General features: G+C 66.0%; 1 long non-coding RNA gene across 1 annotated transcript; it reads right to left on the minus strand.

Annotated features, from left to right (window-relative positions):
• Positions 1–28,193: 28,193 nt before the first annotated feature.
• LOC129640893 (uncharacterized) lies at positions 28,194–30,399 on the minus strand. The gene is made up of 2 exons (XR_008709024.1): positions 30,219–30,399; positions 28,194–28,450 (listed from the first exon to the last, which is right to left on the minus strand). It is a non-coding gene; the product is annotated as an uncharacterized LOC129640893 (long non-coding RNA).
• Positions 30,400–67,199: the final 36,800 nt, after the last annotated feature.

Below are 67,199 nucleotides of genomic sequence, written 5' to 3' on the forward strand. Positions count from 1 at the left end.
TGGGACAGGAGTGTCAGGCCTCGTCTTGTCTGAGGAAGGGAACCCCGCTGGCCTCTCGAGTTGCTCAGGGGGTCTCAGGCCCCTCGTCGAGCTGTGTGTGGAACCCGCGGGTCTTTGCGGACGATGCACGGGGGTGGCAGTGCCCCTTCGTGTTGTGCCTTCCCCCACAGGGTTGCCTTCGAAGAGGGGTCCGGGCCTCGGGTCCTTCTCAAGGGCGGACCGGGGAATCGGGGGCGTTCGGCATGTGGCCCCACCCACGTGGCTCGTCTCGAATTTCCTCGTGAGACCGGCCTCATCCTGAGGTGCGCCGGGAAGGCCGGGAACCCCTTCCAGACTACGCAGGGGAATCGCCTCTCCTGTCGCGATCAGGAGGGGAGAAGGGGCTCAGAGGAAGCGGTGCCAGGACCCTCGGTGTTCCCCTCGAGGGAACCCGGCGTGTCGGGGGACTTTTGGGGGTCGCAGGAAGGCTGTCAGGGACCGTTTCGCCCTTCAGGGCGGAACAGGGGACTTCCCTTGAGACGCCGTGGCGGGCAAGGGCCTCATCTTGCCAAGAGGTGGGAACAACGTGGTTTTTCTCGAGTTGCGGCGGGATTCTCGAGTTACGACGGGGATCTCAGCCTTCCCCTTGGGTTGGCCCTGGGAAGCCCAATCTTCCCCTCGGGTTGCGAGGGAAAGATGGGGGTTGTGCTCGAGTCACCGCAGGGCCGAAGAGACCTCACCTAGGCGTGTGTCCGGGACCTAATATTCCTCTCCAGGGAAGGCAGGGATCTCGGGGTTGCATTCCAGGCTCCACCGGGGAGTCAGGCCTCGCCTCGAGCTGAAGCCAAGGACTCCGCTCTCCTCTCGAGTCGCGACGCGGGTCTCTTGGAGCCCCCTGTGCGGCCTCAAGGGAGTCCAGCCTCCTCTTCCGTTTGGAGAGAGGACGCGGGATTGCTCTCCAGGCCATGCAGGAAAAGAAGGCCCTCAGCTCGCGAGGACGGGGGCGTCTCAGGGGTTTCCTCGAGCTGCGGCGCCCGTGGGGGTTTTCTCCCGAGGCACGACGAGGATCTCAGGGAGCCTCTCGTGCGGCGCCAGGGAAGTCAGGTTTCCATGCGTGTGGCGAGGGGGAGCGCGTCCTGGCTCTCGAGTCACGGGAGGGGACTAGGGCCTCGAGACGCGTTGAAGAAGGACTCTCGAGGTCTTTCTCGGGGGGCGGCGGGAAACCCTCGTGTCCCTCGCCTTCTGCCGGGGACCTTAGGGAACTTCCCAGGGTGCCTCTGAGAGGCGAGGGATCCTGTGGAGGTGGCGGGGCCCCTCGGGACTCTGCTGGGTCTGGCGCAACGGAAGAGGGCCTCACCTCGAGGGGAGGCAGGAACCTCAGGCTTCCTCTCCGTTTCGGACTCCGACCGCAGGGTCCCTGCAGAGTTGGGACAGGAGAGTCAGGCCTCGTCTTGTCTGAGGAAGGGAACCCCGCTGGCCTCTCGAGTTGCTCAGGGGGTCTCAGGCCCCTCGTCGAGCTGTGTGTGGAACCCGCGGGTCTTTGCGGACGATGCACGGGGGTGGCAGTGCCCCTTCGTGTTGTGCCTTCCCCCACAGGGTTGCCTTCGAAGAGGGGTCCGGGCCTCGGGTCCTTCTCAAGGGCGGACCGGGGAATCGGGGGCGTTCGGCATGTGGCCCCACCCACGTGGCTCGTCTCGAATTTCCTCGTGAGACCGGCCTCATCCTGAGGTGCGCCGGGAAGGCCGGGAACCCCTTCCAGACCACGCAGGGGAATCGCCTCTCCTGTCGCGATCAGGAGGGGAGAAGGGGCTCAGAGGAAGCGGTGCCTGGACCCTCGGTGTTCCCCTCGAGGGAACCCGGCGTGTCGGGGGACTTTTGGGGGTCGCAGGAAGGCTGTCAGGGACCGTTTCGCCCTTCAGGGCGGAACAGGGGACTTCCCTTGAGACGCCGTGGCGGGCAAGGGCCTCCTCTTGCCAAGAGGTGGGAACCACGTGGTTTTTCTCGAGTTGCGGCGGGATTCTCGAGTTACGACGGGGATCTCAGCCTTCCCCTTGGGTTGGCCCTGGGAAGCCCAATCTTCCCCTCGGGTTGCGAGGGAAAGCTGGGGGTTGCGCTAGAGTCACCGCAGGGCCGAAGAGACCTCACCTAGGCGTGTGTCCGGGACCTAATATTCCTCTCCAGGGAAGGCAGGGATCTCGGGGTTGCATTCCAGGCTCCCCCGGGGAGTCAGGCCTCGTCTCGAGGGGAAGCTAAGGACTCCGCTCTCCTCTCGAGTCGCGACGCGGGTCTCTTGGAGCCCCCTGAGCGGCCTCAAGGGAGTCCAGCCTCCTCTTCCGTTTGGAGAGAGGACCCGGGATTGCTCTCCAGGCCATGCAGGAAAAGAAGGCCCTCAGCTCGCGAGGACGGGGGCGTCTCAGGGGTTTCCTCGAGCTGCGGCGCCCGTGGGGGTTTTCTCCCGAGGCACGACGAGGATCTCAGGGAGCCTCTCGTGCGGCGCCAGGGAAGTCAGGTCTCCATGCGCGTGGCGAGGGGGAGCGCGTCCTGGCTCTCGAGTCACGGGAGGGGACTAGGGCCTCGAGACGCGTTGAAGAAGGACTCTCGAGGTCTTTCTCGGGGGGCGGCGGGAAACCCTCGTGTCCCTCGCCTTCTGCCGGGGACCTTAGGGAACTTGCCAGGGTGCCTCTGAGAGGCGAGGGATCCTGTGGAGGTGGCGGGGCCCCTCGGGACTCCGCTGGGTCTGGCGCAACGGAAGAGGGCCTCACCTCGAGGGGAGGCAGGAACCTCAGGCTTCCTCTCCGTTTCGGACTCTGACCGCAGGGTCCCTGCAGAGTTGGGACAGGAGAGTCAGGCCTCGTCTTGTCTGAGGAAGGGAACCCCGCTGGCCTCTCGAGTTGCTCAGGGGGTCTCAGGCCCCTCGTCGAGCTGTGTGTGGAACCCGCGGGTCTTTGCGGACGATGCACGGCGGTGGCAGCGCCCCTTCGTGTTGTGCCTTCCCCCACAGGGTTGCCTTCGAAGAGGGGTCCGGGCCTCGGGTCCTTCTCACGGGGCGACCGGGAAATCGGGGGCGTTCGGCATGTGGCCCCACCCACGTGGCTCGTCTCGAATTTCCTCGTGAGACCGGCCTCATCCTGAGGTGCGCCGGGAAGGCCGGGAACCCCTTCCAGACCACGCAGGGGAATCGCCTCTCCTGTCGCGATCAGGAGGGGAGAAGGGGCTCAGAGGAAGCGGTGCCTGGACCCTCGGTGTTCCCCTCGAGGGAACCCGGCGTGTCGGGGGACTTTTGGGGGTCGCAGGAAGGCTGTCAGGGACCGTTTCGCCCTTCAGGGCGGAACAGGGGACTTCCCTTGAGACGCCGTGGCGGGCAAGGGCCTCCTCTTGCCAAGAGGTGGGAACCACGTGGTTTTTCTCGAGTTGCGGCGGGATTCTCGAGTTACGACGGGGATCTCAGCCTTCCCCTTGGGTTGGCCCTGGGAAGCCCAATCTTCCCCTCGGGTTGCGAGGGAAAGCTGGGGGTTGCGCTAGAGTCACCGCAGGGCCGAAGAGACCTCACCTAGGCGTGTGTCCGGGACCTAATATTCCTCTCCAGGGAAGGCAGGGATCTCGGGGTTGCATTCCAGGCTCCCCCGGGGAGTCAGGCCTCGTCTCGAGGGGAAGCTAAGGACTCCGCTCTCCTCTCGAGTCGCGACGCGGGTCTCTTGGAGCCCCCTGAGCGGCCTCAAGGGAGTCCAGCCTCCTCTTCCGTTTGGAGAGAGGACCCGGGATTGCTCTCCAGGCCATGCAGGAAAAGAAGGCCCTCAGCTCGCGAGGACGGGGGCGTCTCAGGGGTTTCCTCGAGCTGCGGCGCCCGTGGGGGTTTTCTCCCGAGGCACGACGAGGATCTCAGGGAGCCTCTCGTGCGGCGCCAGGGAAGTCAGGTCTCCATGCGCGTGGCGAGGGGGAGCGCGTCCTGGCTCTCGAGTCACGGGAGGGGACTAGGGCCTCGAGACGCGTTGAAGAAGGACTCTCGAGGTCTTTCTCGGGGGGCGGCGGGAAACCCTCGTGTCCCTCGCCTTCTGCCGGGGACCTTAGGGAACTTGCCAGGGTGCCTCTGAGAGGCGAGGGATCCTGTGGAGGTGGCGGGGCCCCTCGGGACTCCGCTGGGTCTGGCGCAACGGAAGAGGGCCTCACCTCGAGGGGAGGCAGGAACCTCAGGCTTCCTCTCCGTTTCGGACTCTGACCGCAGGGTCCCTGCAGAGTTGGGACAGGAGAGTCAGGCCTCGTCTTGTCTGAGGAAGGGAACCCCGCTGGCCTCTCGAGTTGCTCAGGGGGTCTCAGGCCCCTCGTCGAGCTGTGTGTGGAACCCGCGGGTCTTTGCGGACGATGCACGGCGGTGGCAGCGCCCCTTCGTGTTGTGCCTTCCCCCACAGGGTTGCCTTCGAAGAGGGGTCCGGGCCTCGGGTCCTTCTCACGGGGCGACCGGGAAATCGGGGGCGTTCGGCATGTGGCCCCACCCACGTGGCTCGTCTCGAATTTCCTCGTGAGACCGGCCTCATCCTGAGGTGCGCCGGGAAGGCCGGGGACCCCTTCCAGACCACGCAGGGGAATCGCCTCTCCTGTCGCGATCAGGAGGGGAGAAGGGGCTCAGAGGAAGCGGTGCCGGGACCCTCGGTGTTCCCCTCGAGGGAACCGGGCGTGTCGGGGGACTTTTGGGGGTCGCAGGAAGGCTGTCAGGGACCGTTTCGCCCTTCAGGGCGGAACAGGGGACTTCCCTTGAGACGCCGTGGCGGGCAAGGGCCTCATCTTGCCAAGAGGTGGGAACCACGTGGTTTTTCTCGAGTTGCGGCGGGATTCTCGAGTTACGACGGGGATCTCAGCCTTCCCCTTGGGTTGGCCCTGGGAAGCCCAATCTTCCCCTCGGGTTGCGAGGGAAAGCTGGGGGTTGCGCTCGAGTCACTGCAGGGCCGAAGAGACCTCACCTAGGCGTGTGTCCGGGACCTAATATTCCTCTCCAGGGAAGGCAGGGATCTCGGGGTTGCATTCCAGGCTCCACCGGGGAGTCAGGCCTCGCCTCGAGCTGAAGCCAAGGACTCCGCTCTCCTCTCGAGTCACGACGCGGGTCTCTTGGAGCCCCCTGAGCGGCCTCAAGGGAGTCCAGCCTCCTCTTCCGTTTGGAGAGAGGACGCGGGATTGCTCTCCAGGCCATGCAGGAAAAGAAGGCCCTCAGCTCGCGAGGACGGGGGCGTCTCAGGGGTTTCCTCGAGCTGCGGCGCCCGTGGGGGTTTTCTCCCGAGGCACGACGAGGATCTCAGGGAGCCTCTCGTGCGGCGCCAGGGAAGTCAGGTTTCCATGCGTGTGGCGAGGGGGAGCGCGTCCTGGCTCTCGAGTCACGGGAGGGGACTAGGGCCTCGAGACGCGTTGAAGAAGGACTCTCGAGGTCTTTCTCGGGGGGCGGCGGGAAACCCTCGTGTCCCTCGCCTTCTGCCAGGGACCTTAGGGAACTTCCCAGGGTGCCTCTGAGAGGCGAGGGATCCTGTGGAGGTGGCGGGGCCCCTCGGGACTCTGCTGGGTCTGGCGCAACGGAAGAGGGCCTCACCTCGAGGGGAGGCAGGAACCTCAGGCTTCCTCTCCGTTTCGGACTCCGACCGCAGGGTCCCTGCAGAGTTGGGACAGGAGAGTCAGGCCTCGTCTTGTCTGAGGAAGGGAACCCCGCTGGCCTCTCGAGTTGCTCAGGGGGTCTCAGGCCCCTCGTCGAGCTGTGTGTGGAACCCGCGGGTCTTTGCGGACGATGCACGGGGGTGGCAGTGCCCCTTCGTGTTGTGCCTTCCCCCACAGGGTTGCCTTCGAAGAGGGGTCCGGGCCTCGGGTCCTTCTCAAGGGCGGACCGGGGAATCGGGGGCGTTCGGCATGTGGCCCCACCCACGTGGCTCGTCTCGAATTTCCTCGTGAGACCGGCCTCATCCTGAGGTGCGCCGGGAAGGCCGGGAACCCCTTCCAGACCACGCAGGGGAATCGCCTCTCCTGTCGCGATCAGGAGGGGAGAAGGGGCTCAGAGGAAGCGGTGCCTGGACCCTCGGTGTTCCCCTCGAGGGAACCCGGCGTGTCGGGGGACTTTTGGGGGTCGCAGGAAGGCTGTCAGGGACCGTTTCGCCCTTCAGGGCGGAACAGGGGACTTCCCTTGAGACGCCGTGGCGGGCAAGGGCCTCCTCTTGCCAAGAGGTGGGAACCACGTGGTTTTTCTCGAGTTGCGGCGGGATTCTCGAGTTACGACGGGGATCTCAGCCTTCCCCTTGGGTTGGCCCTGGGAAGCCCAATCTTCCCCTCGGGTTGCGAGGGAAAGCTGGGGGTTGCGCTAGAGTCACCGCAGGGCCGAAGAGACCTCACCTAGGCGTGTGTCCGGGACCTAATATTCCTCTCCAGGGAAGGCAGGGATCTCGGGGTTGCATTCCAGGCTCCCCCGGGGAGTCAGGCCTCGTCTCGAGGGGAAGCTAAGGACTCCGCTCTCCTCTCGAGTCGCGACGCGGGTCTCTTGGAGCCCCCTGAGCGGCCTCAAGGGAGTCCAGCCTCCTCTTCCGTTTGGAGAGAGGACCCGGGATTGCTCTCCAGGCCATGCAGGAAAAGAAGGCCCTCAGCTCGCGAGGACGGGGGCGTCTCAGGGGTTTCCTCGAGCTGCGGCGCCCGTGGGGGTTTTCTCCCGAGGCACGACGAGGATCTCAGGGAGCCTCTCGTGCGGCGCCAGGGAAGTCAGGTCTCCATGCGCGTGGCGAGGGGGAGCGCGTCCTGGCTCTCGAGTCACGGGAGGGGACTAGGGCCTCGAGACGTGTTGAAGAAGGACTCTCGAGGTCTTTGTCGGGGGTCGGCGGGAAACCCTCGTGTCCCTCGCCTTCTGCCGGGGACCTTAGGGAACTTCCCAGGGTGCCTCTGAGAGGCGAGGGATCCTGTGGAGGTGGCGGGGCCCCTCGGGACTCCGCTGGGTCTGGCGCAACGGAAGAGGGCCTCACCTCGAGGGGAGGCAGGAACCTCAGGCTTCCTCTCCGTTTCGGACTCCGACCGCAGGGTCCCTGCAGAGTTGGGACAGGAGAGTCAGGCCTCGTCTTGTCTGAGGAAGGGAACCCCGCTGGCCTCTCGAGTTGCTCAGGGGGTCTCAGGCCCCTCGTCGAGCTGTGTGTGGAACCCGCGGGTCTTTGCGGACGATGCACGGGGGTGGCAGTGCCCCTTCGTGTTGGGCCTTCCCCCACAGGGTTGCCTTCGAAGAGGGGTCCGGGCCTCGGGTCCTTCTCAAGGGCGGACCGGGGAATCGGGGGCGTTCGGCATGTGGCCCCACGCACGTGGCTCGTCTCGAATTTCCTCGTGAGACCGGCCTCCTCCTGAGGCGCGCCGGGAAGGCCGGGAACCCCTTCCAGACCACGCAGGGGAATCGCCTCTCCTGTCGCGGTCAGGAGGGGAGAAGGGGCTCAGAGGATGCGGTGCCGGGACACTCGGTGTTCCCCTCGAGGGAACCCGACGTGTCGGGGGACTTTTGGTGGTCGCAGGAAGGCTGTCAGGGACGGTATCGCCCTTCAGGGCGGAACAGGGGACTTCCCTTGAGACGCCGTGGCGGGCAAGGGCCTCCTCTTGCCAAGAGGTGGGAACCACGTGGTTTTTCTCGAGTTGCGGCGGGATTCTCGAGTTACGACGGGGATCTCAGCCTTCCCCTTGGGTTGGCCCTGGGAAGCCCAATCTTCCCCTCGGGTTGCGAGGGAAAGATGGGGGTTGTGCTCGAGTCACCGCAGGGCCGAAGAGACCTCACCTAGGCGTGTGTCCGGGACCTAATATTCCTCTCCAGGGAAGGCAGGGATCTCGGGGTTGCATTCCAGGCTCCCCCGGGGAGTCAGGCCTCGCCTCGAGCTGAAGCCAAGGACTCCGCTCTCCTCTCGAGTCGCGACGCGGGTCTCTTGGAGCCCCCTGTGCGGCCTCAAGGGAGTCCAGCCTCCTCTTCCGTTTGGAGAGAGGACGCGGGATTGCTCTCCAGGCCATGCAGGAAAAGAAGGCCCTCAGCTCGCGAGGACGGGGGCGTCTCAGGGGTTTCCTCGAGCTGCGGCGCCCGTGGGGGTTTTCTCCCGAGGCACGACGAGGATCTCAGGGAGCCTCTCGTGCGGCGCCAGGGAAGTCAGGTTTCCATGCGTGTGGCGAGGGGGAGCGCGTCCTGGCTCTCGAGTCACGGGAGGGGACTAGGGCCTCGAGACGCGTTGAAGAAGGACTCTCGAGGTCTTTCTCGGGGGGCGGCGGGAAACCCTCGTGTCCCTCGCCTTCTGCCGGGGACCTTAGGGAACTTCCCAGGGTGCCTCTGAGAGGCGAGGGATCCTGTGGAGGTGGCGGGGCCCCTCGGGACTCTGCTGGGTCTGGCGCAACGGAAGAGGGCCTCACCTCGAGGGGAGGCAGGAACCTCAGGCTTCCTCTCCGTTTCGGACTCCGACCGCAGGGTCCCTGCAGAGTTGGGACAGGAGAGTCAGGCCTCGTCTTGTCTGAGGAAGGGAACCCCGCTGGCCTCTCGAGTTGCTCAGGGGGTCTCAGGCCCCTCGTCGAGCTGTGTGTGGAACCCGCGGGTCTTTGCGGACGATGCACGGGGGTGGCAGTGCCCCTTCGTGTTGTGCCTTCCCCCACAGGGTTGCCTTCGAAGAGGGGTCCGGGCCTCGGGTCCTTCTCAAGGGCGGACCGGGGAATCGGGGGCGTTCGGCATGTGGCCCCACCCACGTGGCTCGTCTCGAATTTCCTCGTGAGACCGGCCTCATCCTGAGGTGCGCCGGGAAGGCCGGGAACCCCTTCCAGACCACGCAGGGGAATCGCCTCTCCTGTCGCGATCAGGAGGGGAGAAGGGGCTCAGAGGAAGCGGTGCCTGGACCCTCGGTGTTCCCCTCGAGGGAACCCGGCGTGTCGGGGGACTTTTGGGGGTCGCAGGAAGGCTGTCAGGGACCGTTTCGCCCTTCAGGGCGGAACAGGGGACTTCCCTTGAGACGCCGTGGCGGGCAAGGGCCTCCTCTTGCCAAGAGGTGGGAACCACGTGGTTTTTCTCGAGTTGCGGCGGGATTCTCGAGTTACGACGGGGATCTCAGCCTTCCCCTTGGGTTGGCCCTGGGAAGCCCAATCTTCCCCTCGGGTTGCGAGGGAAAGCTGGGGGTTGCGCTAGAGTCACCGCAGGGCCGAAGAGACCTCACCTAGGCGTGTGTCCGGGACCTAATATTCCTCTCCAGGGAAGGCAGGGATCTCGGGGTTGCATTCCAGGCTCCCCCGGGGAGTCAGGCCTCGTCTCGAGGGGAAGCTAAGGACTCCGCTCTCCTCTCGAGTCGCGACGCGGGTCTCTTGGAGCCCCCTGAGCGGCCTCAAGGGAGTCCAGCCTCCTCTTCCGTTTGGAGAGAGGACCCGGGATTGCTCTCCAGGCCATGCAGGAAAAGAAGGCCCTCAGCTCGCGAGGACGGGGGCGTCTCAGGGGTTTCCTCGAGCTGCGGCGCCCGTGGGGGTTTTCTCCCGAGGCACGACGAGGATCTCAGGGAGCCTCTCGTGCGGCGCCAGGGAAGTCAGGTCTCCATGCGCGTGGCGAGGGGGAGCGCGTCCTGGCTCTCGAGTCACGGGAGGGGACTAGGGCCTCGAGACGTGTTGAAGAAGGACTCTCGAGGTCTTTGTCGGGGGTCGGCGGGAAACCCTCGTGTCCCTCGCCTTCTGCCGGGGACCTTAGGGAACTTCCCAGGGTGCCTCTGAGAGGCGAGGGATCCTGTGGAGGTGGCGGGGCCCCTCGGGACTCCGCTGGGTCTGGCGCAACGGAAGAGGGCCTCACCTCGAGGGGAGGCAGGAACCTCAGGCTTCCTCTCCGTTTCGGACTCCGACCGCAGGGTCCCTGCAGAGTTGGGACAGGAGAGTCAGGCCTCGTCTTGTCTGAGGAAGGGAACCCCGCTGGCCTCTCGAGTTGCTCAGGGGGTCTCAGGCCCCTCGTCGAGCTGTGTGTGGAACCCGCGGGTCTTTGCGGACGATGCACGGGGGTGGCAGTGCCCCTTCGTGTTGTGCCTTCCCCCACAGGGTTGCCTTCGAAGAGGGGTCCGGGCCTCGGGTCCTTCTCAAGGGCGGACCGGGGAATCGGGGGCGTTCGGCATGTGGCCCCACCCACGTGGCTCGTCTCGAATTTCCTCGTGAGACCGGCCTCCTCCTGAGGCGCGCCGGGAAGGCCGGGAACCCCTTCCAGACCACGCAGGGGAATCGCCTCTCCTGTCGCGGTCAGGAGGGGAGAAGGGGCTCAGAGGATGCGGTGCCGGGACACTCGGTGTTCCCCTCGAGGGAACCCGACGTGTCGGGGGACTTTTGGTGGTCGCAGGAAGGCTGTCAGGGACGGTATCGCCCTTCAGGGCGGAACAGGGGACTTCCCTTGAGACGCCGTGGCGGGCAAGGGCCTCCTCTTGCCAAGAGGTGGGAACCACGTGGTTTTTCTCGAGTTGCGGCGGGATTCTCGAGTTACGACGGGGATCTCAGCCTTCCCCTTGGGTTGGCCCTGGGAAGCCCAATCTTCCCCTCGGGTTGCGAGGGAAAGCTGGGGGTTGCGCTCGAGTAACTGCAGGGCCGAAGAGACCTCACCTAGGCGTGTGTCCGGGACCTAATATTCCTCTCCAGGGAAGGCAGGGATCTCGGGGTTGCATTCCAGGCTCCCCCGGGGAGTCAGGCCTCGTCTCTAGGGGAAGCCAAGGACTCCGCTCTCCTCTCGAGTCGCGACGCGGGTCTCTTGGAGCATCCTGAGCGGCCTCAAGGGAGTCCAGCCTCCTCTTCCGTTTGGAGAGAGGACCCGGGATTGCTCTCCAGGCCATGCAGGAAAAGAAGGCCCTCAGCTCGCGAGGACGGGGGCGTCTCAGGGGTTTCCTCGAGCTGCGGCGCCCGTGGGGGTTTTCTCCCGAGGCACGACGAGGATCTCAGGGAGCCTCTCGTGCGGCGCCAGGGAAGTCAGGTCTCCATGCGCGTGGCGAGGGGGAGCGCGTCCTGGCTCTCGAGTCACGGGAGGGGACTAGGGCCTCGAGACGCGTTGAAGAAGGACTCTCGAGGTCTTTGTCGGGGGGCGGCGGGAAACCCTCGTGTCCCTCGCCTTCTGTCGGGGACCTTAGGGAACTTCCCAGGGTGCCTCTGAGAGGCGAGGGATCCTGTGGAGGTGGCGGGGCCCCTCGGGACTCCGCTGGGTCTGGCGCAACGGAAGAGGGCCTCACCTCGAGGGGAGGCAGGAACCTCAGGCTTCCTCTCCGTTTCGGACTCCGACCGCAGGGTCCCTGAAGAGTTGGGACGGGAGAGTCAGGCCTCGTCTTGTCTGAGGAAGGGAACCCCGCTGGCCTCTCGAGTTGCTCAGGGGGTCTCAGGCCCCTCGTCGAGCTGTGTGTGGAACCCGCGGGTCTTTGCGGACGATGCACGGGGGTGGCAGTGCCCCTTCGTGTTGTGCCTTCCCCCCTAGGGTTGCCTTCGAAGAGGGGTCCGGGCCTCGGGTCCTTCTCAAGGGCGGACCGGGGAATCGGGGGCGTTCGGCATGTGGCCCCACCCACGTGGCTCGTCTCGAATTTCCTCGTGAGACCGGCCTCCTCCTGAGGTGCGCCGGGAAGGCCGGAAACCCCTTCCAGACCACGCAGGGGAATCGCCTCTCCTGTAGCGATCAGGAGGGGAGAAGGGGCTCAGAGGAAGCGGTGCGGGGACCCTCGGTGTTCCCCTCGAGGGAACCCGGCGTGTCGGGGACTTTTGGGGGTCGCAGGAAGGCTGTCAGGGACCGTTTCGCACTTCAGGGCGGAACAGGGGACTTCCCTTGAGATGCCGTGGCGGGCAAGGGCCTCATCTTGCCAAGCGGTGGGAACCACGTGGTTTTTCTCGAGTTGCAGCGGGATTCTCGAGTTACGACGGGGATCTCAGCCTTCCCCTTGGGTTGGCCCTGGGAAGCCCAATCTTCCCCTCGGGTTGCGAGGGAAAGCTGGGGGTTGCGCTCGAGTCACCGCAGGGCCGAAGAGACCTCACCTAGGCGTGTGTCCGGGACCTAATATTCCTCTCCAGGGAAGGCAGGGATCTCGGGGTTGCATTCCAGGCTCCCCCGGGGAGTCAGGCCTCGTCTCGAGGGGAAGCCAAGGACTCCGCTCTCCTCTCGAGTCGCGACGCGGGTCTCTTGCAGCCCCCTGAGCGGCCTCAAGGGAGTCCAGCCCCCTCTTCCGTTTGGAGAGAGGACCCGGGATTGCTCTCCAGGCCATGCAGGAAAAGAAGGCCCTCAGCTCGCGAGGACGGGGCCGTCTCATGGGTTTCCTCGAGCTGCGGCGCCCGTGGGGGTTTTCTCCCGAGGCACGACGAGGATCTCAGGGAGCCTCTCGTGCGGCGCCAGGGAAGTCAGGTCTCCATGCGCGTGGCGAGGGGGAGCGCGTCCTGGCTCTCGAGTCACGGGAGGGGACTAGGGCCTCGAGACGCGTTGAAGAAGGACTCTCGAGGTCTTTCTCGGGGGGCGGCGGGAAACCCTCGTGTCCCTCGCCTTCTGCCGGGGACCTTAGGGAACTTGCCAGGGTGCCTCTGAGAGGCGAGGGATCCTGTGGAGGTGGCGGGGCCCCTCGGGACTCCGCTGGGTCTGGCGCAACGGAAGAGGGCCTCACCTCGAGGGGAGGCAGGAACCTCAAGCTTCCTCTCCGTTTCGGACTCCGACCGCAGGGTCCCTGCAGAGTTGGGACAGGAGAGTCAGGCCTCGTCTTGTCTGAGGAAGGGAACCCCGCTGGCCTCTCGAGTTGCTCAGGGGGTCTCAGGCCCCTCGTCGAGCTGTGTGTGGAACCCGCGGGTCTTTGCGGACGATGCACGGGGGTGGCAGTGCCCCTTCGTGTTGTGCCTTCCCCCACAGGGTTGCCTTCGAAGAGGGGTCCGGGCCTCGGGTCCTTCTCAAGGGCGGACCGGGGAATCGAGGGCGTTCGGCATGTGGCCCCACCCACGTGGCTCGTCTCGAATTTCCTCGTGAGACCGGCCTCATCCTGAGGTGCGCCGGGAAGGCCGGGAACCCCTTCCAGACCACGCAGTGGAATCGCCTCTCCTGCCACGATCAGGAGGGCAGAAGGGGCTCAGAGGAAGCGGTGCCGGGACCCTCGGTGTTCCCCTCGAGGGAACCCGGCGTGTCGGGGGACTTTTGGGGGTCGCAGGAAGGCTGTCAGGGACCGTTTCGCCCTTCAGGGCGGAACAGGGGACTTCCCTTGAGACGCCGTGGCGGGCAAGGGCCTCATCTTGCCAAGAGGTAGGAACCACGTGGTTTTTCTCGAGTTGCGGCGGGATTCTCGAGTTACGACGGGGATCTCAGCCTTCCCCTTGGGTTGGCCCTGGGAAGCCCAATCTTCCCCTCGGGTTGCGAGGGAAAGCTGGGGGTTGCGCTCGAGTCACTGCAGGGCCGAAGAGACCTCACCTAGGCGTGTGTCCGGGACCTAATATTCCTCTCCAGGGAAGGCAGGGATCTCGGGGTTGCATTCCAGGCTCCCCCGGGGAGTCAGGCCTCGTCTCGAGGGGAAGCCAAGGACTCCGCTCTCCTCTCGAGTCGCGACGCGGGTCTCTTGGAGCCCCCTGAGCGGCCTCAAGGGAGTCCAGCCCCCTCTTCCGTTTGGAGAGAGGACCCGGGATTGCTCTCCAGGCCATGCAGGAAAAGAAGGCCCTCAGCTCGCGAGGACGGGGGCGTCTCAGGGGTTTCCTCGAGCTGCGGCGCCCGTGGGGGTTTTCTCCCGAGGCACGACGAGGATCTCAGGGAGCCACTCGTGCGGCGCCAAGGAAGTCAGGTCTCCATGCGCGTGGCGAGGGGGAGCGCGTCCTGGCTCTCGAGTCACGGGAGGGGACTAGGGCCTCGAGACGCGTTGAAGAAGGACTCTCGAGGTCTTTCTCGGGGGGCGGCGGGAAACCCTCGTGTCCCTCGCCTTCTGCCGGGGACCTTAGGGAACTTGCCAGGGTGCCTCTGAGAGGCGAGGGATCCTGTGGAGGTGGCGGGGCCCCTCGGGACTCCGCTGGGTCTGGCGCAACGGAAGAGGGCCTCACCTCGAGGGGAGGCAGGAACCTCAAGCTTCCTCTCCGTTTCGGACTCCGACCGCAGGGTCCCTGCAGAGTTGGGACAGGAGAGTCAGGCCTCGTCTTGTCTGAGGAAGGGAACCCCGCTGGCCTCTCGAGTTGCTCAGGGGGTCTCAGGCCCCTCGTCGAGCTGTGTGTGGAACCCGCGGGTCTTTGCGGACGATGCACGGGGGTGGCAGTGCCCCTTCGTGTTGTGCCTTCCCCCACAGGGTTGCCTTCGAAGAGGGGTCCGGGCCTCGGGTCCTTCTCAAGGGCGGACCGGGGAATCGAGGGCGTTCGGCATGTGGCCCCACCCACGTGGCTCGTCTCGAATTTCCTCGTGAGACCGGCCTCATCCTGAGGTGCGCCGGGAAGGCCGGGAACCCCTTCCAGACCACGCAGTGGAATCGCCTCTCCTGCCACGATCAGGAGGGCAGAAGGGGCTCAGAGGAAGCGGTGCCGGGACCCTCGGTGTTCCCCTCGAGGGAACCCGGCGTGTCGGGGGACTTTTGGGGGTCGCAGGAAGGCTGTCAGGGACCGTTTCGCCCTTCAGGGCGGAACAGGGGACTTCCCTTGAGACGCCGTGGCGGGCAAGGGCCTCATCTTGCCAAGAGGTAGGAACCACGTGGTTTTTCTCGAGTTGCGGCGGGATTCTCGAGTTACGACGGGGATCTCAGCCTTCCCCTTGGGTTGGCCCTGGGAAGCCCAATCTTCCCCTCGGGTTGCGAGGGAAAGCTGGGGGTTGCGCTCGAGTCACTGCAGGGCCGAAGAGACCTCACCTAGGCGTGTGTCCGGGACCTAATATTCCTCTCCAGGGAAGGCAGGGATCTCGGGGTTGCATTCCAGGCTCCCCCGGGGAGTCAGGCCTCGTCTCGAGGGGAAGCCAAGGACTCCGCTCTCCTCTCGAGTCGCGACGCGGGTCTCTTGGAGCCCCCTGAGCGGCCTCAAGGGAGTCCAGCCCCCTCTTCCGTTTGGAGAGAGGACCCGGGATTGCTCTCCAGGCCATGCAGGAAAAGAAGGCCCTCAGCTCGCGAGGACGGGGGCGTCTCAGGGGTTTCCTCGAGCTGCGGCGCCCGTGGGGGTTTTCTCCCGAGGCACGACGAGGATCTCAGGGAGCCACTCGTGCGGCGCCAAGGAAGTCAGGTCTCCATGCGCGTGGCGAGGGGGAGCGCGTCCTGGCTCTCGAGTCACGGGAGGGGACTAGGGCCTCGAGACGCGTTGAAGAAGGACTCTCGAGGTCTTTGTCGGGGGGCGGCGGGAAACCCTCGTGTCCCTCGCCTTCTGCCGGGGACCTTAGGGAACTTGCCAGGGTGCCTCTGAGAGGCGAGGGATCCTGTGGAGGTGGCGGGGCCCCTCGGGACTCCGCTGGGTCTGGCGCAACGGAAGAGGGCCTCACCTCGAGGGGAGGCAGGAACCTCAGGCTTCCTCTCCGTTTCGGACTCCGACCACAGGGTCCCTGCAGAGTTGGGACAGGAGAGTCAGGCCTCGTCTTGTCTGAGGAAGGGAACCCCGCTGGCCTCTCGAGTTGCTCAGGGGGTCTCAGGCCCCTCGTCGAGCTGTGTGTGGAACCCGCGGGTCTTTGCGGACGATGCACGGGGGTGGCAGTGCCCCTTCGTGTTGTGCCTTCCCCCACAGGGTTGCCTTCGAAGAGGGGTCCGGGCCTCGGGTCCTTCTCAAGGGCGTACCGGGGAATCGGGGGCGTTCGGCATGTGGCCCCACCCACGTGGCTCGTCTCGAATTTCCTCGTGAGACCGGCCTCATCCTGAGGTGCGCCGGGAAGGCCGGGAACCCCTTCCAGACCACGCAGTGGAATCGCCTCTCCTGTCACGATCAGGAGGGCAGAAGGGGCTCAGAGGAAGCGGTGCCGGGACCCTCGGTGTTCCCCTCGAGGGAACCCGGCGTGTCGGGGGACTTTTGGGGGTCGCAGGAAGGCTGTCAGGGACCGTTTCGCCCTTCAGGGCGGAACAGGGGACTTCCCTTGAGACGCCGTGGCGGGCAAGGGCCTCATCTTGCCAAGAGGTGGGAACCACGTGGTTTTTCTCGAGTGGCGGCGGGATTCTCGAGTTACGACGGGGATCTCAGCCTTCCCCTTGGGTTGGCCCTGGGAAGCCCAATCTTCCCCTCGGGTTGCGAGGGAAAGCTGGGGGTTGCGCTCGAGTCACCGCAGGGCCGAAGAGACCTCACCTAGGCGTGTGTCCGGGACCTAATATTCCTCTCCAGGGAAGGCAGGGATCTCGGGGTTGCATTCCAGGCTGCCCCGGGGAGTCAGGCCTCGTCTCGAGGGGAAGCCAAGGACTCCGCTCTCCTCTCGAGTCGCGACGCGGGTCTCTTGGAGCCTCCTGAGCGGCCTCAAGGGAGTCCAGCCTCCTCTTCCGTTTGGAGAGAGGACCCGGGATAGCTCTCCAGGCCATGCAGGAAGAGAAGGCCCTCAGCTCGCGAGGACGGGGGCGTCTCAGGGGTTTCCTCGAGCTGCGGCGCCCGTGGGGTTTTTCTCCCGAAGCACGACGAGGATCTCAGGGAGCCTCTCGTGCGGCGCCAGGGAAGTCAGGTCTCCATGCGCGTGGCGAGGGGGAGCGCGTCCTGGCTCTCGAGTCACGGGAGGGGACTAGGGCCTCGAGACGCGTTGAAGAAGGACTCTCGAGGTCTTTGTCGGGGGGCGGCGGGAAACCCTCGTGTCCCTCGCCTTCTGCCGGGGACCTTAGGGAACTTGCCAGGGTGCCTCTGAGAGGCGAGGGATCCTGTGGAGGTGGCGGGGCCCCTCGGGACTCCGCTGGGTCTGGCGCAACGGAAGAGGGCCTCACCTCGAGGGGAGGCAGGAACCTCCGGCTTCCTCTCCGTTTCGGACTCCGACCGCAGGGTCCCTGCAGAGTTGGGACAGGAGAGTCAGGCCTCGTCTTGTCTGAGGAAGGGAACCCCGCTGGCCTCTCGAGTTGCTCAGGGGGTCTCAGGCCCCTCGTCGAGCTGTGTGTGGAACCCGCGGGTCTTTGCGGACGATGCACGGGGGTGGCAGTGCCCCTTCGTGTTGTGCCTTCCCCCACAGGGTTGTCTTCGAAGAGGGGTCCGGGCCTCGGGTCCTTCTCAAGGGCGGACCGGGGAATCGGGGGCGTTCGGCATGTGGCCCCACCCACGTGGCTCGTCTCGAATTTCCTCGTGAGACCGGCCTCATCCTGAGGTGCGCCGGGAAGGCCGGGAACCCCTTCCAGACCACGCAGTGGAATCGCCTCTCCTGTCACGATCAGGAGGGCAGAAGGGGCTCAGAGGAAGCGGTGCCGGGACCCTCGGTGTTCCCCTCGAGGGAACCCGGCGTGTCGGGGGACTTTTGGGGGTCGCAGGAAGGCTGTCAGGGACCGTTTCGCCCATCAGGGCGGAACAGGGGACTTCCCTTGAGACGCCGTGGCGGGCAAGGGCCTCATCTTGCCAAGAGGTGGGAACCACGTGGTTTTTCTCGAGTGGCGGCGGGATTCTCGAGTTACGACGGGGATCTCAGCCTTCCCCTTGGGTTGGCCCTGGGAAGCCCAATCTTCCCCTCGGGTTGCGAGGGAAAGCTGGGGGTTGCGCTCGAGTCACCGCAGGGCCGAAGAGACCTCACCTAGGCGTGTGTCCGGGACCTAATATTCCTCTCCAGGGAAGGCAGGGATCTCGGGGTTGCATTCCAGGCTGCCCCGGGGAGTCAGGCCTCGTCTCGAGGGGAAGCCAAGGACTCCGCTCTCCTCTCGAGTCGCGACGCGGGTCTCTTGGAGCCTCCTGAGCGGCCTCAAGGGAGTCCAGCCTCCTCTTCCGTTTGGAGAGAGGACCCGGGATAGCTCTCCAGGCCATGCAGGAAGAGAAGGCCCTCAGCTCGCGAGGACGGGGGCGTCTCAGGGGTTTCCTCGAGCTGCGGCGCCCGTGGGGTTTTTCTCCCGAAGCACGACGAGGATCTCAGGGAGCCTCTCGTGCGGCGCCAGGGAAGTCAGGTCTCCATGCGCGTGGCGAGGGGGAGCGCGTCCTGGCTCTCGAGTCACGGGAGGGGACTAGGGCCTCGAGACGCGTTGAAGAAGGACTCTCGAGGTCTTTGTCGGGGGGCGGCGGGAAACCCTCGTGTCCCTCGCCTTCTGCCGGGGACCTTAGGGAACTTGCCAGGGTGCCTCTGAGAGGCGAGGGATCCTGTGGAGGTGGCGGGGCCCCTCGGGACTCCGCTGGGTCTGGCGCAACGGAAGAGGGCCTCACCTCGAGGGGAGGCAGGAACCTCCGGCTTCCTCTCCGTTTCGGACTCCGACCGCAGGGTCCCTGCAGAGTTGGGACAGGAGAGTCAGGCCTCGTCTTGTCTGAGGAAGGGAACCCCGCTGGCCTCTCGAGTTGCTCAGGGGGTCTCAGGCCCCTCGTCGAGCTGTGTGTGGAACCCGCGGGTCTTTGCGGACGATGCACGGGGGTGGCAGTGCCCCTTCGTGTTGTGCCTTCCCCCACAGGGTTGCCTTCGAAGAGGGGTCCGGGCCTCGGGTCCTTCTCAAGGGCGGACCGGGGAATCGGGGGCGTTCGGCATGTGGCCCCACCCACGTGGCTCGTCTCGAATTTCCTCGTGAGACCGGCCTCATCCTGAGGTGCGCCGGGAAGGCCGGGAACCCCTTCCAGACCACGCAGGGGAATCGCCTCTCCTGTCGCGATCAGGAGGGGAGAAAGGGCTCAGAGGAAGCGGTGCCAGGACCCTCGGTGTTCCCCTCGAGGGAACCCGGCGTGTCGGGGGACTTTTGGGGGTCGCAGGAAGGCTGTCAGGGACCGTTTCGCCCTTCAGGGCGGAACAGGGGACTTCCCTTGAGACGCCGTTGCGGGCAAGGGCCTCATCTTGCCAAGAGGTAGGAACCACGTGGTTTTTCTCGAGTTGCGGCGGGATTCTCGAGATACGACGGGGATCTCAGCCTTCCCCTTGGGTTGGCCCTGGGAAGCCCAATCTTCCCCTCGGGTTGCGAGGGAAAGCTGGGGGTTGCGCTCGAGTCACCGCAGGGCCGAAGAGACCTCACCTAGGCGTGTGTCCGGGACCTAATATTCCTCTCCAGGGAAGGCAGGGATCTCGGGGTTGCATTCCAGGCTCCCCCGGGGAGTCAGGCCTCGTCTCGAGGGGAAGCCAAGGACTCCGCTCTCCTCTCGAGTCGCGACGCGGGTCTCTTGGAGCCCCCTGAGCGGCCTCAAGGGAGTCCAGCCCCCTCTTCCGTTTGGAGAGAGGACCCGGGATTGCTCTCCAGGCCATGCAGGAAAAGAAGGCCCTCAGCTCGCGAGGACGGGGGCGTCTCAGGGGTTTCCTCGAGCTGCGGCGCCCGTGGGGGTTTTCTCCCGAGGCACGACGAGGATCTCAGGGAGCCTCTCGTGCGGCGCCAGGGAAGTCAGGTCTCCATGCGCGTGGCGAGGGGGAGCGCGTCCTGGCTCTCGAGTCACGGGAGGGGACTAGGGCCTCGAGACGCGTTGAAGAAGGACTCTCGAGGTCTTTCTCGGGGGGCGGCGGGAAACCCTCGTTTCCCTCGCCTTCTGCCGGGGACCTTAGGGAACTTCCCAGGGTGCCTCTGAGAGGCGAGGGATCCTGTGGAGGTGGCGGGGCCCCTCGGGACTCCGCTGGGTCTGGCGCAACGGAAGAGGGCCTCACCTCGAGGGGAGGCAGGAACCTCAGGCTTCCTCTCCGTTTCGGACTCCGACCGCAGGGTCCCTGCAGAGTTGGGACAGGAGAGTCAGGCCTCGTCTTGTCTGAGGAAGGGAACCCCGCTGGCCTCTCGAGTTGCTCAGGGGGTCTCAGGCCCCTCGTCGAGCTGTGTGTGGAACCCGCGGGTCTTTGCGGACGATGCACGGGGGTGGCAGTGCCCCTTCGTGTTGTGCCTTCCCCCACAGGGTTGCCTTCGAAGAGGGGTCCGGGCCTCGGGTCCTTCTCAAGGGCGGACCGGGGAATCGGGGGCGTTCGGCATGTGGCCCCACCCACGTGGCTCGTCTCGAATTTCCTCGTGAGACCGGCCTCATCCTGAGGTGCGCCGGGAAGGCCGGGAACCCCTTCCAGACCACGCAGGGGAATCGCCTCTCCTGTCGCGATCAGGAGGGGAGAAAGGGCTCAGAGGAAGCAGTGCCAGGACACTCGGTGTTCCCCTCGAGGGAACCCGGCGTGTCGGGGGACTTTTGGGGGTCGCAGGAAGGCTGTCAGGGACCGTTTCGCCCTTCAGGGCGGAACAGGGGACTTCCCTTGAGACGCCGTGGCGGGCAAGGGCCTCATCTTGCCAAGAGGTAGGAACCACGTGGTTTTTCTCGAGTTGCGGCGGGATTCTCGAGTTACGACGGGGATCTCAGCCTTCCCCTTGGGTTGGCCCTGGGAAGCCCAATCTTCCCCTCGGGTTGCGAGGGAAAGCTGGGGGTTGCGCTCGAGTCACCGCAGGGCCGAAGAGACCTCACCTAGGCGTGTGTCCGGGACCTAATATTCCTCTCCAGGGAAGGCAGGGATCTCGGGGTTGCATTCCAGGCTCCCCCGGGGAGTCAGGCCTCATCTCGAGGGGAAGCCAAGGACTCCGCTCTCCTCTCGAGTCGCGACGCGGGTCTCTTGGAGCCCCCTGAGCGGCCTCAAGGGAGTCCAGCCCTCTCTTCCGTTTGGAGAGAGGACCCGGGATTGCTCTCCAGGCCATGCAGGAAAAGAAGGCCCTCAGCTCGCGAGGACGGGGGCGTCTCAGGGGTTTCCTCGAGCTGCGGCGCCCGTGGGGGTTTTCTCCCGAGGCACGACGAGGATCTCAGGGAGCCTCTCGTGCGGCGCCAGGGAAGTCAGGTCTCCATGCGCGTGGCGAGGGGGAGCGCGTCCTGGCTCTCGAGTCACGGGAGGGGACTAGGGCCTCGAGACGCGTTGAAGAAGGACTCTCGAGGTCTTTCTCGGGGGGCGGCGGGAAACCCTCGTGTCCCTCGCCTTCTGCCGGGGACCTTAGGGAACTTGCCAGGGTGCCTCTGAGAGGCGAGGGATCCTGTGGAGGTGGCGGGGCCCCTCGGGACTCCGCTGGGTCTGGCGCAACGGAAGAGGGCCTCACCTCGAGGGGAGGCAGGAACCTCAGGCTTCCTCTCCGTTTCGGACTCCGACCACAGGGTCCCTGCAGAGTTGGGACGGGAGAGTCAGGCCTCGTCTTGTCTGAGGAAGGGAACCCCGCTGGCCTCTCGAGTTGCTCAGGGGGTCTCAGGCCCCTCGTCGAGCTGTGTGTGGAACCCGCGGGTCTTTGCGGACGATGCACGGGGGTGGCAGTGCCCCTTCGTGTTGTGCCTTCCCCCACAGGGTTGCCTTCGAAGAGGGGTCCGGGCCTCGGGTCCTTCCCAAGGGCAGACCGGGGAATCGGGGGCGTTCGGCATGTGGCCCCACCCACGTGGCTCGTCTCGAATTTCCTCGTGAGACCGGCCTCATCCTGAGGTGCGCCGGGAAGGCCGGGAACCCCTTCCAGACCACGCAGTGGAATCGCCTCTCCTGTCACGATCAGGAGGGCAGAAGGGGCTCAGAGGAAGCGGTGCCGGGACCCTCGGTGTTCCCCTCGAGGGAACCCGGCGTGTCGGGGGACTTTTGGGGGTCGCAGGAAGGCTGTCAGGGACCGTTTCGCCCTTCAGGGCGGAACAGGGGACTTCCCTTGAGACGCCGTGGCGGGCAAGGGCCTCATCTTGCCAAGAGGTGGGAACCACGTGGTTTTTCTCGAGTTGCGGCGGGATTCTCGAGTTACGACGGGGATCTCAGCCTTCCCCTTGGGTTGGCCCTGGGAAGCCCAGTCTTCCCCTCGGGTTGGGAGGGAAAGCTGGGGGTTGCGCTCGAGTCACCGCAGGGCCGAAGAGACCTCACCTAGGCGTGTGTCCGGGACCTAATATTCCTCTCCAGGGAAGGCAGGGATCTCGGGGTTGCATTCCAGGCTCCCCCGGGGAGTCAGGCCTCGTCTCGAGGGGAAGCCAAGGACTCCGCTCTCCTCTCGAGTCGCGACGCGGGTCTCTTGGAGCCTCCTGAGCGGCCTCAAGGGAGTCCAGCCTCCTCTTCCGTTTGGAGAGAGGACCCGGGATAGCTCTCCAGGCCATGCAGGAAGAGAAGGCCCTCAGCTCGCGAGGACGGGGGCGTCTCAGGGGTTTCCTCGAGCTGCGGCGCCCGTGGGGTTTTTCTCCCGAGGCACGACGAGGATCTCAGGGAGCCTCTCGTGCGGCGCCAGGGAAGTCAGGTCTCCATGCGCGTGGCGAGGGGGAGCGCGTCCTGGCTCTCGAGTCACGGGAGGGGACTAGGGCCTCGAGACGCGTTGAAGAAGGACTCTCGAGGTCTTTGTCGGGGGGCGGCGGGAAACCCTCGTGTCCCTCGCCTTCTGCCGGGGACCTTAGGGAACTTGCCAGGGTGCCTCTGAGAGGCGAGGGATCCTGTGGAGGTGGCGGGGCCCCTCGGGACTCCGCTGGGTCTGGCGCAACGGAAGAGGGCCTCACCTCGAGGGGAGGCAGGAACCTCAGGCTTCCTCTCCGTTTCGGACTCCGACCGCAGGGTCCCTGAAGAGTTGGGACGGGAGAGTCAGGCCTCGTCTTGTCTGAGGAAGGGAACCCCGCTGGCCTCTCGAGTTGCTCAGGGGGTCTCAGGCCCCTCGTCGAGCTGTGTGTGGAACCCGCGGGTCTTTGCGGACGATGCACGGGGGTGGCAGTGCCCCTTCGTGTTGTGCCTTCCCCCACAGGGTTGCCTTCGAAGAGGGGTCCGGGCCTCGGGTCCTTCTCAAGGGCGGACCGGGGAATCGGGGGCGTTCGGCATGTGGCCCCACCCACGTGGCTCGTCTCGAATTTCCTCGTGAGACCGGCCTCCTCCTGAGGTGCGCCGGGAAGGCCGGGAACCCCTTTCAGACCACGCAGGGGAATCGCCTCTCCTGTAGCGATCAGGAGGGGAGAAGGGGCTCAGAGGAAGCGGTGCCGGGACCCTCGGTGTTCCCCTCGAGGGAACCCGGCGTGTCGGAGGAATTTTGGGGGTCGCAGGAAGGCTGTCAGGGACCGTTTCGCCCTTCAGGGCGGAACAGGGGACTTCCCTTGAGACGCCGTGGCGGGCAAGGGCCTCATCTTGCCAAGAGGTGGGAACCACGTGGTTTTTCTCGAGTTGCGGCGGGATTCTCGAGTTACGACGGGGATCTCAGCCTTCCCCTTGGGTTGGCCCTGGGAAGCCCAATCTTCCCCTCGGGTTGCGAGGGAAAGCTGGGGGTTGCGCTCGAGTCACCGCAGGGCCGAAGAGACCTCACCTAGGCGTGTGTCCGGGACCTAATATTCCTCTGGAGGGAAGGCAGGGATCTCGGGGTTGCATTCCAGGCTCCCCCGGGGAGTCAGGCCTCGTCTCGAGGGGAAGCCAAGGACTCCGCTCTCCTCTCGAGTCGCGACGCGGGTCTCTTGGAGCCCCCTGAGCGGCCTCAAGGGAGTCCAGCCTCCTCTTCCGTTTGGAGAGAGGACCCGGGATTGCTCTCCAGGCCATGCAGGAAAAGAAGGCCCTCAGCTCGCGAGGACGGGGGCGTCTCAGGGGTTTCCTCGAGCTGCGGCGCCCGTGGGGGTTTTCTCCCGAGGCACGACGAGAATCTCAGGGAGCCTCTCCTGCGGCGCCAGGGAAGTCAGGTCTCCATGCGCGTGGCGAGGGGGAGCGCGTCCTGGCTCTCGAGTCACAGGAGGGGACTAGGGCCTCGAGACGCGTTGAAGAAGGACTCTCGAGGTCTTTGTCGGGGGGCGGCGGGAAACCCTCGTGTCCCTCGCCTTCTGCCGGGGACCTTAGGGAACTTGCCAGGGTGCCTCTGAGAGGCGAGGGATCCTGTGGAGGTGGCGGGGCCCCTCGGGACTCCGCTGGGTCTGGCGCAACGGAAGAGGGCCTCACCTCGAGGGGAGGCAGGAACCTCAGGCTTCCTCTCCATTTCGGACTCCGACCGCAGGGTCCCTGCAGAGTTGGGACAGGAGAGTCAGGCCTCGTCTTGTCTGAGGAAGGGAACCCCGCTGGCCTCTCGAGTTGCTCAGGGGGTCTCAGGCCCCTCGTCCAGCTGTGTGTGGAACCCGCGGGTCTTTGCGGACGATGCACGGGGGTGGCAGTGCCCCTTCGTGTTGTGCCTTCCCCCCCAGGGTTGCCTTCGAAGAGGGGTCCGGGCCTCGGGTCCTTCTCAAGGGCGGACCGGGGAATCGGGGGCGTTCGGCATGTGGCCCCACCCACGTGGCTCGTCTCGAATTTCCTCGTGAGACCGGCCTCATCCTGAGGTGCGCCGGGAAGGCCGGGAACCCCTTCCAGACCACGCAGGGGAATCGCCTCTCCTGTCGCCATCAGGAGGGGAGAAGGGGCTCAGAGGAAGCGGTGCCGGGACCCTCGGTGTTCCCCTCGAGGGAACCCGGCGTGTCGGGGGACTTTTGGGGGTCGCAGGAAGGCTGTCAGGGACCGTTTCGCCCTTCAGGGCGGAACAGGGGACTTCCCTTGAGACGCCGTGGCGGGCAAGGGCCTCATCTTGCCAAGAGGTGGGAACCACGTGGTTTTTCTCGAGTTGCGGCGGGATTCTCGAGTTACGACGGGGATCTCAGCCTTCCCCTTGGGTTGGCCCTGGGAAGCCCAATCTTCCCCTCGGGTTGCTAGGGAAAGCTGGGGGTTGCGCTCGAGTCACTGCAGGGCCGAAGAGACCTCACCTAGGCGTGTGTCCGGGACCTAATATTCCTCTCCAGGGAAGGCAGGGATCTCGGGGTTGCATTCCAGGCTCCCCCGGGGAGTCAGGCCTCGTCTCGAGGGGAAGCCAAGGACTCCGCTCTCCTCTCGAGTCGCGACGCGGGTCTCTTGGAGTCCCCTGAGCGCCCTCAAGGGAGTCCAGCCTCCTCTTCCGTTTGGAGAGAGGACCCGGGATTGCTCTCCAGGCCATGCAGAAAAAGAAGGCCCTCAGCTCGCGAGGACGGGGGCGTCTCAGGGGTTTCCTCGAGCTGCGGCGCCCGTGGGGGTTTTCTCCCGAGGCACGACGAGGATCTCAGGGAGCCTCTCGTGCGGCGCCAGGGAAATCAGGTCTCCATGCGCGTGGCGAGGGGGAGCGCGTCCTGGCTCTCGAGTCACGGGAGGGGACTAGGGCCTCGAGACGCGTTGAAGAAGGACTCTCGAGGTCTTTGTCGGGGGGCGGCGGGAAACCCTCGTTTCCCTCGCCTTCTGCCGGGGACCTTAGGGAACTTGCCAGGGTGCCTCTGAGAGGCGAGGGATCCTGTGGAGGTGGCGGGGCCCCTCGGGACTCCGCTGGGTCTGGCGCAACGGAAGAGGGCCTCACCTCGAGGGGAGGCAGGAACCTCAGGCTTCCTCTGCGTTTCGGACTCCGAGCGCAGGGTCCCTGCAGAGTTGGGACAGGAGAGTCAGGCCTCGTCTTGTCTGAGGAAGGGAACCCCGCTGGCCTCTCGAGTTGCTCGGGGGGTCTCAGGCCCCTCGTCGAGCTGTGTGTGGAACCCGCGGGTCTTTGCGGACGATGCACGGGGGTGGCAGTGCCCCTTCGTGTTGTGCCTTCCCCCACAGGGTTGCCTTCGAAGAGGGGTCCGGGCCTCGGGTCCTTCTCAAGAGCAGACCGGGTAATCGGGGGCGTTCGGCCTGTGGCCCCACCCACGTGGCTCGTCTCGAATTTCCTCGTGAGACCGGCCTCATCCTGAGGTGCGCCGGGAAGGCCGGGAACCCCTTCCAGACCACGCAGGGGAATCGCCTCTCCTGTCGTGATCAGGAGGGGAGAAGGGGCTCAGAGGAAGCGGTGCCGGAACCCTCGGTGTTCCCCTCGGGGGAACCCGGCGTGTCGGGGGACTTTTGGGGGTCGCAGGAAGGCTGTCAGGGACCGTCTCGCCCTTCAGGGCGGAACAGGGGACTTCCCTTGAGACGCCGTCGCGGGCAAGGGCCTCATCTTGCCAAGCGGTGGGAACCACGTGGTTTTTCTCGAGTTCCGGCGGCATTCTCGAGTTACGACGGGGATCTCAGCCTTCCCCTTGGGTTGGCCCTGGGAAGCCCAATCTTCCCCTCGGGTTGCGAGGGAAAGCTGGGGGTGGCGCTCGAGTCACTGCAGGGCCTAAGAGACCTCACCTAAGCGTGTGTCCGGGACCTAATTTTCCTCTCCAGGGAAGGCAGGGATCTCGGGGTTGCATTCCAGGCTCCCCCGGGGAGTCAGGCCTCGTCTCGAGGGGAAGCCAAGGACTCCGCTCTCCTCTCGAGTCGCGACGCGGGTCTCTTGGAGCCCCCTGAGCGGCCTCAAGGGAGTCCAGCCTCCTCTTCCGTTTGGAGAGAGGACCCGGGATTGCTCTCCAGGCCATGCAGGAAAAGAAGGCCCTCAGCTCGCGAGGACGGGGGCGTCTCAGGGGTTTCCTCGAGCTGCGGCGCCCGTGGGGGTTTTCTCCCGAGGCACGACGAGGATCTCAGGGAGCCTCTCGTGCGGCGCCAGGGAAGTCAGGTCTCCATGCGCGTGGCGAAGGGGAGCGCGTCCTGGCTCTCGAGTCACGGGAGGGGACTAGGGCCTCGAGACGCGTTGAAGAAGGACTCTCGAGGTCTTTCTCGGGGGGCGGCGGGAAACCCTCGTGTCCCTCGCCCTCTGCCGGGGACCTTAGGGAACTTGCCAGGGTGCCTCTGAGAGGCGAGGGATCCTGTGGAGGTGGCGGGGCCCCTCGGGACTCCGCTGGGTCTGGCGCAACGGAAGAGGGCCTCACCTCGAGGGGAGGCAGGAACCTCAGGCTTCCTCTCCGTTTCGGACACCGACCGCAGGGTCCCTGCAGAGTTGGGACAGGAGAGTCAGGCCTCGTCTTGTCTGAGGAAGGGAACCCCGCTGGCCTCTCGAGTTGCTCGGGGGGTCTCAGGCCCCTCGTCGAGCTGTGTGTGGAACCCGCGGGTCTTTGCGGACGATGCACGGGGGTGGCAGTGCCCCTTCGTGTTGTGCCTTCAGCCACAGGGTTGCCTTCGAAGAGGGGTCCGGGCCTCGGGTCCTTCTCAAGAGCGGACCGGGGAATCGGGGGCGTTCGGCCTGTGGCCCCACCCACGTGGCTCGTCTCGAATTTCCTCGTGAGACCGGCCTCATCCTGAGGTGCGCCGGGAAGGCCGGGAACCCCTTCCAGACCACGCAGGGGAATCGCCTCTCCTGTCGCGATCAGGAGGGGAGAAGGGGCTCAGAGGAAGCGGTGCCGGGACCCTCGGTGTTCCCCTCGGGGGAACCCGGCGTGTCGGGGGACTTTTGGGGTTCGCAGGAAGGCTGTCAGGGACCGTCTCGCCCTTCAGGGCGGAACAGGAGACTTCCCTTGAGACGCCGTCGCGGGCAAGGGCCTCATCTTGCCAAGCGGTGGGAACCACGTGGTTTTTCTCGAGTTGCGGCGGCATTCTCGAGTTACGACGGGGATCTCAGCCTTCCCCTTGGGTTGGCCCTGGGAAGCCCAATCTTCCCCTCGGGTTGCGAGGGAACGCTGGGGGTGGCGCTCGAGTCACTGCAGGGCCTAAGAGACCTCACCTAAGCGTGTGTCCGGGACCTAATTTTCCTCTCCAGGGAAGGCAGGGATCTCGGGGTTGCATTCCAGGCTCCCCCGGGGAGTCAGGCCTCGTCTCGAGGGGAAGCCAAGGACTCCGCTCTCCTCTCGAGTCGCGACGCGGGTCTCTTGGAGCCCCCTGAGCGGCCTCAAGGGAGTCCAGCCTCCTCTTCCGTTTGGAGAGAGGACCCGGGATTGCTCTCCAGGCCATGCAGGAAAAGAAGGCCCTCAGCTCGCGAGGACGGGGGCGTCTCAGGGGTTTCCTCGAGCTGCGGCGCCCGTGGGGGTTTTCTCCCGAGGCACGACGAGGATCTCAGGGAGCCTCTCGTGCGGCGCCAGGGAAGTCAGGTCTCCATGCGCGTGGCGAGGGGGAGCGCGTCCTGGCTCTCGAGTCACGGGAGGGGACTAGGGCCTCGAGACGCGTTGAAGAAGGACTCTCGAGGTCTTTGTCGGGGGGCGGCGGGAAACCCTCGTTTCCCTCGCCTTCTGCCGGGGACCTTAGGGAACTTCCCAGGGTGCCTCTGAGAGGCGAGGGATCCTGTGGAGGTGGCGGGGCCCCTCGGGACTCCGCTGGGTCTGGCGCAACGGAAGAGGGCCTCACCTCGAGGGGAGGCAGGCACCTCAGGCTTCCTCTGCGTTTCGGACTCCGACCGCAGGGTCCCTGCAGAGTTGGGACAGGAGAGTCAGGCCTCGTCTTGTCTGAGGAAGGGAACCCCGCTGGCCTCTCGAGTTGCTCAGGGGGTCTCAGGCCCCTCGTCGAGCTGTGTGTGGAACCCGCGGGTCTTTGCGGACGATGCACGGGGGTGGCAGTGCCCCTTCGTGTTGTGCCTTCAGCCACAGGGTTGCCTTCGAAGAGGGGTCCGGGCCTCGGGTCCTTCTCAAGAGCGGACCGGGGAATCGGGGGCGTTCGGCCTGTGGCCCCACCCACGTGGCTCGTCTCGAATTTCCTCGTGAGACCGGCCTCATCCTGAGGTGCGCCGGGAAGGCCGGGAACCCCTTCCAGACCACGCAGGGGAATCGCCTCTCCTATCGCGATCAGGAGGGGAGAAGGGGCTCAGAGGAAGCGGTGCCGGGACCCTCGGTGTTCCCCTCGGGGGAACCCGGCGTGTCGGGGGACTTTTGGGGTTCGCAGGAAGGCTGTCAGGGACCGTCTCGCCCTTCAGGGCGGAACAGGGGACTTCCCTTGAGACGCCGTGGCGGGCAAGGGCCTCATCTTGCCAAGCGGTGGGAACCACGTGGTTTTTCTCGAGTTGCGGCGGCATTCTCGAGTTACGACGGGGATCTCAGCCTTCCCCTTGGGTTGGCCCTGGGAAGCCCAATCTTCCCCTCGGGTTGCGAGGGAACGCTGGGGGTGGCGCTCGAGTCACTGCAGGGCCTAAGAGACCTCACCTAAGCGTGTGTCCGGGACCTAATTTTCCTCTCCAGGGAAGGCAGGGATCTCGGGGTTGCATTCCAGGCTCCCCCGGGGAGTCAGGCCTCGTCTCGAGGGGAAGCCAAGGACTCCGCTCTCCTCTCGAGTCGCGACGCGGGTCTCTTGGAGCCCCCTGAGCGGCCTCAAGGGAGTCCAGCCTCCTCTTCCGTTTGGAGAGAGGACCCGGGATTGCTCTCCAGGCCATGCAGGAAAAGAAGGCCCTCAGCTCGCGAGGACGGGGGCGTCTCAGGGGTTTCCTCGAGCTGCGGCGCCCGTGGGGGTTTTCTCCCGAGGCACGACGAGGATCTCAGGGAGCCTCTCGTGCGGCGCCAGGGAAGTCAGGTCTCCATGCGCGTGGCGAGGGGGAGCGCGTCCTGGCTCTCGAGTCACGGGAGGGGACTAGGGCCTTGAGACGCGTTGAAGAAGGACTCTCGAGGTCTTTGTCGGGGGGCGGCGGGAAACCCTCGTGTCCCTCGCCTTCTGCCGGGGACCTTAGGGAACTTCCCAGGGTGCCTCTGAGAGGCGAGGGATCCTGTGGAGGTGGCGGGGCCCCTCGGGACTCCGCTGGGTCTGGCGCAACGGAAGAGGGCCTCACCTCGAGGGGAGGCAGGAACCTCAGGCTTCCTCTCCGTTTCGGACTCCGACCGCAGGGTCCCTGCAGAGTTGGGACAGGAGAGTCAGGCCTCGTCTTGTCTGAGGAAGGGAACCCCGCTGGCCTCTCGAGCTGCTCAGGGGTTCTCAGGCCCCTCTTCGAGCTGTGTGTGGAACCCGCGGGTCCTTGCGGACGATGCACGGGGGTGGCAGTGCCCCTTCGTGTTGTGCCTTCCCCCCCAGGGTTGCCTTCGAAGAGGGGTCCGGGCCTCGGGTCCTTCTCAAGGGCGGACCGGGGAATCGGGGGCGTTCGGCATGTGGCCCCACCCACGTGGCTCGTCTCGAATTTCCTCGTGAGACCGGCCTCATCCTGAGGTGCGCCGGGAAGGCCGGGAACCCCTTCCAGACCACGCAGGGGAATCGCCTCTCCTGTCGCGATCAGGAGGGGAGAAGGGGCTCAGAGGAAGCGGTGCCGGGACCCTCGGTGTTCCCCTCGAGGTAACCCGGCGTGTCGGGGGACTTTTGGGGGTCGCAGGAAGGCTGTCAGGGACCGTTTCGCCCTTCAGGGCGGAACAGGGGACTTCCCTTGAGACGCCGTGGCGGGCAAGGGCCTCATCTTGCCAAGAGGTGGGAACCACGTGGTTTTTCTCGAGTTGCGGCGGGATTCTCGAGTTACGACGGGGATCTCAGCCTTCCCCTTGGGTTGGCCCTGGGAAGCCCAATCTTCCCCTCGGGTTGCGAGGGAAAGCTGGGGGTGGCGCTCGAGTCACTGCAGGGCCTAAGAGACCTCTCCTAAGCGTGTGTCCGGGACCTAATTTCCCTCTCCAGGGAAGGCAGGGATCTCGGGGTTGCATTCCAGGCTCCCCCGGGGAGTCAGGCCTCGTCTCGAGGGGAAGCCAAGGACTCCGCTCTCCTCTCGAGTCGCGACGCGGGTCTCTTGGAGCCCCCTGAGCGGCCTCAAGGGAGTCCAGCCTCCTCTTCCGTTTGGAGAGAGGACCCGGGATTGCTCTCCAGGCCATGCAGGAAAAGAAGGCCCTCAGCTCGCGAGGACGGGGGCGTCTCAGGGGTTTCCTCGAGCTGCGGTGCCCGTGGGGGTTTTCTCCCGAGGCACGACGAGGATCTCAGGGAGCCTCTCGTGCGGCGCCAGGGAAGTCAGGTCTCCATGCGCGTGGCGAGGGGGAGCGCGTCCTGGCTCTCGAGTCACGGGAGGGGACTAGGGCCTCGAGACGCGTTGAAGAAGGACTCTCGAGGTCTTTGTCGGGGGGCGGCGGGAAACCCTCGTGTCCCTCGCCTTCTGCCGGGGACCTTAGGGAACTTCCCAGGGTGCCTCTGAGAGGCGAGGGATCCTGTGGAGGTGGCGGGGCCCCTCGGGTCTCCGCTGGGTCTGGCGCAACGGAAGAGGGCCTCACCTCGAGGGGAGGCAGGCACCTCAGGCTTCCTCTGCGTTTCGGACTCCGACCGCAGGGTCCCTGCAGAGTTGGGACAGGAGAGTCAGGCCTCGTCTTGTCTGAGGAAGGGAACCCCGCTGGCCTCTCGAGTTGCTCGGGGGGTCTCAGGCCCCTCGTCGAGCTGTGTGTGGAACCCGCGGGTCTTTGCGGACGATGCACGGGGGTGGCAGTGCCCCTTCGTGTTGTGCCTTCACCCACAGGGTTGCCTTCGAAGAGGGGTCCGGGCCTCGGGTCCTTCTCAAGAGCGGACCGGGGAATCGGGGGCGTTCGGCCTGTGGCCCCACCCACGTGGCTCGTCTCGAATTTCCTCGTGAGACCGGCCTCATCCTGAGGTGCGCCGGGAAGGCCGGGAACCCCTTCCAGACCACGCAGGGGAATCGCCTCTCCTGTCGCGATCCGGAGGGGAGAAGGGGCTCAGAGGAAGCGGTGCCGGGACCCTCGGTGTTCCCCTCGGGGGAACCCGGCGTGTCGGGGGACTTTTGGGGGTCGCAGGAAGGCTGTCAGGGACCGTCTCGCCCTTCAGGGCGGAATAGGGAACTTCCCTTGAGACGCCGTCGCGGGCAAGGGCCTCATCTTGCCAAGCGGTGGGAACCACGTGGTTTTTCTCGAGTTGCGGCGGCATTCTCGAGTTACGACGGGGATCTCAGCCTTCCCCTTGGGTTGGCCCTGGGAAGCCCAATCTTCCCCTCGGGTTGCGAGGGAAAGCTGGGGGTGGCGCTCGAGTCACTGCAGGGCCTAAGAGACCTCACCTAAGCGTGTGTCCGGGACCTAATTTTCCTCTCCAGGGAAGGCAGGGATCTCGGGGTTGCATTCCAGGCTCCCCCGGGGAGTCAGGCCTCGTCTCGAGGGGAAGCCAAGGACTCCGCTTTCCTCTCGAGTCGCGACGCGGGGCTCTTGGAGCCCCCTGAGCGGCCTCAAGGGAGTCCAGCCTCCTCTTCCGTTTGGAGAGAGGACCCGGGATTGCTCTCCAGGCCATGCAGGAAAAGAAGGCCCTCAGCTCGCGAGGACGGGGGCGTCTCAGGGGTTTCCTCGAGCTGCGGCGCCCGTGGGGGTTTTCTCCCGAGGCACGACGAGGATCTCAGGGAGCCTCTCGTGCGGCGCCAGGGAAGTCAGGTCTCCATGCGCGTGGCGAGGGGGAGCGCGTCCTGGCTCTCGAGTCACGGGAGGGGACTAGGGCCTCGAGACGCGTTGAAGAAGGACTCTCGAGGTCTTTCTCGGGGGGCGGCGGGAAACCCTCGTGTCCCTCGCCTTCTGCCGGGGACCTTAGGGAACTTCCCAGGGTGCCTCTGAGAGGCGAGGGATCCTGTGGAGGTGGCGGGGCCCCTCGGGACTCCGCTGGGTCTGGCGCAACGGAAGAGGGCCTCACCTCGAGGGGAGGCAGGAACCTCAGGCTTCCTCTGCGTTTCGGACTCCGACCGCAGGGTCCCTGCAGAGTTGGGACAGGAGAGTCAGGCCTCGTCTTGTCTGAGGAAGGGAACCCCGCTGGCCTCTCGAGCTGCTCAGGGGTTCTCAGGCCCCTCGTCGAGCTGTGTGTGGAACCCGCGGGTCTTTGCGGACGATGCACGGGGGTGGCAGTGCCCCTTCGTGTTGTGCCTTCCCCCCCAGGGTTGCCTTCGAAGAGGGGTGCGGGCCTCGGGTCCTTCTCAAGGGCGGACCGGGGAATCGGGGGCGTTCGGCATGTGGCCCCACCCACGTGGCTCGTCTCGAATTTCCTCGTGAGACCGGCCTCATCCTGAGGTGCGCCGGGAAGGCCGGGAACCCCTTCCAGACCACGCAGGGGAATCGCCTCTCCTGTCGCGATCAGGAGGGGAGAAGGGGCTCAGAGGAAGCGGTGCCGGGACCCTCGGTGTTCCCCTCGGGGGAACCCGGCGTGTCGGGGGACTTTTGGGGGTCGCAGGAAGGCTGTCAGGGACCGTCTCGCCCTTCAGGGCGGAACAGGGGACTTCCCTTGAGACGCCGTCGCGGGCAAGGGCCTCATCTTGCCAAGCGGTGGGAACCACGTGGTTTTTCTCGAGTTGCGGCGGCATTCTCGAGTTACGACGGGGATCTCAGCCTTCCCCTTGGGTTGGCCCTGGGAAGCCCAATCTTCCCCTCGGGTTGCGAGGGAAAGCTGGGGGTGGCGCTCGAGTCAGTGCAGGGCCTAAGAGACCTCACCTAAGCGTGTGTCCGGGACCTAATTTTCCTCTCCAGGGAAGGCAGGGATCTCGGGGTTGCATTCCAGGCTCCCCCGGGGAGTCAGGCCTCGTCTCGAGGGGAAGCCAAGGACTCCGCTCTCCTCTCGAGTCGCGACGCGGGTCTCTTGGAGCCCCCTGAGCGGCCTCAAGGGAGTCCAGCCTCCTCTTCCGTTTGGAGAGAGGACCCGGGATTGCTCTCCAGGCCATGCAGGAAAAGAAGGCCCTCAGCTCGCGAGGATGGGGGCGTCTCAGGGGTTTCCTCGAGCTGCGGCGCCCGTGGGGGTTTTCTCCCGAGGCACGACGAGGATCTCAGGGAGCCTCTCGTGCGGCGCCAGGGAAGTCAGGTCTCCATGCGCGTGGCGAGGGGGAGCGCGTCCTGGCTCTCGAGTCACGGGAGGGGACTAGGGCCTCGAGACGCGTTGAAGAAGGACTCTCGAGGTCTTTCTCGGGGGGCGGCGGGAAACCCTCGTGTCCCTCGCCTTCTGCCGGGGACCTTAGGGAACTTGCCAGGGTGCCTCTGAGAGGCGAGGGATCCTGTGGAGGTGGCGGGGCCCCTCGGGACTCCGCTGGGTCTGGCGCAACGGAAGAGGGCCTCACCTCGAGGGGAGGCAGGAACCTCAGGCTTCCTCTGCGTTTCGGACTCCGACCGCAGGGTCCCTGCAGAGTTGGGACAGGAGAGTCAGGCCTCGTCTTGTCTGAGGAAGGGAACCCCGCTGGCCTCTCGAGTTGCTCGGGGGGTCTCAGGCCCCTCGTCGAGCTGTGTGTGGAACCCGCGGGTCTTTGCGGACGATGCACGGGGGTGGCAGTGCCCCTTCGTGTTGTGCCTTCACCCACAGGGTTGCCTTCGAAGAGGGGTCCGGGCCTCGGGTCCTTCTCAAGAGCGGACCGGGGAATCGGGGGCGTTCGGCCTGTGGCCCCACCCACGTGGCTCGTCTCGAATTTCCTCGTGAGACCGGCCTCATCCTGAGGTGCGCCGGGAAGGCCGGGAACCCCTTCCAGACCACGCAGGGGAATCGCCTCTCCTGTCGCGATCAGGAGGGGAGAAGGGGCTCAGAGGAATCGGTGCCGGGACCCTCGGTGTTCCCCTCGGGGGAACCCGGCGTGTCGGGGGACTTTTGGGGGTCGCAGGAAGGCTGTCAGGGACCGTCTCGCCCTTCAGGGCGGAACAGGGGACTTCCCTTGAGACGCCGTCGCGGGCAAGGGCCTCATCTTGCCAAGCGGTGGGAACCACGTGGTTTTTCTCGAGTTGCGGCGGCATTCTCGAGTTACGACGGGGATCTCAGCCTTCCCCTTGGGTTGGCCCTGGGAAGCCCAAACTTCCCCTCGGGTTGCGAGGGAAAGCTGGGGGTGGCGCTCGAGTCACTGCAGGGCCTAAGAGACCTCACCTAAGCGTGTGTCCGGGACCTAATTTTCCTCTCCAGGGAAGGCAGGGATCTCGGGGTTGCATTCCAGGCTCCCCCGGGGAGTCAGGCCTCGTCTCGAGGGGAAGCCAAGGACTCCGCTCTCCTCTCGAGTCGCGACGCGGGTCTCTTGGAGCCCCCTGAGCGGCCTCAAGGGAGTCCAGCCTCCTCTTCCGTTTGGAGAGAGGACCCGGGATTGCTCTCCAGGCCATGCAGGAAAAGAAGGCCCTCAGCTCGCGAGGACGGGGGCGTCTCAGGGGTTTCCTCGAGCTGCGGCGCCCGTGGGGGTTTTCTCCCGAGGCACGACGAGGATCTCAGGGAGCCTCTCGTGCGGCGCCAGGGCAGTCAGGTCTCCATGCGCGTGGCGAGGGGGAGCGCGTCCTGGCTCTCGAGTCACGGGAGGGGACTAGGGCCTCGAGACGCGTTGAAGAAGGACTCTCGAGGTCTTTGTCGGGGGGCGGCGGGAAACCCTCGTGTCCCTCGCCTTCTGCCGGGGACCTTAGGGAACTTCCCAGGGTGCCTCTGAGAGGCGAGGGATCCTGTGGAGGTGGCGGGGCCCCTCGGGACTCCGCTGGGTCTGGCGCAACGGAAGAGGGCCTCACCTCGAGGGGAGGCAGGCACCTCAGGCTTCCTCTGCGTTTCGGACTCCGACCGCAGGGTCCCTGCAGAGTTGGGACAGGAGAGTCAGGCCTCGTCTTGTCTGAGGAAGGGAACCCCGCTGGCCTCTCGAGTTGCTCAGGGGGTCTCAGGCCCCTCGTCGAGCTGTGTGTGGAACCCGCGGGTCTTTGCGGACGATGCACGGGGGTGGCAGTGCCCCTTCGTGTTGTGCCTTCACCCTCAGGGTTGCCTTCGAAGAGGGGTCCGGGCCTCGGGTCCTTCTCAAGAGCGGACCGGGGAATCGGGGGCGTTCGGCCTGTGGCCCCACCCACGTGGCTCGTCTCGAATTTCCTCGTGAGACCGGCCTCATCCTGAGGTGCGCCGGGAAGGCCGGGAACCCCTTCCAGACCACGCAGGGGAATCGCCTCTCCTGTCGCGATCAGGAGGGGAGAAGGGGCTCAGAGGAAGCGGTGCCGGGACCCTCGGTGTTCCCCTCGGGGGAACCCGGCGTGTCGGGGGACTTTTGGGGGTTGCAGGAAGGCTGTCGGGGACCGTCTCGCCCTTCAGGGCGGAACAGGGGACTTCCGTTGAGACGCCGTCGCGGGCAAGGGCCTCATCTTGCCAAGCGGTGGGAACCACTTGGTTTTTCTCGAGTTGCGGCGGCATTCTCGAGTTACGACGGGGATCTCAGCCTTCCCCTTGGGTTGGCCCTGGGAAGCCCAATCTTCCCCTCGGGTTGCGAGGGAAAGCTGGGGGTGGCGCTCGAGTCACTGCAGGGCCTAAGAGACCTCACCTAAGCGTGTGTCCGGGACCTAATTTTCCTCTCCAGGGAAGGCAGGGATCTCGGGGTTGCATTCCAGGCTCCCCCGGGGAGTCAGGCCTCGTCTCGAGGGGAAGCCAAGGACTCCGCTCTCCCCTCGAGTCGCGACGCGGGTCTCTTGGAGCCCCCTGAGCGGCCTCAAGGGAGTCCAGCCTCCTCTTCCGTTTGGAGAGAGGACCCAGGATTGCTCTCCAGGCCATGCAGGAAAAGAAGGCCCTCAGCTCGCGAGGACGGGGGCGTCTCAGGGGTTTCCTCGAGCTGCGGCGCCCGTGGGGGTTTTCTCCCGAGGCACGACGAGGATCTCAGGGAGCCTCTCGTGCGGCGCCAGGGGAGTCAGGTCTCCATGCGCGTGGCAAGGGGGAGCGCGTCCTGGCTCACGAGTCACGGGAGGGGAATAGGGCCTCGAGACGCGTTGAAGAAGGACTCTCGAGGTCTTTGTCGGGGGGCGGCGGGAAACCCTCGTGTCCCTCGCCTTCTGCCGGGGACCTTAGGGAACTTCCCAGGGTGCCTCTGAGAGGCGAGGGATCCTGTGGAGGTGGCGGGGCCCCTCGGGACTCCGCTGGGTCTGGCGCAACGGAAGAGGGCCTCACCTCGAGGGGAGGCAGGCACCTCAGGCTTCCTCTGCGTTTCGGACTCCGACCGCAGGGTCCCTGCAGAGTTGGGACAGGAGAGTCAGGCCTCGTCTTGTCTGAGGAAGGGAACCCCGCTGGCCTCTCGAGTTGCTCAGGGGGTCTCAGGCCCCTCGTCGAGCTGTGTGTGGAACCCGCGGGTCTTTGCGGACGATGCACGGGGGTGGCAGTGCCCCTTCGTGTTGTGCCTTCACCCTCAGGGTTGCCTTCGAAGAGGGGTCCGGGCCTCGGGTCCTTCTCAAGAGCGGACCGGGGAGTCGGGGGCGTTCGGCCTGTGGCCCCACCCACGTGGCTCGTCTCGAATTTCCTCGTGAGACCGGCCTCATCCTGAGGTGCGCCGGGAAGGCCGGGAACCCCTTCCAGACCACGCAGGGGAATCGCCTCTCCTGTCGCGATCAGGAGGGGAGAAGGGGCTCAGAGGAAGCGGTGCCGGGACCCTCGGTGTTCCCCTCGGGGGAACCCGGCGTGTCGGGGGACTTTTGGGGGTCGCAGGAAGGCTGTCAGGGACCGTCTCGCCCTTCAGGGCGGAACAGGGGACTTCCCTTGAGACGCCGTCGCGGGCAAGGGCCTCATCTTGCCAAGCGGTGGGAACCACGTGGTTTTTCTCGAGTTGCGGCGGCATTCTCGAGTTACGACGGGGATCTCAGCCTTCCCCTTGGGTTGGCCCTGGGAAGCCCAATCTTCCCCTCGGGTTGCGAGGGAACGCTGGGGGTGGCGCTCGAGTCACTGCAGGGCCTAAGAGACCTCACCTAAGCGTGTGTCCGGGACCTAATTTTCCTCTCCAGGGAAGGCAGGGATCTCGGGGTTGCATTCCAGGCTCCCCCGGGGAGTCAGGCCTCGTCTCGAGGGGAAGCCAAGGACTCCGCTCTCCTCTCGAGTCGCGACGCGGGTCTCTTGGAGCCCCCTGAGCGGCCTCAAGGGAGTCCAGCCTCCTCTTCCGTTTGGAGAGAGGACCCGGGATTGCTCTCCAGGCCATGCAGGAAAAGAAGGCCCTCAGCTCGCGAGGACGGGGGCGTCTCAGGGGTTTCCTCGAGCTGCGGCGCCCGTGGGGGTTTTCTCCCGAGGCACGACGAGGATCTCAGGGAGCCTCTTGTGCGGCGCCAGGGAAGTCAGGTCTCCATGCGCGTGGCGAGGGGGAGCGCGTCCTGGCTCTCGAGTCACGGGAGGGGACTAGGGCCTCGAGACGCGTTGAAGAAGGACTCTCGAGGTCTTTGTCGGGGGGCGGCGGGAAACCCTCGTGTCCCTCGCCTTCTGCCGGGGACCTTAGGGAACTTCCCAGGGTGCCTCTGAGAGGCGAGGGATCCTGTGGAGGTGGCGGGGCCCCTCGGGACTCCGCTGGGTCTGGCGCAACGGAAGAGGGCCTCACCTCGAGGGGAGGCAGGCACCTCAGGCTTCCTCTGCGTTTCGGACTCCGACCGCAGGGTCCCTGCAGAGTTGGGACAGGAGAGTCAGGCCTCGTCTTGTCTGAGGAAGGGAACCCCGCTGGCCTCTCGAGTTGCTCAGGGGGTCTCAGGCCCCTCGTCGAGCTGTGTGTGGAACCCGCGGGTCTTTGCGGACGATGCACGGGGGTGGCAGTGCCCCTTCGTGTTGTGCCTTCACCCACAGGGTTGCCTTCGAAGAGGGGTCCGGGCCTCGGGTCCTTCTCAAGAGCGGACCGGGGAATCGGGGGCGTTCGGCCTGTGGCCCCACCCACGTGGCTCGTCTCGAATTTCCTCGTGAGACCGGCCTCATCCTGAGGTGCGCCGGGAAGGCCGGGAACCCCTTCCAGACCACGCAGGGGAATCGCCTCTCCTGTCGCGATCAGGAGGGGAGAAGGGGCTCAGAGGAAGCGGTGCCGGGACCCTCGGTGTTCCCCTCGGGGGAACCCGGCGTGTCGGGGGACTTTTGGGGGTCGCAGGAAGGCTGTCAGGGACCGTCTCGCCCTTCAGGGCGGAACAGGGGACTTCCCTTGAGACGCCGTCGCGGGCAAGGGCCTCATCTTGCCAAGCGGTGGGAACCACGTGGTTTTTCTCGAGTTGCGGCGGCATTCTCGAGTTACGACGGGGATCTCAGCCTTCCCCTTGGGTTGGCCCTGGTAAGCCCAAACTTCCCCTCGGGTTGCGAGGGAACGCTGGGGGTGGCGCTCGAGTCACTGCAGGGCCTAAGAGACCTCACCTAAGCGTGTGTCCGGGACCTAATTTTCCTCTCCAGGGAAGGCAGGGATCTCGGGGTTGCATTCCAGGCTCCCCCGGGGAGTCAGGCCTCGTCTCGAGGGGAAGCCAAGGACTCCGCTCTCCTCTCGAGTCGCGACGCGGGTCTCTTGGAGCCCCCTGAGCGGCCTCAAGGGAGTCCAGCCTCCTCTTCCGTTTGGAGAGAGGACCCGGGATTGCTCTCCAGGCCATGCAGGAAAAGAAGGCCCTCAGCTCGCGAGGACGGGGGCGTCTCAGGGGTTTCCTCGAGCTGCGGCGCCCGTGGGGGTTTTCTCCCGAGGCACGACGAGGATCTCAGGGAGCCTCTCGTGCGGCGCCAGGGAAGTCAGGTCTCCATGCGCGTGGCGAGGGGGAGCGCGTCCTGGCTCTCGAGTCACGGGAGGGGACTAGGGCCTCGAGACGCGTTGAAGAAGGACTCTCGAGGTCTTTGTCGGGGGGCGGCGGGAAACCCTCGTTTCCCTCGCCTTCTGCCGGGGACCTTAGGGAACTTGCCAGGGTGCCTCTGAGAGGCGAGGGATCCTGTGGAGGTGGCGGGGCCCCTCGGGACTCCGCTGGGTCTGGCGCAACGGAAGAGGGCCTCACCTCGAGGGGAGGCAGGCACCTCAGGCTTCCTCTGCGTTTCGGACTCCGACCGCAGGGTCCCTGCAGAGTTGGGACAGGAGAGTCAGGCCTCGTCTTGTCTGAGGAAGGGAACCCCGCTGGCCTCTCGAGTTGCTCAGGGGGTCTCAGGCCCCTCGTCGAGCTGTGTGTGGAACCCGCGGGTCTTTGCGGACGATGCACGGGGGTGGCAGTGCCCCTTCGTGTTGTGCCTTCACCCACAGGGTTGCCTTCGAAGAGGGGTCCGGGCCTCGGGTCCTTCTCAAGAGCGGACCGGGGAATCGGGGGCGTTCGGCCTGTGGCCCCACCCACGTGGCTCGTCTCGAATTTCCTCGTGAGACCGGCCTCATCCTGAGGTGCGCCGGGAAGGCCGGGAACCCCTTCCAGACCACGCAGGGGAATCGCCTCTCCTGTCGCGATCAGGAGGGGAGAAGGGGCTCAGAGGAAGCGGTGCCGGGACACTCGGTGTTCCCCTCGGGGGAACCCGGCGTGTCGGGGGACTTTTGGGGGTCGCAGGAAGGCTGTCAGGGACCGTCTCGCCCTTCAGGGCGGAACAGGGGACTTCCCTTGAGACGCCGTCGCGGGCAAGGGCCTCATCTTGCCAAGCGGTGGGAACCACGTGGTTTTTCTCGAGTTGCGGCGGCATTCTCGAGTTACGACGGGGATCTCAGCCTTCCCCTTGGGTTGGCCCTGGGAAGCCCAATCTTCCCCTCGGGTTGCGAGGGAACGCTGGGGGTGGCGCTCGAGTCACTGCAGGGCCTAAGAGACCTCACCTAAGCGTGTGTCCGGGACCTAATTTTCCTCTCCAGGGAAGGCAGGGATCTCGGGGTTGCATTCCAGGCTCCCCCGGGGAGTCAGGCCTCGTCTCGAGGGGAAGCCAAGGACTCCGCTCTCCTCTCGAGTCGCGACGCGGGTCTCTTGGAGCCCCCTGAGCGGCCTCAAGGGAGTCCAGCCTCCTCTTCCGTTTGGAGAGAGGACCCGGGATTGCTCTCCAGGCCATGCAGGAAAAGAAGGCCCTCAGCTCGCGAGGACGGGGGCGGCTCAGGGGTTTCCTCGAGCTGCGGCGCCCGTGGGGGTTTTCTCCCCTGGCACGACGAGGATCTCAGGGAGCCTCTCGTGCGGCGCCAGGGAAGTCAGGTCTCCATGCGCGTGGCGAGGGGGAGCGCGTCCTGGCTCTCGAGTCACGGGAGGGGACTAGGGCCTCGAGACGCGTTGAAGAAGGACTCTCGAGGTCTTTGTCGGGGGGCGGCGGGAAACCCTCGTGTCCCTCGCCTTCTGCCGGGGACCTTAGGGAACTTCCCAGGGTGCCTCTGAGAGGCGAGGGATCCTGTGGAGGTGGCGGGGCCCCTCGGGACTCCGCTGGGTCTGGCCCAACGGAAGAGGGCCTCACCTCGAGGGGAGGCAGGCACCTCAGGCTTCCTCTGCGTTTCGGACTCCGACCACTGGGTCCATGCAGAGTTGGGACAGGAGAGTCAGGCCTCGTCTTGTCTGAGGAAGGGAACCCCGCTGGCCTCTCGAGTTGCTCAGGGGGTCTCAGGCCCCTCGTCGAGCTGTGTGTGGAACCCGCGGGTCTTTGCGGACGATGCACGGGGGTGGCAGTGCCCCTTCGTGTTGTGCCTTCACCCACAGGGTTGCCTTCGAAGAGGGGTCCGGGCCTCGGGTCCTTCTCAAGAGCGGACCGGGGAATCGGGGGCGTTCGGCCTGTGGCCCCACCCACGTGGCTCGTCTCGAATTTCCTCGTGAGACCGGCCTCATCCTGAGGTGCGCCGGGAAGGCCGGGAACCCCTTCCAGACCACGCAGGGGAATCGCCTCTCCTGTCGCGATCAGGAGGGGAGAAGGGGCTCAGAGGAAGCGGTGCCGGGACCCTCGGTGTTCCCCTCGGGGGAACCCGGCGTGTCGGGGGACTTTTGGGGGTCGCAGGAAGGCTGTCAGGGACCGTCTCGCCCTTCAGGGCGGAACAGGGGACTTCCCTTGAGACGCCGTCGCGGGCAAGGGCCTCATCTTGCCAAGCGGTGGGAACCACGTGGTTTTTCTCGAGTTGCGGCGGCATTCTCGAGTTACGACGGGGATCTCAGCCTTCCCCTTGGGTTGGCCCTGGGAAGCCCAATCTTCCCCTCGGGTTGCGAGGGAACGCTGGGGGTGGCGCTCGAGTCACTGCAGGGCCTAAGAGACCTCACCTAAGCGTGTGTCCGGGACCTAATTTTCCTCTCCAGGGAAGGCAGGGATCTCGGGGTTGCATTCCAGGCTCCCCCGGGGAGTCAGGCCTCGTCTCGAGGGGAAGCCAAGGACTCCGCTCTCCTCTCGAGTCGCGACGCGGGTCTCTTGGAGCCCCCTGAGCGGCCTCAAGGGAGTCCAGCCTCCTCTTCCGTTTGGAGAGAGGACCCGGGATTGCTCTCCAGGCCATGCAGGAAAAGAAGGCCCTCAGCTCGCGAGGACGGGGGCGTCTCAGGGGTTTCCTCGAGCTGCGGCGCCCGTGGGGGTTTTCTCCCGAGGCACGACGAGGATCTCAGGGAGCCTCTCGTGCGGCGCCAGGGAAGTCAGGTCTCCATGCGCGTGGCGAGGGGGAGCGCGTCCTGGCTCTCGAGTCACGGGAGGGGACTAGGGCCTCGAGACGCGTTGAAGAAGGACTCTCGAGGTCTTTGTCGGGGGGCGGCGGGAAACCCTCGTTTCCCTCGCCTTCTGCCGGGGACCTTAGGGAACTTGCCAGGGTGCCTCTGAGAGGCGAGGGATCCTGTGGAGGTGGCGGGGCCCCTCGGGACTCCGCTGGGTCTGGCGCAACGGAAGAGGGCCTCACCTCGAGGGGAGGCAGGCACCTCAGGCTTCCTCTGCGTTTCGGACTCCGACCGCAGGGTCCCTGCAGAGTTGGGACAGGAGAGTCAGGCCTCGTCTTGTCTGAGGAAGGGAACCCCGCTGGCCTCTCGAGTTGCTCAGGGGGTCTCAGGCCCCTCGTCGAGCTGTGTGTGGAACCCGCGGGTCTTTGCGGACGATGCACGGGGGTGGCAGTGCCCCTTCGTGTTGTGCCTTCACCCACAGGGTTGCCTTCGAAGAGGGGTCCGGGCCTCGGGTCCTTCTCAAGAGCGGACCGGGGAATCGGGGGCGTTCGGCCTGTGGCCCCACCCACGTGGCTCGTCTCGAATTTCCTCGTGAGACCGGCCTCATCCTGAGGTGCGCCGGGAAGGCCGGGAACCCCTTCCAGACCACGCAGGGGAATCGCCTCTCCTGTCGCGATCAGGAGGGGAGAAGGGGCTCAGAGGAAGCGGTGCCGGGACACTCGGTGTTCCCCTCGGGGGAACCCGGCGTGTCGGGGGACTTTTGGGGGTCGCAGGAAGGCTGTCAGGGACCGTCTCGCCCTTCAGGGCGGAACAGGGGACTTCCCTTGAGACGCCGTCGCGGGCAAGGGCCTCATCTTGCCAAGCGGTGGGAACCACGTGGTTTTTCTCGAGTTGCGGCGGCATTCTCGAGTTACGACGGGGATCTCAGCCTTCCCCTTGGGTTGGCCCTGGGAAGCCCAATCTTCCCCTCGGGTTGCGAGGGAACGCTGGGGGTGGCGCTCGAGTCACTGCAGGGCCTAAGAGACCTCACCTAAGCGTGTGTCCGGGACCTAATTTTCCTCTCCAGGGAAGGCAGGGATCTCGGGGTTGCATTCCAGGCTCCCCCGGGGAGTCAGGCCTCGTCTCGAGGGGAAGCCAAGGACTCCGCTCTCCTCTCGAGTCGCGACGCGGGTCTCTTGGAGCCCCCTGAGCGGCCTCAAGGGAGTCCAGCCTCCTCTTCCGTTTGGAGAGAGGACCCGGGATTGCTCTCCAGGCCATGCAGGAAAAGAAGGCCCTCAGCTCGCGAGGACGGGGGCGGCTCAGGGGTTTCCTCGAGCTGCGGCGCCCGTGGGGGTTTTCTCCCCTGGCACGACGAGGATCTCAGGGAGCCTCTCGTGCGGCGCCAGGGAAGTCAGGTCTCCATGCGCGTGGCGAGGGGGAGCGCGTCCTGGCTCTCGAGTCACGGGAGGGGACTAGGGCCTCGAGACGCGTTGAAGAAGGACTCTCGAGGTCTTTGTCGGGGGGCGGCGGGAAACCCTCGTGTCCCTCGCCTTCTGCCGGGGACCTTAGGGAACTTCCCAGGGTGCCTCTGAGAGGCGAGGGATCCTGTGGAGGTGGCGGGGCCCCTCGGGACTCCGCTGGGTCTGGCCCAACGGAAGAGGGCCTCACCTCGAGGGGAGGCAGGCACCTCAGGCTTCCTCTGCGTTTCGGACTCCGACCACTGGGTCCATGCAGAGTTGGGACAGGAGAGTCAGGCCTCGTCTTGTCTGAGGAAGGGAACCCCGCTGGCCTCTCGAGTTGCTCAGGGGGTCTCAGGCCCCTCGTCGAGCTGTGTGTGGAACCCGCGGGTCTTTGCGGACGATGCACGGGGGTGGCAGTGCCCCTTCGTGTTGTGCCTTCACCCACAGGGTTGCCTTCGAAGAGGGGTCCGGGCCTCGGGTCCTTCTCAAGAGCGGACCGGGGAATCGGGGGCGTTCGGCCTGTGGCCCCACCCACGTGGCTCGTCTCGAATTTCCTCGTGAGACCGGCCTCATCCTGAGGTGCGCCGGGAAGGCCGGGAACCCCTTCCAGACCACGCAGGGGAATCGCCTCTCCTGTCGCGATCAGGAGGGGAGAAGGGGCTCAGAGGAAGCGGTGCCGGGACCCTCGGTGTTCCCCTCGGGGGAACCCGGCGTGTCGGGGGACTTTTGGGGGTCGCAGGAAGGCTGTCAGGGACCGTCTCGCCCTTCAGGGCGGAACAGGGGACTTCCCTTGAGACGCCGTCGCGGGCAAGGGCCTCATCTTGCCAAGCGGTGGGAACCACGTGGTTTTTCTCGAGTTGCGGCGGCATTCTCGAGTTACGACGGGGATCTCAGCCTTCCCCTTGGGTTGGCCCTGGGAAGCCCAATCTTCCCCTCGGGTTGCGAGGGAACGCTGGGGGTGGCGCTCGAGTCACTGCAGGGCCTAAGAGACCTCACCTAAGCGTGTGTCCGGGACCTAATTTTCCTCTCCAGGGAAGGCAGGGATCTCGGGGTTGCATTCCAGGCTCCCCCGGGGAGTCAGGCCTCGTCTCGAGGGGAAGCCAAGGACTCCGCTCTCCTCTCGAGTCGCGACGCGGGTCTCTTGGAGCCCCCTGAGCGGCCTCAAGGGAGTCCAGCCTCCTCTTCCGTTTGGAGAGAGGACCCGGGATTGCTCTCCAGGCCATGCAGGAAAAGAAGGCCCTCAGCTCGCGAGGACGGGGGCGTCTCAGGGGTTTCCTCGAGCTGCGGCGTCCGTGGGGGTTTTCTCCCGAGGCACGACGAGGATCTCAGGGAGCCTCTCGTGCGGCGCCAGGGAAGTCAGGTCTCCATGCGCGTGGCGAGGGGGAGCGCGTCCTGGCTCTCGAGTCACGGGAGGGGACTAGGGCCTCGAGACGCGTTGAAGAAGGACTCTCGAGGTCTTTGTCGGGGGGCGGCGGGAAACCCTCGTTTCCCTCGCCTTCTGCCGGGGACCTTAGGGAACTTCCCAGGGTGCCTCTGAGAGGCGAGGGATCCTGTGGAGGTGGCGGGGCCCCTCGGGACTCCGCTGGGTCTGGCGCAACGGAAGAGGGCCTCACCTCGAGGGGAGGCAGGCACCTCAGGCTTCCTCTGCGTTTCGGACTCCGACCGCAGGGTCCCTGCAGTGTTGGGACAGGAGAGTCAGGCCTCGTATTGTCTGAGGAAGGGAACCCCGCTGGCCTCTCGAGTTGCTCAGGGGGTCTCAGGCCCCTCGTCGAGCTGTGTGTGGAACCCGCGGGTCTTTGCGGACGATGCACGGGGGTGGCAGTGCCCCTTCGTGTTGTGCCTTCACCCACAGGGTTGCCTTCGAAGAGGGGTCCGGGCCTCGGGTCCTTCTCAAGAGCGGACCGGGGAATCGGGGGCGTTCGGCCTGTGGCCCCACCCACGTGGCTCGTCTCGAATTTCCTCGTGAGACCGGCCTCATCCTGAGGTGCGCCGGGAAGGCCGGGAACCCCTTCCAGACCACGCAGGGGAATCGCCTCTCCTGTCGCGATCAGGAGGGGAGAAGGGGCTCAGAGGAAGCGGTGCCGGGACCCTCGGTGTTCCCCTCGGGGGAACCCGGCGTGTCGGGGGACTTTTGGGGGTCGCAGGAAGGCTGTCAGGGACCGTCTCGCCCTTCAGGGCGGAACAGGGGACTTCCCTTGAGACGCCGTCGCGGGCAAGGGCCTCATCTTGCCAAGCGGTGGGAACCACGTGGTTTTTCTCGAGTTGCGGCGGCATTCTCGAGTTACGACGGGGATCTCAGCCTTCCCCTTGGGTTGGCCCTGGGAAGCCCAATCTTCCCCTCGGGTTGCGAGGGAAAGCTGGGGGTGGCGCTCGAGTCACTGCAGGGCCTAAGAGACCTCACCTAAGCGTGTGTCCGGGACCTAATTTTCCTCTCCAGGGAAGGCAGGGATCTCGGGGTTGCATTCCAGGCTCCCCCGGGGAGTCAGGCCTCGTCTCGAGGGGAAGCCAAGGACTCCGCTCTCCTCTCGAGTCGCGACGCGGGTCTCTTGGAGCCCCCTGAGCGGCCTCAAGGGAGTCCAGCCTCCTCTTCCGTTTGGAGAGAGGACCCGGGATTGCTCTCCAGGCCATGCAGGAAAAGAAGGCCCTCAGCTCGCGAGGACGGGGGCGTCTCAGGGGTTTCCTCGAGCTGCGGCGCCCGTGGGGGTTTTCTCCCGAGGCACGACGAGGATCTCAGGGAGCCTCTCGTGCGGCGCCAGGGAAGTCAGGTCTCCATGCGCGTGGCGAGGGGGAGCGCGTCCTGGCTCTCGAGTCACGGGAGGGGACTAGGGCCTCGAGACGCGTTGAAGAAGGACTCTCGAGGTCTTTGTCGGGGGGCGGCGGGAAACCCTCGTTTCCCTCGCCTTCTGCCGGGGACCTTAGGGAACTTCCCAGGGTGCCTCTGAGAGGCGAGGGATCCTGTGGAGGTGGCGGGGCCCCTCGGGACTCCGCTGGGTCTGGCGCAACGGAAGAGGGCCTCACCTCGAGGGGAGGCAGGCACCTCAGGCTTCCTCTGCGTTTCGGACTCCGACCGCAGGGTCCCTGCAGAGTTGGGACAGGAGAGTCAGGCCTCGTCTTGTCTGAGGAAGGGAACCCCGCTGGCCTCTCGAGTTGCTCAGGGGGTCTCAGGCCCCTCGTCGAGCTGTGTGTGGAACCCGCGGGTCTTTGCGGACGATGCACGGGGGTGGCAGTGCCCCTTCGTGTTGTGCCTTCACCCACAGGGTTGCCTTCGAAGAGGGGTCCGGGCCTCGGGTCCTTCTCAAGAGCGGACCGGGGAATCGGGGGCGTTCGGCCTGTGGCCCCACCCACGTGGCTCGTCTCGAATTTCCTCGTGAGACCGGCCTCATCCTGAGGTGCGCCGGGAAGGCCGGGAACCCCTTCCAGACCACGCAGGGGAATCGCCTCTCCTGTCGCGATCAGGAGGGGAGAAGGGGCTCAGAGGAAGCGGTGCCGGGACCCTCGGTGTTCCCCTCGGGGGAACCCGGCGTGTCGGGGGACTTTTGGGGGTCTCAGGAAGGCTGTCAGGGACCGTCTCGCCCTTCAGGGCGGAACAGGGGACTTCCCTTGAGACGCCGTCGCGGGCAAGGGCCTCATCTTGCCAAGCGGTGGGAACCACGTGGTTTTTCTCGAGTTGCGGCGGCATTCTCGAGTTACGACGGGGATCTCAGCCTTCCCCTTGGGTTGGCCCTGGGAAGCCCAATCTTCCCCTCGGGTTGCGAGGGAACGCTGGGGGTGGCGCTCGAGTCACTGCAGGGCCTAAGAGACTTCACCTAAGCGTGTGTCCGGGACCTAATTTTCCTCTCCAGGGAAGGCAGGGATCTCGGGGTTGCATTCCAGGCTCCCCCGGGGAGTCAGGCCTCGTCTCGAGGGGAAGCCAAGGACTCCGCTCTCCCCTCGAGTCGCGACGCGGGTCTCTTGGAGCCCCCTGAGCGGCCTCAAGGGAGTCCAGCCTCCTCTTCCGTTTGGAGAGAGGACCCGGGATTGCTCTCCAGGCCATGCAGGAAAAGAAGGCCCTCAGCTCGCGAGGACGGGGGCGGCTCAGGGGTTTCCTCGAGCTGCGGCGCCCGTGGGGGTTTTCTCCCCTGGCACGACGAGGATCTCAGGGAGCCTCTCGTGCGGCGCCAGGGAAGTCAGGTCTCCATGCGCGTGGCGAGGGGGAGCGCGTCCTGGCTCTCGAGTCACGGGAGGGGACTAGGGCCTCGAGACGCGTTGAAGAAGGACTCTCGAGGTCTTTGTCGGGGGGCGGCGGGAAACCCTCGTTTCCCTCGCCTTCTGCCGGGGACCTTAGGGAACTTCCCAGGGTGCCTCTGAGAGGCGAGGGATCCTGTGGAGGTGGCGGGGCCCCTCGGGACTCCGCTGGGTCTGGCCCAACGGAAGAGGGCCTCACCTCGAGGGGAGGCAGGCACCTCAGGCTTCCTCTGCGTTTCGGACTCCGACCACTGGGTCCCTGCAGAGTTGGGACAGGAGAGTCAGGCCTCGTCTTGTCTGAGGAAGGGAACCCCGCTGGCCTCTCGAGTTGCTCAGGGGGTCTCAGGCCCCTCGTCGAGCTGTGTGTGGAACCCGCGGGTCTTTGCGGACGATGCACGGGGGTGGCAGTGCCCCTTCGTGTTGTGCCTTCACCCACAGGGTTGCCTTCGAAGAGGGGTCCGGGCCTCGGGTCCTTCTCAAGAGCGGACCGGGGAATCGGGGGCGTTCGGCCTGTGGCCCCACCCACGTGGCTCGTCTCGAATTTCCTCGTGAGACCGGCCTCATCCTGAGGTGCGCCGGGAAGGCCGGGAACCCCTTCCAGACCACGCAGGGGAATCGCCTCTCCTGTCGCGATCAGGAGGGGAGAAGGGGCTCAGAGGAAGCGGTGCCGGGACCCTCGGTGTTCCCCTCGGGGGAACCCGGCGTGTCGGGGGACTTTCGGGGGTCGCAGGAAGGCTGTCAGGGACCGTCTCGCCCTTCAGGGCGGAACAGGGGACTTCCCTTGAGACGCCGTCGCGGGCAAGGGCCTCATCTTGCCAAGCGGTGGGAACCACGTGGTTTTTCTCGAGTTGCGGCGGCATTCTCGAGTTACGACGGGGATCTCAGCCTTCCCCTTGGGTTGGCCCTGGGAAGCCCAATCTTCCCCTCGGGTTGCGAGGGAACGCTGGGGGTGGCGCTCGAGTCACTGCAGGGCCTAAGAGACCTCACCTAAGCGTGTGTCCGGGACCTAATTTTCCTCTCCAGGGAAGGCAGGGATCTCGGGGTTGCATTCCAGGCTCCCCCGGGGAGTCAGGCCTCGTCTCGAGGGGAAGCCAAGGACTCTGCTCTCCTCTCGAGTCGCGACGCGGGTCTCTTGGAGCCCCCTGAGCGGCCTCAAGGGAGTCCAGCCTCCTCTTCCGTTTGGAGAGAGGACCCGGGGTTGCTCTCCAGGCCATGCAGGAAAAGAAGGCCCTCAGCTCGCGAGGACGGGGGCGTCTCAGGGGTTTCCTCGAGCTGCGGCGCCCGTGGGGGTTTTCTCCCGAGGCACGACGAGGATCTCAGGGAGCCTCTCGTGCGGCGCCAGGGAAGTCAGGTCTCCATGCGCGTGGCGAGGGGGAGCGCGTCCTGGCTCTCGAGTCACGGGAGGGGACTAGGGCCTCGAGACGCGTTGAAGAAGGACTCTCGAGGTCTTTGTCGGGGGGCGGCGGGAAACCCTCGTGTCCCTCGCCTTCTGCCGGGGACCTTAGGGAACTTCCCAGGGTGCCTCTGAGAGGCGAGGGATCCTGTGGAGGTGGCGGGGCCCCTCGGGACTCCGCTGGGTCTGGCGCAACGGAAGAGGGCCTCACCTCGAGGGGAGGCAGGCACCTCAGGCTTCCTCTGCGTTTCGGACTCCGACCGCAGGGTCCCTGCAGAGTTGGGACAGGAGAGTCAGGCCTCGTCTTGTCTGAGGAAGGGAACCCCGCTGGCCTCTCGAGTTGCTCAGGGGGTCTCAGGCCCCTCGTCGAGCTGTGTGTGGAACCCGCGGGTCTTTGCGGACGATGCACGGGGGTGGCAGTGCCCCTTCGTGTTGTGCCTTCACCCACAGGGTTGCCTTCGAAGAGGGGTCCGGGCCTCGGGTCCTTCTCAAGAGCGGACCGGGGAATCGGGGGCGTTCGGCCTGTGGCCCCACCCACGTGGCTCGTCTCGAATTTCCTCGTGAGACCGGCCTCATCCTGAGGTGCGCCGGGAAGGCCGGGAACCCCTTCCAGACCACGCAGGGGAATCGCCTCTCCTGTCGCGATCAGGAGGGGAGAAGGGGCTCAGAGGAAGCGGTGCCGGGACCCTCGGTGTTCCCCTCGGGGGAACCCGGCGTGTCGGGGGACTTTTGGGGGTCGCAGGAAGGCTGTCAGGGACCGTCTCGCCCTTCAGGGCGGAACAGGGGACTTCCCTTGAGACGCCGTCGCGGGCAAGGGCCTCATCTTGCCAAGCGGTGGGAACCACGTGGTTTTTCTCGAGTTGCGGCGGCATTCTCGAGTTACGACGGGGATCTCAGCCTTCCCCTTGGGTTGGCCCTGGGAAGCCCAATCTTCCCCTCGGGTTGCGAGGGAAAGCTGGGGGTGGCGCTCGAGTCACTGCAGGGCCTAAGAGACCTCACCTAAGCGTGTGTCCGGGACCTAATTTTCCTCTCCAGGGAAGGCAGGGATCTCGGGGTTGCATTCCAGGCTCCCCCGGGGAGTCAGGCCTCGTCTCGAGGGGAAGCCAAGGACTCCGCTCTCCTCTCGAGTCGCGACGCGGGTCTCTTGGAGCCTCCTGAGCGGCCTCAAGGGAGTCCAGCCTCCTCTTCCGTTTGGAGAGAGGACCCGGGATTGCTCTCCAGGCCATGCAGGAAAAGAAGGCCCTCAGCTCGCAAGGACGGGGGCGTCTCAGGGGTTTCCTCGAGCTGCGGCGCCCGTGGGGGTTTTCTCCCGAGGCACGACGAGGATCTCAGGGAGCCTCTCGTGCGGCGCCAGGGAAGTCAGGTCTCCATGCGCGTGGCGAGGGGGAGCGCGTCCTGGCTCTCGAGTCACGGGAGGGGACTAGGGCCTCGAGACGCGTTGAAGAAGGACTATCGAGGTCTTTGTCGGGGGGCGGCGGGAAACCCTCGTTTCCCTCGCCTTCTGCCGGGGACCTTAGGGAACTTCCCAGGGTGCCTCTGAGAGGCGAGGGATCCTGTGGAGGTGGCGGGGCCCCTCGGGACTCCGCTGGGTCTGGCGCAACGGAAGAGGGCCTCACCTCGAGGGGAGGCAGGCACCTCAGGCTTCCTCTGCGTTTCGGACTCCGACCGCAGGGTCCCTGCAGAGTTGGGACAGGAGAGTCAGGCCTCGTCTTGTCTGAGGAAGGGAACCCCGCTGGCCTCTCGAGTTGCTCAGGGGGTCTCAGGCCCCTCGTCGAGCTGTGTGTGGAACCCGCGGGTCTTTGCGGACGATGCACGGGGGTGGCAGTGCCCCTTCGTGTTGTGCCTTCACCCACAGGGTTGCCTTCGAAGAGGGGTCCGGGCCTCGGGTCCTTCTCAAGAGCGGACCGGGGAATCGGGGGCGTTCGGCCTGTGGCCCCACCCACGTGGCTCCTTTCGAATTTCCTCGTGAGACCGGCCTCATCCTGAGGTGCGCCGGGAAGGCCGGGAACCCCTTCCAGACCACGCAGGGGAATCGCCTCTCCTGTCGCGATCAGGAGGGGAGAAGGGGCTCAGAGGAAGCGGTGCCGGGACCCTCGGTGTTCCCCTCGGGGGAACCCGGCGTGTCCGGGGACTTTTGGGGGTCGCAGGAAGGCTGTCAGGGACCGTCTCGCCCTTCAGGGCGGAACAGGGGACTTCCCTTGAGACGCCGTCGCGGGCAAGGGCCTCATCTTGCCAAGCGGTGGGAACCACGTGGTTTTTCTCGAGTTGCGGCGGCATTCTCGAGTTACGACGGGGATCTCAGCCTTCCCCTTGGGTTGGCCCTGGGAAGCCCAATCTTCCCCTCGGGTTGCGAGGGAACGCTGGGGGTGGCGCTCGAGTCACTGCAGGGCCTAAGAGACCTCACCTAAGCGTGTGTCCGGGACCTAATTTTCCTCTCCAGGGAAGGCAGGGATCTCGGGGTTGCATTCCAGGCTCCCCCGGGGAGTCAGGCCTCGTCTCGAGGGGAAGCCAAGGACTCTGCTCTCCTCTCGAGTCGCGACGCGGGTCTCTTGGAGCCCCCTGAGCGGCCTCAAGGGAGTCCAGCCTCCTCTTCCGTTTGGAGAGAGGACCCGGGATTGCTCTCCAGGCCATGCAGGAAAAGAAGGCCCTCAGCTCGCGAGGACGGGGGCGTCTCAGGGGTTTCCTCGAGCTGCGGCGCCCGTGGGGGTTTTCTCCCGAGGCACGACGAGGATCTCAGGGAGCCTCTCGTGCGGCGCCAGGGAAGTCAGGTCTCCATGCGCGTGGCGAGGGGGAGCGCGTCCTGGCTCTCGAGTCACGGGAGGGGACTAGGGCCTCGAGACGCGTTGAAGAAGGACTCTCGAGGTCTTTGTCGGGGGGCGGCGGGAAACCCTCGTTTCCCTCGCCTTCTGCCGGGGACCTTAGGGAACTTCCCAGGGTGCCTCTGAGAGGCGAGGGATCCTGTGGAGGTGGCGGGGCCCCTCGGGACTCTGCTGGGTCTGGCGCAACGGAAGAGGGCCTCACCTCGAGGGGAGGCAGGCACCTCAGGCTTCCTCTGCGTTTCGGACTCCGACCGCAGGGTCCCTGCAGAGTTGGGACAGGAGAGTCAGGCCTCGTCTTGTCTGAGGAAGGGAACCCCGCTGGCCTCTCGAGTTGCTCAGGGGGTCTCAGGCCCCTCGTCGAGCTGTGTGTGGAACCCGCGGGTCTTTGCGGACGATGCACGGGGGTGGCAGTGCCCCTTCGTGTTGTGCCTTCACCCACAGGGTTGCCTTCGAAGAGGGGTCCGGGCCTCGGGGCCTTCTCAAGAGCGGACCGGGGAATCGGGGGCGTTCGGCCTGTGGCCCCACCCACGTGGCTCGTCTCGAATTTCCTCGTGAGACCGGCCTCATCCTGAGGTGCGCCGGGAAGGCCGGGAACCCCTTCCAGACCACGCAGGGGAATCGCCTCTCCTGTCGCGATCAGGAGGGGAGAAGGGGCTCAGAGGAAGCGGTGCCGGGACCCTCGGTGTTCCCCTCGGGGGAACCCGGCGTGTCGGGGGGCTTTCGGGGGTCGCAGGAAGGCTGTCAGGGACCGTCTCGCCCTTCAGGGCGGAACAGGGGACTTCCCTTGAGACGCCGTCGCGGGCAAGGGCCTCATCTTGCCAAGCGGTGGGAACCACGTGGTTTTTCTCGAGTTGCGGCGGCATTCTCGAGTTACGACGGGGATCTCAGCCTTCCCCTTGGGTTGGCCCTGGGAAGCCCAATCTTCCCCTCGGGTTGCGAGGGAACGCTGGGGGTGGCGCTCGAGTCACTGCAGGGCCTAAGAGACCTCACCTAAGCGTGTGTCCGGGACCTAATTTTCCTCTCCAGGGAAGGCAGGGATCTCGGGGTTGCATTCCAGGCTCCCCCGGGGAGTCAGGCCTCGTCTCGAGGGGAAGCCAAGGACTCTGCTCTCCTCTCGAGTCGCGACGCGGGTCTCTTGGAGCCCCCTGAGCGGCCTCAAGGGAGTCCAGCCTCCTCTTCCGTTTGGAGAGAGGACCCGGGATTGCTCTCCAGGCCATGCAGGAAAAGAAGGCCCTCAGCTCGCGAGGACGGGGGCGTCTCAGGGGTTTCCTCGAGCTGCGGCGCCCGTGGGGGTTTTCTCCCGAGGCACGACGAGGATCTCAGGGAGCCTCTCGTGCGGCGCCAGGGAAGTCAGGTCTCCATGCGCGTGGCGAGGGGGAGCGCGTCCTGGCTCTCGAGTCACGGGAGGGGACTAGGGCCTCGAGACGCGTTGAAGAAGGACTCTCGAGGTCTTTGTCGGGGGGCGGCGGGAAACCCTCGTTTCCCTCGCCTTCTGCCGGGGACCTTAGGGAACTTCCCAGGGTGCCTCTGAGAGGCGAGGGATCCTGTGGAGGTGGCGGGGCCCCTCGGGACTCCGCTGGGTCTGGCGCAACGGAAGAGGGCCTCACCTCGAGGGGAGGCAGGCACCTCAGGCTTCCTCTGCGTTTCGGACTCCGACCGCAGGGTCCCTGCAGAGTTGGGACAGGAGAGTCAGGCCTCGTCTTGTCTGAGGAAGGGAACCCCGCTGGCCTCTCGAGTTGCTCAGGGGGTCTCAGGCCCCTCGTCGAGCTGTGTGTGGAACCCGCGGGTCTTTGCGGACGATGCACGGGGGTGGCAGTGCCCCTTCGTGTTGTGCCTTCACCCACAGGGTTGCCTTCGAAGAGGGGTCCGGGCCTCGGGTCCTTCTCAAGAGCGGACCGGGGAATCGGGGGCGTTCGGCCTGTGGCCCCACCCACGTGGCTCGTCTCGAATTTCCTCGTGAGACCGGCCTCATCCTGAGGTGCGCCGGGAAGGCCGGGAACCCCTTCCAGACCACGCAGGGGAATCGCCTCTCCTGTCGCGATCAGGAGGGGAGAAGGGGCTCAGAGGAAGCGGTGCCGGGACCCTCGGTGTTCCCCTCGGGGGAACCCGGCGTGTCGGGGGACTTTTGGGGGTCGCAGGAAGGCTGTCAGGGACCGTCTCGCCCTTCAGGGCGGAACAGGGGACTTCCCTTGAGACGCCGTCGCGGGCAAGGGCCTCATCTTGCCAAGCGGTGGGAACCACGTGGTTTTTCTCGAGTTGCGGCGGCATTCTCGAGTTACGACGGGGATCTCAGCCTTCCCCTTGGGTTGGCCCTGGGAAGCCCAATCTTCCCCTCGGGTTGCGAGGGAAAGCTGGGGGTGGCGCTCGAGTCACTGCAGGGCCTAAGAGACCTCACCTAAGCGTGTGTCCGGGACCTAATTTTCCTCTCCAGGGAAGGCAGGGATCTCGGGGTTGCATTCCAGGCTCCCCCGGGGAGTCAGGCGTCGTCTCGAGGGGAAGCCAAGGACTCCGCTCTCCTCTCGAGTCGCGACGCGGGTCTCTTGGAGCCCCCTGAGCGGCCTCAAGGGAGTCCAGCCTCCTCTTCCGTTTGGAGAGAGGACCCGGGATTGCTCTCCAGGCCATGCAGGAAAAGAAGGCCCTCAGCTCGCGAGGACGGGGGCGTCTCAGGGGTTTCCTCGAGCTGCGGCGCCCGTGGGGGTTTTCTCCCGAGGCACGACGAGGATCTCAGGGAGCCTCTCGTGCGGCGCCAGGGAAGTCAGGTCTCCATGCGCGTGGCGAGGGGGAGCGCGTCCTGGCTCTCGAGTCACGGGAGGGGACTAGGGCCTCGAGACGCGTTGAAGAAGGACTCTCGAGGTCTTTGTCGGGGGGCGGCGGGAAACCCTCGTTTCCCTCGCCTTCTGCCGGGGACCTTAGGGAACTTCCCAGGGTGCCTCTGAGAGGCGAGGGATCCTGTGGAGGTGGCGGGGCCCCTCGGGACTCCGCTGGGTCTGGCGCAACGGAAGAGGGCCTCACCTCGAGGGAAGGCAGGCACCTCAGGCTTCCTCTGCGTTTCGGACTCCGACCGCAGGGTCCCTGCAGAGTTGGGACAGGAGAGTCAGGCCTCGTCTTGTCTGAGGAAGGGAACCCCGCTGGCCTCTCGAGTTGCTCAGGGGGTCTCAGGCCCCTCGTCGAGCTGTGTGTGGAACCCGCGGGTCTTTGCGGACGATGCACGGGGGTGGCAGTGCCCCTTCGTGTTGTGCCTTCACCCACAGGGTTGCCTTCGAAGAGGGGTCCAGGCCTCGGGTCCTTCTCAAGAGCGGACCGGGGAATCGGGGGCGTTCGGCCTGTGGCCCCACCCACGTGGCTCGTCTCGAATTTCCTCGTGAGACCGGCCTCATCCTGAGGTGCGCCGGGAAGGCCGGGAACCCCTTCCAGACCACGCAGGGGAATCGCCTCTCCTGTCGCGATCAGGAGGGGAGAAGGGGCTCAGAGGAAGCGGTGCCGGGACCCTCGGTGTTCCCCTCGGGGGAACCCGGCGTGTCCGGGGACTTTTGGGGGTCGCAGGAAGGCTGTCAGGGACCGTCTCGCCCTTCAGGGCGGAACAGGGGACTTCCCTTGAGACGCCGTCGCGGGCAAGGGCCTCATCTTGCCAAGCGGTGGGAACCACGTGGTTTTTCTCGAGTTGCGGCGGCATTCTCGAGTTACGACGGGGATCTCAGCCTTCCCCTTGGGTTGGCCCTGGGAAGCCCAATCTTCCCCTCGGGTTGCGAGGGAAAGCTGGGGGTGGCGCTCGAGTCACTGCAGGGCCTAAGAGACCTCACCTAAGCGTGTGTCCGGGACCTAATTTTCCTCTCCAGGGAAGGCAGGGATCTCGGGGTTGCATTCCAGGCTCCCCCGGGGAGTCAGGCCTCGTCTCGAGGGGAAGCCAAGGACTCCGCTCTCCTCTCGAGTCGCGACGCGGGTCTCTTGGAGCCCCCTGAGCGGCCTCAAGGGAGTCCAGCCTCCTCTTCCGTTTGGAGAGAGGACCCGGGATTGCTCTCCAGGCCATGCAGGAAAAGAAGGCCCTCAGCTCGCGAGGACGGGGGCGTCTCAGGGGTTTCCTCGAGCTGCGGCGCCCGTGGGGGTTTTCTCCCGAGGCACGACGAGGATCTCAGGGAGCCTCTCGTGCGGCGCCAGGGAAGTCAGGTCTCCATGCGCGTGGCGAGGGGGAGCGCGTCCTGGCTCTCGAGTCACGGGAGGGGACTAGGGCCTCGAGACGCGTTGAAGAAGGACTCTCGAGGTCTTTGTCGGGGGGCGGCGGGAAACCCTCGTTTCCCTCGCCTTCTGCCGGGGACCTTAGGGAACTTCCCAGGGTGCCTCTGAGAGGCGAGGGATCCTGTGGAGGTGGCGGGGCCCCTCGGGACTCCGCTGGGTCTGGCGCAACGGAAGAGGGCCTCACCTCGAGGGGAGGCAGGCACCTCAGGCTTCCTCTGCGTTTCGGACTCCGACCGCAGGGTCCCTGCAGAGTTGGGACAGGAGAGTCAGGCCTCGTCTTGTCTGAGGAAGGGAACCCCGCTGGCCTCTCGAGTTGCTCAGGGGGTCTCAGGCCCCTCGTCGAGCTGTGTGTGGAACCCGCGGGTCTTTGCGGACGATGCACGGGGGTGGCAGTGCCCCTTCGTGTTGTGCCTTCACCCACAGGGTTGCCTTCGAAGAGGGGTCCGGGCCTCGGGTCCTTCTCAAGAGCGGACCGGGGAATCGGGGGCGTTCGGCCTGTGGCCCCACCCACGTGGCTCGTCTCGAATTTCCTCGTGAGACCGGCCTCATCCTGAGGTGCGCCGGGAAGGCCGGGAACCCCTTCCAGACCACGCAGGGGAATCGCCTCTCCTGTCGCGATCAGGAGGGGAGAAGGGGCTCAGAGGAAGCGGTGCCGGGACCCTCGGTGTTCCCCTCGGGGGAACCCGGCGTGTCGGGGGACTTTTGGGGGTCGCAGGAAGGCTGTCAGGGACCGTCTCGCCCTTCAGGGCGGAACAGGGGACTTCCCTTGAGACGCCGTCGCGGGCAAGGGCCTCATCTTGCCAAGCGGTGGGAACCACGTGGTTTTTCTCGAGTTGCGGCGGCATTCTCGAGTTACGACGGGGATCTCAGCCTTCCCCTTGGGTTGGCCCTGGGAAGCCCAATCTTCCCCTCGGGTTGCGAGGGAAAGCTGGGGGTGGCGCTCGAGTCACTGCAGGGCCTAAGAGACCTCACCTAAGCGTGTGTCCGGGACCTAATTTTCCTCTCCAGGGAAGGCAGGGATCTCGGGGTTGCATTCCAGGCTCCCCCGGGGAGTCAGGCGTCGTCTCGAGGGGAAGCCAAGGACTCCGCTCTCCTCTCGAGTCGCGACGCGGGTCTCTTGGAGCCCCCTGAGCGGCCTCAAGGGAGTCCAGCCTCCTCTTCCGTTTGGAGAGAGGACCCGGGATTGCTCTCCAGGCCATGCAGGAAAAGAAGGCCCTCAGCTCGCGAGGACGGGGGCGTCTCAGGGGTTTCCTCGAGCTGCGGCGCCCGTGGGGGTTTTCTCCCGAGGCACGACGAGGATCTCAGGGAGCCTCTCGTGCGGCGCCAGGGAAGTCAGGTCTCCATGCGCGTGGCGAGGGGGAGCGCGTCCTGGCTCTCGAGTCACGGGAGGGGACTAGGGCCTCGAGACGCGTTGAAGAAGGACTCTCGAGGTCTTTGTCGGGGGGCGGCGGGAAACCCTCGTTTCCCTCGCCTTCTGCCGGGGACCTTAGGGAACTTCCCAGGGTGCCTCTGAGAGGCGAGGGATCCTGTGGAGGTGGCGGGGCCCCTCGGGACTCCGCTGGGTCTGGCGCAACGGAAGAGGGCCTCACCTCGAGGGAAGGCAGGCACCTCAGGCTTCCTCTGCGTTTCGGACTCCGACCGCAGGGTCCCTGCAGAGTTGGGACAGGAGAGTCAGGCCTCGTCTTGTCTGAGGAAGGGAACCCCGCTGGCCTCTCGAGTTGCTCAGGGGGTCTCAGGCCCCTCGTCGAGCTGTGTGTGGAACCCGCGGGTCTTTGCGGACGATGCACGGGGGTGGCAGTGCCCCTTCGTGTTGTGCCTTCACCCACAGGGTTGCCTTCGAAGAGGGGTCCAGGCCTCGGGTCCTTCTCAAGAGCGGACCGGGGAATCGGGGGCGTTCGGCCTGTGGCCCCACCCACGTGGCTCGTCTCGAATTTCCTCGTGAGACCGGCCTCATCCTGAGGTGCGCCGGGAAGGCCGGGAACCCCTTCCAGACCACGCAGGGGAATCGCCTCTCCTGTCGCGATCAGGAGGGGAGAAGGGGCTCAGAGGAAGCGGTGCCGGGACCCTCGGTGTTCCCCTCGGGGGAACCCGGCGTGTCCGGGGACTTTTGGGGGTCGCAGGAAGGCTGTCAGGGACCGTCTCGCCCTTCAGGGCGGAACAGGGGACTTCCCTTGAGACGCCGTCGCGGGCAAGGGCCTCATCTTGCCAAGCGGTGGGAACCACGTGGTTTTTCTCAAGTTGCGGCGGCATTCTCGAGTTACGACGGGGATCTCAGCCTTCCCCTTGGGTTGGCCCTGGGAAGCCCAATCTTCCCCTCGGGTTGCGAGGGAAAGCTGGGGGTGGCGCTCGAGTCACTGCAGGGCCTAAGAGACCTCACCTAAGCGTGTGTCCGGGACCTAATTTTCCTCTCCAGGGAAGGCAGGGATCTCGGGGTTGCATTCCAGGCTCCCCCGGGGAGTCAGGCCTCGTCTCGAGGGGAAGCCAAGGACTCCGCTCTCCTCTCGAGTCGCGACGCGGGTCTCTTGGAGCCCCCTGAGCGGCCTCAAGGGAGTCCAGCCTCCTCTTCCGTTTGGAGAGAGGACCCGGGATTGCTCTCCAGGCCATGCAGGAAAAGAAGGCCCTCAGCTCGCGAGGACGGGGGCGTCTCAGGGGTTTCCTCGAGCTGCGGCGCCCGTGGGGGTTTTCTCCCGAGGCACGACGAGGATCTCAGGGAGCCTCTCGTGCGGCGCCAGGGAAGTCAGGTCTCCATGCGCGTGGCGAGGGGGAGCGCGTCCTGGCTCTCGAGTCACGGGAGGGGACTAGGGCCTCGAGACGCGTTGAAGAAGGACTCTCGAGGTCTTTGTCGGGGGGCGGCGGGAAACCCTCGTTTCCCTCGCCTTCTGCCGGGGACCTTAGGGAACTTCCCAGGGTGCCTCTGAGAGGCGAGGGATCCTGTGGAGGTGGCGGGGCCCCTCGGGACTCCGCTGGGTCTGGCGCAACGGAAGAGGGCCTCACCTCGAGGGGAGGCAGGCACCTCAGGCTTCCTCTGCGTTTCGGACTCCGACCGCAGGGTCCCTGCAGAGTTGGGACAGGAGAGTCAGGCCTCGTCTTGTCTGAGGAAGGGAACCCCGCTGGCCTCTCGAGTTGCTCAGGGGGTCTCAGGCCCCTCGTCGAGCTGTGTGTGGAACCCGCGGGTCTTTGCGGACGATGCACGGGGGTGGCAGTGCCCCTTCGTGTTGTGCCTTCACCCACAGGGTTGCCTTCGAAGAGGGGTCCGGGCCTCGTGTCCTTCTCAAGAGCGGACCGGGGAATCGGGGGCGTTCGGCCTGTGGCCCCACCCACGTGGCTCGTCTCGAATTTCCTCGTGAGACCGGCCTCATCCTGAGGTGCGCCGGGAAGGCCGGGAACCCCTTCCAGACCACGCAGGGGAATCGCCTCTCCTGTCGCGATCAGGAGGGGAGAAGGGGCTCAGAGGAAGCGGTGCCGGGACCCTCGGTGTTCCCCTCGGGGGAACCCGGCGTGTCGGGGGACTTTTGGGGGTCGCAGGAAGGCTGTCAGGGACCGTCTCGCCCTTCAGGGCGGAACAGGGGACTTCCCTTGAGACGCCGTCGCGGGCAAGGGCCTCATCTTGCCAAGCGGTGGGAACCACGTGGTTTTTCTCGAGTTGCGGCGGCATTCTCGAGTTACGACGGGGATCTCAGCCTTCCCCTTGGGTTGGCCCTGGGAAGCCCAATCTTCCCCTCGGGTTGCGAGGGAAAGCTGGGGGTGGCGCTCGAGTCACTGCAGGGCCTAAGAGACCTCACCTAGGCGTGTGTCCGGGACCTAATTTTCCTCTCCAGGGAAGGCAGGGATCTCGGGGTTGCATTCCAGGCTCCCCCGGGGAGTCAGGCCTCGTCTCGAGGGGAAGCCAAGGACTCCGCTCTCCTCTCGAGTCGCGACGCGGGTCTCTTGGAGCCCCCTGAGCGGCCTCAAGGGAGTCCAGCCTCCTCTTCCGTTTGGAGAGAGGACCCGGGATTGCTCTCCAGGCCATGCAGGAAAAGAAGGCCCTCAGCTCGCGAGGACGGGGGCGTCTCAGGGGTTTCCTCGAGCTGCGGCGCCCGTGGGGGTTTTCTCCCGAGGCACGACGAGGATCTCAGGGAGCCTCTCGTGCGGCGCCAGGGAAGTCAGGTCTCCATGCGCGTGGCGAGGGGGAGCGCGTCCTGGCTCTCGAGTCACGGGAGGGGACTAGGGCCTCGAGACGCGTTGAAGAAGGACTCTCGAGGTCTTTGTCGGGGGGCGGCGGGAAACCCTCGTTTCCCTCGCCTTCTGCCGGGGACCTTAGGGAACTTCCCAGGGTGCCTCTGAGAGGCGAGGGATCCTGTGGAGGTGGCGGGGCCCCTCGGGACTCCGCTGGGTCTGGCGCAACGGAAGAGGGCCTCACCTCGAGGGGAGGCAGGCACCTCAGGCTTCCTCTGCGTTTCGGACTCCGACCGCAGGGTCCCTGCAGAGTTGGGACAGGAGAGTCAGGCCTGGTCTTGTCTGAGGAAGGGAACCCCGCTGGCCTCTCGAGTTGCTCAGGGGGTCTCAGGCCCCTCGTCGAGCTGTGTGTGGAACCCGCGGGTCTTTGCGGACGATGCACGGGGGTGGCAGTGCCCCTTCGTGTTGTGCCTTCACCCACAGGGTTGCCTTCGAAGAGGGGTCCGGGCCTCGGGTCCTTCTCAAGAGCGGACCGGGGAATCGGGGGCGTTCGGCCTGTGGCCCCACCCACGTGGCTCGTCTCGAATTTCCTCGTGAGACCGGCCTCATCCTGAGGTGCGCCGGGAAGGCCGGGAACCCCTTCCAGACCACGCAGGGGAATCGCCTCTCCTGTCGCGATCAGGAGGGGAGAAGGGGCTCAGAGGAAGCGGGGCCGGGACCCTCGGTGTTCCCCTCGGGGGAACCCGGCGTGTCGGGGGACTTTTGGGGGTCGCAGGAAGGCTGTCAGGGACCGTCTCGCCCTTCAGGGCGGAACAGGGGACTTCCCTTGAGACGCCGTCGCGGGCAAGGGCCTCATCTTGCCAAGCGGTGGGAACCACGTGGTTTTTCTCGAGTTGCGGCGGCATTCTCGAGTTACGACGGGGATCTCAGCCTTCCCCTTGGGTTGGCCCTGGGAAGCCCAATCTTCCCCTCGGGTTGCGAGGGAAAGCTGGGGGTGGCGCTCGAGTCACTGCAGGGCCTAAGAGACCTCACCTAAGCGTGTGTCCGGGACCTAATTTTCCTCTCCAGGGAAGGCAGGGATCTCGGGGTTGCATTCCAGGCTCCCCCGGGGAGTCAGGCCTCGTCTCGAGGGGAAGCCAAGGACTCCGCTCTCCTCTCGAGTCGCGACGCGGGTCTCTTGGAGCCCCCTGAGCGGCCTCAAGGGAGTCCAGCCTCCTCTTCCGTTTGGAGAGAGGACCCGGGATTGCTCTCCAGGCCATGCAGGAAAAGAAGGCCCTCAGCTCGCGAGGACGGGGGCGTCTCAGGGGTTTCCTCGAGCTGCGGCGCCCGTGGGGGTTTTCTCCCGAGGCACGACGAGGATCTCAGGGAGCCTCTCGTGCGGCGCCAGGGAAGTCAGGTCTCCATGCGCGTGGCGAGGGGGAGCGCGTCCTGGCTCTCGAGTCACGGGAGGGGACTAGGACCTCGAGACGCGTTGAAGAAGGACTCTCGAGGTCTTTGTCGGGGGGCGGCGGGAAACCCTCGTTTCCCTCGCCTTCTGCCGGGGACCTTAGGGAACTTCCCAGGGTGCCTCTGAGAGGCGAGGGATCCTGTGGAGGTGGCGGGGCCCCTCGGGACTCCGCTGGGTCTGGCGCAACGGAAGAGGGCCTCACCTCGAGGGGAGGCAGGCACCTCAGGCTTCCTCTGCGTTTCGGACTCCGACCGCAGGGTCCCTGCAGAGTTGGGACAGGAGAGTCAGGCCTCGTCTTGTCTGAGGAAGGGAACCCCGCTGGCCTCTCGAGTTGCTCAGGGGGTCTCAGGCCCCTCGTCGAGCTGTGTGTGGAACCCGCGGGTCTTTGCGGACGATGCACGGGGGTGGCAGTGCCCCTTCGTGTTGTGCCTTCACCCACAGGGTTGCCTTCAAAGAGGGGTCCGGGCCTCGGGTCCTTCTCAAGAGCGGACCGGGGAATCGGGGGCGTTCGGCCTGTGGCCCCACCCACGTGGCTCGTCTCGAATTTCCTCGTGAGACCGGCCTCATCCTGAGGTGCGCCGGGAAGGCCGGGAACCCCTTCCAGACCACGCAGGGGAATCGCCTCTCCTGTCGCGATCAGGAGGGGAGAAGGGGCTCAGAGGAAGCGGTGCCGGGACCCTCGGTGTTCCCCTCGGGGGAACCCGGCGTGTCGGGGGGCTTTCGGGGGTCGCAGGAAGGCTGTCAGGGACCGTCTCGCCCTTCAGGGCGGAACAGGGGACTTCCCTTGAGACGCCGTCGCGGGCAAGGGCCTCATCTTGCCAAGCGGTGGGAACCACGTGGTTTTTCTCGAGTTGCGGCGGCATTCTCGAGTTACGACGGGGATCTCAGCCTTCCCCTTGGGTTGGCCCTGGGAAGCCCAATCTTCCCCTCGGGTTGCGAGGGAAAGCTGGGGGTGGCGCTCGAGTCACTGCAGGGCCTAAGAGACCTCACCTAAGCGTGTGTCCGGGACCTAATTTTCCTCTCCAGGGAAGGCAGGGATCTCGGGGTTGCATTCCAGGCTCCCCCGGGGAGTCAGGCCTCGTCTCGAGGGGAAGCCAAGGACTCCGCTCTCCTCTCGAGTCGCGACGCGGGTCTCTTGGAGCCCCCTGAGCGGCCTCAAGGGAGTCCAGCCTCCTCTTCCGTTTGGAGAGAGGACCCGGGATTGCTCTCCAGGCCATGCAGGAAAAGAAGGCCCTCAGCTCGCGAGGACGGGGGCGTCTCAGGGGTTTCCTCGAGCTGCGGCGCCCGTGGGGGTTTTCTCCCGAGGCACGACGAGGATCTCAGGGAGCCTCTCGTGCGGCGCCAGGGAAGTCAGGTCTCCATGCGCGTGGCGAGGGGGAGCGCGTCCTGGCTCTCGAGTCACGGGAGGGGACTAGGGCCTCGAGACGCGTTGAAGAAGGACTCTCGAGGTCTTTGTCGGGGGGCGGCGGGAAACCCTCGTTTCCCTCGCCTTCTGCCGGGGACCTTAGGGAACTTCCCAGGGTGCCTCTGAGAGGCGAGGGATCCTGTGGAGGTGGCGGGGCCCCTCGGGACTCCGCTGGGTCTGGCGCAACGGAAGAGGGCCTCACCTCGAGGGGAGGCAGGCACCTCAGGCTTCCTCTGCGTTTCGGACTCCGACCGCAGGGTCCCTGCAGAGTTGGGACAGGAGAGTCAGGCCTCGTCTTGTCTGAGGAAGGGAACCCCGCTGGCCTCTCGAGTTGCTCAGGGGGTCTCAGGCCCCTCGTCGAGCTGTGTGTGGAACCCGCGGGTCTTTGCGGACGATGCACGGGGGTGGCAGTGCCCCTTCGTGTTGTGCCTTCACCCACAGGGTTGCCTTCGAAGAGGGGTCCGGGCCTCGGGTCCTTCTCAAGAGCGGACCGGGGAATCGGGGGCGTTCGGCCTGTGGCCCCACCCACGTGGCTCGTCTCGAATTTCCTCGTGAGACCGGCCTCATCCTGAGGTGCGCCGGGAAGGCCGGGAACCCCTTCCAGACCACGCAGGGGAATCGCCTCTCCTGTCGCGATCAGGAGGGGAGAAGGGGCTCAGAGGAAGCGGGGCCGGGACCCTCGGTGTTCCCCTCGGGGGAACCCGGCGTGTCGGGGGACTTTTGGGGGTCGCAGGAAGGCTGTCAGGGACCGTCTCGCCCTTCAGGGCGGAACAGGGGACTTCCCTTGAGACGCCGTCGCGGGCAAGGGCCTCATCTTGCCAAGCGGTGGGAACCACGTGGTTTTTCTCGAGTTGCGGCGGCATTCTCGAGTTACGACGGGGATCTCAGCCTTCCCCTTGGGTTGGCCCTGGGAAGCCCAATCTTCCCCTCGGGTTGCGAGGGAAAGCTGGGGGTGGCGCTCGAGTCACTGCAGGGCCTAAGAGACCTCACCTAAGCGTGTGTCCGGGACCTAATTTTCCTCTCCAGGGAAGGCAGGGATCTCGGGGTTGCATTCCAGGCTCCCCCGGGGAGTCAGGCCTCGTCTCGAGGGGAAGCCAAGGACTCCGCTCTCCTCTCGAGTCGCGACGCGGGTCTCTTGGAGCCCCCTGAGCGGCCTCAAGGGAGTCCAGCCTCCTCTTCCGTTTGGAGAGAGGACCCGGGATTGCTCTCCAGGCCATGCAGGAAAAGAAGGCCCTCAGCTCGCGAGGACGGGGGCGTCTCAGGGGTTTCCTCGAGCTGCGGCGCCCGTGGGGGTTTTCTCCCGAGGCACGACGAGGATCTCAGGGAGCCTCTCGTGCGGCGCCAGGGAAGTCAGGTCTCCATGCGCGTGGCGAGGGGGAGCGCGTCCTGGCTCTCGAGTCACGGGAGGGGACTAGGACCTCGAGACGCGTTGAAGAAGGACTCTCGAGGTCTTTGTCGGGGGGCGGCGGGAAACCCTCGTTTCCCTCGCCTTCTGCCGGGGACCTTAGGGAACTTCCCAGGGTGCCTCTGAGAGGCGAGGGATCCTGTGGAGGTGGCGGGGCCCCTCGGGACTCCGCTGGGTCTGGCGCAACGGAAGAGGGCCTCACCTCGAGGGGAGGCAGGCACCTCAGGCTTCCTCTGCGTTTCGGACTCCGACCGCAGGGTCCCTGCAGAGTTGGGACAGGAGAGTCAGGCCTCGTCTTGTCTGAGGAAGGGAACCCCGCTGGCCTCTCGAGTTGCTCAGGGGGTCTCAGGCCCCTCGTCGAGCTGTGTGTGGAACCCGCGGGTCTTTGCGGACGATGCACGGGGGTGGCAGTGCCCCTTCGTGTTGTGCCTTCACCCACAGGGTTGCCTTCAAAGAGGGGTCCGGGCCTCGGGTCCTTCTCAAGAGCGGACCGGGGAATCGGGGGCGTTCGGCCTGTGGCCCCACCCACGTGGCTCGTCTCGAATTTCCTCGTGAGACCGGCCTCATCCTGAGGTGCGCCGGGAAGGCCGGGAACCCCTTCCAGACCACGCAGGGGAATCGCCTCTCCTGTCGCGATCAGGAGGGGAGAAGGGGCTCAGAGGAAGCGGTGCCGGGACCCTCGGTGTTCCCCTCGGGGGAACCCGGCGTGTCGGGGGGCTTTCGGGGGTCGCAGGAAGGCTGTCAGGGACCGTCTCGCCCTTCAGGGCGGAACAGGGGACTTCCCTTGAGACGCCGTCGCGGGCAAGGGCCTCATCTTGCCAAGCGGTGGGAACCACGTGGTTTTTCTCGAGTTGCGGCGGCATTCTCGAGTTACGACGGGGATCTCAGCCTTCCCCTTGGGTTGGCCCTGGGAAGCCCAATCTTCCCCTCGGGTTGCGAGGGAAAGCTGGGGGTGGCGCTCGAGTCACTGCAGGGCCTAAGAGACCTCACCTAAGCGTGTGTCCGGGACCTAATTTTCCTCTCCAGGGAAGGCAGGGATCTCGGGGTTGCATTCCAGGCTCCCCCGGGGAGTCAGGCCTCGTCTCGAGGGGAAGCCAAGGACTCCGCTCTCCTCTCGAGTCGCGACGCGGGTCTCTTGGAGCCCCCTGAGCGGCCTCAAGGGAGTCCAGCCTCCTCTTCCGTTTGGAGAGAGGACCCGGGATTGCTCTCCAGGCCATGCAGGAAAAGAAGGCCCTCAGCTCGCGAGGACGGGGGCGTCTCAGGGGTTTCCTCGAGCTGCGGCGCCCGTGGGGGTTTTCTCCCGAGGCACGACGAGGATCTCAGGGAGCCTCTCGTGCGGCGCCAGGGAAGTCAGGTCTCCATGCGCGTGGCGAGGGGGAGCGCGTCCTGGCTCTCGAGTCACGGGAGGGGACTAGGGCCTCGAGACGCGTTGAAGAAGGACTCTCGAGGTCTTTGTCGGGGGGCGGCGGGAAACCCTCGTTTCCCTCGCCTTCTGCCGGGGACCTTAGGGAACTTCCCAGGGTGCCTCTGAGAGGCGAGGGATCCTGTGGAGGTGGCGGGGCCCCTCGGGACTCCGCTGGGTCTGGCGCAACGGAAGAGGGCCTCACCTCGAGGGGAGGCAGGCACCTCAGGCTTCCTCTGCGTTTCGGACTCCGACCGCAGGGTCCCTGCAGAGTTGGGACAGGAGAGTCAGGCCTCGTCTTGTCTGAGGAAGGGAACCCCGCTGGCCTCTCGAGTTGCTCAGGGGGTCTCAGGCCCCTCGTCGAGCTGTGTGTGGAACCCGCGGGTCTTTGCGGACGATGCACGGGGGTGGCAGTGCCCCTTCGTGTTGTGCCTTCACCCACAGGGTTGCCTTCGAAGAGGGGTCCGGGCCTCGGGGCCTTCTCAAGAGCGGACCGGGGAATCGGGGGCGTTCGGCCTGTGGCCCCACCCACGTGGCTCGTCTCGAATTTCCTCGTGAGACCGGCCTCATCCTGAGGTGCGCCGGGAAGGCCGGGAACCCCTTCCAGACCACGCAGGGGAATCGCCTCTCCTGTCGCGATCAGGAGGGGAGCAGGGGCTCAGAGGAAGCGGTGCCGGGACCCTCAGTGTTCCCCTCGGGGGAACCCGGCGTGTCGGGGGGCTTTCGGGGGTCGCAGGAAGGCTGTCAGGGACCGTCTCGCCCTTCAGGGCGGAACAGGGGACTTCCCTTGAGACGCCGTCGCGGGCAAGGGCCTCATCTTGCCAAGCGGTGGGAACCACGTGGTTTTTCTCGAGTTGCGGCGGCATTCTCGAGTTACGACGGGGATCTCAGCCTTCCCCTTGGGTTGGCCCTGGGAAGCCCAATCTTCCCCTCGGGTTGCGAGGGAACGCTGGGGGTGGCGCTCGAGTCACTGCAGGGCCTAAGAGACCTCACCTAAGCGTGTGTCCGGGACCTAATTTTCCTCTCCAGGGAAGGCAGGGATCTCGGGGTTGCATTCCAGGCTCCCCCGGGGAGTCAGGCCTCGTCTCGAGGGGAAGCCAAGGACTCTGCTCTCCTCTCGAGTCGCGACGCGGGTCTCTTGGAGCCCCCTGAGCGGCCTCAAGGGAGTCCAGCCTCCTCTTCCGTTTGGAGAGAGGACCCGGGATTGCTCTCCAGGCCATGCAGGAAAAGAAGGCCCTCAGCTCGCGAGGACGGGGGCGTCTCAGGGGTTTCCTCGAGCTGCGGCGCCCGTGGGGGTTTTCTCCCGAGGCACGACGAGGATCTCAGGGAGCCTCTCGTGCGGCGCCAGGGAAGTCAGGTCTCCATGCGCGTGGCGAGGGGGAGCGCGTCCTGGCTCTCGAGTCACGGGAGGGGACTAGGGCCTCGAGACGCGTTGAAGA

This window comes from Bubalus kerabau, unplaced genomic scaffold (genome assembly GCF_029407905.1).
Source record: "Bubalus kerabau isolate K-KA32 ecotype Philippines breed swamp buffalo unplaced genomic scaffold, PCC_UOA_SB_1v2 scaffold_53, whole genome shotgun sequence".
In the NCBI taxonomy this organism is placed as follows: Eukaryota; Metazoa; Chordata; class Mammalia; order Artiodactyla; family Bovidae; genus Bubalus; species Bubalus kerabau.